Source organism: Cupressus sempervirens, chromosome 4, assembly GCF_028749045.1.
Source record: "Cupressus sempervirens isolate cs-2001-9-10 chromosome 4, ASM2874904v1, whole genome shotgun sequence".
NCBI lineage: Eukaryota > Viridiplantae > Streptophyta > Pinopsida > Cupressales > Cupressaceae > Cupressus > Cupressus sempervirens.
Genome location: NC_143121.1, coordinates 260,278,040 through 260,350,128, shown reverse-complemented (window position 1 = coordinate 260,350,128; position 72,089 = coordinate 260,278,040). Strand labels below are relative to the sequence as shown.

The 72,089-nt window shown below is 34.6% G+C and overlaps 1 protein-coding gene across 3 annotated transcripts; it reads left to right on the top strand.

Moving 5' to 3' along the window:
* Positions 1-30,105: 30,105 nt before the first annotated feature.
* LOC149560979 (uncharacterized) lies at positions 30,106-38,185 on the top strand. Of its 3 annotated transcripts, XM_089823708.1 has the most exons (5): positions 30,106-30,282; positions 31,420-32,137; positions 37,011-37,100; positions 37,712-37,779; positions 37,923-38,185. In XM_089823708.1, exons 2-5 carry the CDS (start codon positions 31,520-31,522, stop codon positions 38,050-38,052), a joined length of 906 nt encoding a protein of 301 aa, XP_089679834.1. In that variant the 5' UTR covers positions 30,106-30,282; positions 31,420-31,519; the 3' UTR covers positions 38,053-38,185. The 3 variants fall into 3 exon arrangements, with proteins under 3 accessions (XP_089679834.1, XP_089679836.1, XP_089679835.1); XM_089823710.1 differs by lacking the exon at positions 37,712-37,779 and having other exon boundaries at positions 30,145-30,282; positions 37,923-38,069; XM_089823709.1 differs by lacking the exon at positions 37,923-38,185 and having other exon boundaries at positions 30,145-30,282; positions 37,712-37,783.
* The last annotated feature ends 33,904 nt before the right edge of the window (positions 38,186-72,089 follow it).

Below are 72,089 nucleotides of genomic sequence, written 5' to 3'. Positions count from 1 at the left end.
CAGACTTGGACTAAAAATATGACTATCGATCTCTAAATAGAATGAAAATCCTCAAAGATATTTTTTGGTTGAGGCTCAGAGAATAGGTTGACTTGGTTGAAATCCTTTTGGAAAGTTTTGCATGGAGTCACCCTCTTCTTGGGGTACTACAACAAGGTCCACCCAAATTCTTTAGAAATTTTTGAAGGAGTTATTTCAAGATTTGCATCCATAATTTTCTATCCTAATCCTACACAAAAAAAAAAAAAATTAGGGTTTTTGTTTTTGGGTGGATGAGGGTTTACCTTGGTCAAGCCCTACATTGAGGAATCGACCTTGAATTAAAATGTAAACTTATGTAAATGAAACAAGATAAATGTAAGTATTTACCTTTCTTGAAAAAACCCTTTTCAATAAGGAGTATACATTCTTATATGGTGTAGATGTCGAATTCAGTATGTAAAATGTAGGATATCTCCGCAAGTTGTAATGGATCTACCATAACCACATCATGGAACCATGGATGTAGATGTGCTTCAATAGAGAAGATGGTGCATGCCTCAATGTAAAACCCCTCCCATGATGGCCAACAATATTTTAGATCTTGAAGAGCAAATTATCACAATGAATCCTTCAATGCTTGATGAAAACTCCTTTTCTTGAATTCCTTAAAATCTTGAATTTCTTGAGTGCTAGTGATTTGGTGGATTTCTTGTGTGTGTATTGGATTCTTCTAATTTCAAAATGATGCCTCCAAGTCTTCTTATATAATAGTTTGAGGTAGAAAAAGAATACAATCTTATTAGAGAGAAAGAAATTAATATTTGAAACCTTGAGACATTTTGGGCCCCATGCCTCACAATCACCAAGGAAGAGGTGGACCTAGTCAAACTCTTTTGGAATAGGTTGACCTCTTCTAGAAAAGGTCAACCTAGGTCAACCTATTCCCATTGAAGGGAATAGGAAGGGCCTATAGAAGACTAAAAGGGAGTGTAAATAGATTTGAGAAAGGTGGAAGAAAATAGGAGAAAGAGCACATTGAGCACAAATCCATCCATAGTCTAGGAAGTCGCTATGAGATAGGTGCTAAAAGGTACTAAAATATAGTTGCTTCCATTTTAATATGGTAATTCAGTCATGAAGGAGGAATTGGAATAGATTAGAAAGAACAAACCCATATAAGTTCCCAGACTAGTGGATAAGAATATAATTAGAACTAAATGGGTTTTTAGAAACAAGATAGATGAAACAAATGATGTAGTAAGGAACAAGGAAAGACTAGTTTACAAAGGTTATGCAAAAGAAGAACAAATAGACTATGGAGAAACTTTTTCACATGTGGGTATACTTTAAGGGGTAATGATACTTCTTGCATTTACTTCTTACAAAGGTTTTAAAGTTTATCAGATGGATGTTAAGTTGATATTTCTAAATGGTATCTTAGAAGAAGAGATTTACATAGAAAATGTTGACGGGTTTGTCAATTTAGTTGGCAAGAACATGTTGTGCAAATTATAGAAGGCTCTATATGGATTGAAATAGGCACCTAAAGCATGGTATGAAAGGTTGCATTAATAATTAATCAAGATTGGGTTCACTAGAGTAGGTGACAACAATGATGTGTACTTGAAGGAAGAAAATGATAAGTTGTTGATTACATCTAGATATTTTTTGAAGACATAATCTTTGGAGGAAATTATGTGATGAGTATTTCATTCTCAAAAGAAATGAAGGAAGAATTTTAAATGACTATGATCAGAGAGATCAAATTCTCCATAGGTTTACAAATATATCAACTTAAGGATGAAATATACATAACTCAAACCAAGTATGTGAAGGATATATTGAAGACATTTGGACTAAAAGACTCAAAATCAATTGGTATTCCAATGATAATAGGTTTTAAGCTATCCAAAGAAGATGATTCTAAGGTACTAGATGAGATATTGTAAGTTATAGTATATGGTGCATAGGAAACGAGATATAACATAGGAAATTGGATTAATACCAAGGTTGTCCTCCAATCCATAGGATCCCACTTGATTACAGTTAAGAGAATCTTCAAATATCTCAAGAAAAATGAAGAATATGGATTATGGTATAGACACAAAATATATTTCACATTAAATGCACATACTGATATTGATTGGGTAGGTAATGTGTGTGATAGGAAGAGCACAAGTCGTGGTGCATTCTTTCTAGGTGAAAGACTTATTTCATGGACAATTAAAAAGAAAATTGTATATTTTAGTCAACAACTAAAGCAAAGTATGTGGAAACTGTAATTAATTGCACCCAAGTGATATGGATTGAGAAATTTTTTGAAGGAAGATAGGAGAAGATAGATGAACTAGTGGTTATCTATTGTAATTACACAAGTGTCATAAACATCCCAAAGAATATAGTAATGCACTCTAAGAATAAGTACATAGCCATTAAGTATCATTATCTTAGAGAATAGGTTTAGTCAAAGGAAGTAAAGATGGTGTATGTGTTGACTAAGGAATAGGTAGAGGACATATTCAAAAAAACACAAGGGGAAGGTTAGGGGTGATTTCCTCACCTAATGTGAATTAGAAGAAGACGTGACATATATCCTCCAATAGACCAACTCATATTAAATTTAATTATGTCCAAAAAGTTATCATGTTATTAGAATCTAATAAAAAAATCATTCCAAATCTCAAGCTCGTGGTTGAGAATGTTTCCATTAAATGCCCTAACATTAAAAGTCATTTTCTACCCATGGAAAGTGCTCTATATAACCAAACTTGGCTAGAAGTTTGAGTCATTATAAGTAATGTGTTCTTTTTTTATATAGGAGTCTAAATTGTGTGAGATGAAAGAATGTTCAACTATGGCAATGATTATTTTCATTTGGACATAAGATAGATTTTAAATGATGGTCATTACATGTTGAGAGATCCATGACAATAGTTGTAGGTGAAAATGTTCTTATTCCAAGAGTCCCTTATGTTGACTCTTTTTCTAGCTTGGAATGTTGAGTTTCTTTAAAGAAACTCAAGTTGGATGTTTATAAACAATGCTATTTTTTATTCTTTAATAGAATAATTCTAAGTTTGTGAAGTTGCATAAATCAAGAGTTATTTTATATGATTTAAAGTCAAAGAGAGCAATGAAAGCTTTTTTTTTTGCAAGCTAAGTAAATAAGGTGGGCTCTATAAATGTAAAATTGTTGTAGAAAAATCTAAGTTTATTGTTAGGCTAAATAGAAAATCCAACATTTGCAGGCTTTTCCCCAAATTGGGATTCTTGGGTATATCTGTGTTATTTTCTATGTGTGTTTGAATTAAATTATTTTTCTTCTACTATTAGTTTTAGTTAATTAATTTAGAGTATTAATTGATATAAATCAGATAGAGCTTCTTTCTATGAACTTATTGTGCAATTAATTTTGTAGTTGGGTTATGAGAATTTAACAATGGATTAGAACTCTAAACTTTGAATACAAACCCAAGATTTGTGACACAAATTCAAGAAGAATAAAAAGTTCATATTTTTGTCTTCAATTTCTTTTGTTGTTATGGAAACTAGTGTTTGATATGAGAGAAGGCTTGTGGGTCTATCTAACTTCTTATACTAGAAGGATTGAATTATATCTAATCTAAAGGAGAATAGTTTGTGGATCTATGCTAATATAGTAGTTATACCAACTACGAATGATCCTATTACTTTGGATTTCCATGATTTCATGCACCAAATTTCAAAGAATCATTCTTGATGGAGTAATAGATCATTTTATTTCCCATCAATTAAGAAAATACATTGCAAGGATATGTGGGATACACTCGCAAGAATTTATCATAGTGACTACCAAAGTCATAAGATAATGCTCAAGGACAAATTTGTATAATATTGAGATGTCCAAATGAGAGAGTATGACCTCTTATTTTTCCAAGCTAACACAAGTAAGAGATGAGTTGGTTTCTATTGGAGAGATTAGTCTTGAAGATGGGTTGTAGCCTTCAATGTTTTTTAAAGGCACTAGAAGTTTGTCAAGTGTGTGATCAGAAAAGATCTTCTACCTAATTGGGCAAGACTTTGGGATGATTTTGTTCAAGAGGAAATCTATGAAGGTACTCATCGAGGAGACTAGAAAAAAAGGGTAAAGATGAAGAAAGTATTGCTCTTGCAAGAAAGGGTAAGAAGAAGTCTAAAATATGGAAAATAAAGGGTTCTTCTTCTAAGAGTGGGTAGAAGAATGATTTGAGCAAGATTTTAAAAAAAATTGTTGTCATAAAATGGATCACTATGTCAGTCAATGTGTTAGATTGTGGTGACTGATCAGGGAAGTATTGTACATACTTCATAATTCCTCGACAAAATACTTGTATAAAATGGCTTAGGGTTAGGGATTGTTTCATAAGGTGTGATGTGAAAATTGCTTCTTATGATGGTATTGAGCCGCAAGGTATTACAGATTTTAATCAAGTTGCAATCATTGGATCATAATAATATTGGACTCGTTGTTTGGTGAATGTAGCCCAAGGATTGGGTGAACCACATTAAATCTTGGTGTCTTGTGTTCTCTTATGTTTGATTTATTATTTTCTAATATTGTTTATATTTACATGTAATTTTTATTTCTATCTGTGGTTTAAACCTAACAAAATGTCCAAATAAGAATAATAAAATTAAGTTCAATCAAAAGAAGCAAGTTGTTGCTACAGCCAAGGTGGACAAGTTTGCATCACAATTTGAGAATGAGTTTTCACTCATCTCCTATCTCCCAAGCTCGATCGTCAATAGGGTTTGGTATTTTGATAGTTAGGCTTCTTACCACATGACAGGAGTTAGAGATTGTTTCACCAAATTCGAGGAGAAGAAGCAAGATTTCTATATTGAGCTTAGTGACAATTCCAAGTACCATGCAATTGGTGTTGACAATGTCAATTTTCATAGGGAGATTGGAAAATCCTTATTGGTAGAGGATGTGTTATATGTCCCTGGCATGAGAAATAATTTGATTTTGGTTTCAACTTTGGAAGACAAGGGTTTCATTGTAACATTTGAAAGGGAAAAGTTTATATTCCTCCTAAGGATTCCAAAGTTGCAAAAGTGATTGGATTTAGGCATGGCAACTTGTTACAATTACAGTTTGAGCTTGGACATACATTAACAAGTAGTTGTAGAGGTCAATAAGAATTGTGACATAGGAAGATGTTTCATCTTCACCATGGAGCACTTAATGAGCTCAAGGAAATAGTAATAAAGTTTTCTAATATGAAGAGAAAAAAGTAGAAGGTCTGCAAAGGTTGTGTTCTTGGGAAATATTCCAAGACCAATTTTCCAAGTAGTTGTAGATATAAAGGGATTTTGGATCTTGTACACTGAGATGTGTGTGGACCTATGTCAACCATATCCTTAAATGGGTATGAGTATTATGTTACTTATATTGATGATATATCTAGGAAGACATGGACATATTTTATGAAAAACAAAGATGAAGTCTTTAGTAGGTCCAAAGAGATCAAGGCTCTTGTGGAGAACTAGATAAGAAAAAAGATAAAAATATTGAGGTATAATAATGGAGGTGGGTATACCTTAAATTCCTTAAAACATTTTTTTTCTTGGGAAGGTATCAAAAAAGAGTTGATAGTTTTGTATAACCCTCAACAAAATAGGATTGTTAAGAAGAAGAATAGGGCTATAGTTGGAGTAGCCAAGGCCATGCTTCTTGATCATGACTTTCCTTGATTCCTTCAGGTAGAAGCTTGTAATACAACTATGTATTTGTAGAATAGGAGCCCTCACAAAGTGTTGGAAAAATTAAATCCAAAAGAGACATTCAATGGTAAGAACCTAGATTGGGTCATATTCACATTTTTGGATGCTTTGTTTATTGTCACATTCTTGTGGAGAAAAGAAAAAAGTTAGAACTAACTATAGAGAATGTTATCATTGTTGAGTATAGTGGAACTTCTAAGGCTTATCGGGTTTACACTCCTTCCCGCCAAAAAATAGTTGTTCACATAGATGTAAAGTTTGAGAAGCAGAGGACTCTTCAAAATTCTACCAGTTCAATGAATGAGGAGGATCAATCATCCACAATTGACATAGCACAAATTCCTCAAACTTTAGTCACACAAGCTAGAGAGCAAGGCAAGAAAACCAAACAAGATGATCTAGAGAAACAAAGAAATCCTCAACCTCATATCCCTACTAAAAAGAAGAGGAAAAAAAGGGGAGCTGAGAAAAATTTGAGAGAGGCCCAGGAATATGTTGGTGATCTATAAGATGTAGTCAAATAGAGAAAGGCTCCCAAATGTTACTCTAATTATGTGGCACTTATGACTAAATTAATTGAATTAGAGCCTTTCATCTTTCAAGATGCATCCATGCACCAAGTATGGAAGGATGCCACAGTGGAAGAGTATTCTTCAATCATGAAGAATAGCATGTGGAAGGTAGTACCATGACCAAAAGATAAGTCTATGGTGGGCTTGCAATGGCTATACAAGATTAAGCATGTTACACATGGTAGTGTGGAAAAGTTCAAATTTCATTTTGTGGCTAAGGGATTTTCTCAAAAGGAAGGAAATGACTCTGACAAAACATTTTCTCCAATAGCTAGGTCCTCTTCCATAAGAGCTATATTTTTTATGGCTAGACAAATGGGTTGGAAAATTCACCAAATGGATGTAAAAACAACATTTCTCAATGGAGTAATGGAGGAAGAAATTTACATTGAGAAGTTTGAAGGATTTGAAGCACATGGGAAGGATTCTCATGTTTTTGGGTTAAAAAGAGCACTATATGGACTCAAAAAGGCTCATAGGGTGTGTTATTCACCAATTGATAATAGCTTGTAGAGTGTGTCCTTCATCAAAAGTGAGGCAGATTCAAACTAGTATTATGTTTAGGTGAAGGATGAACTTTTCATTTTATTATTTTATGATGATGACTTATTTCTCATAGGAGCAGAGAAATTCATAACACACTATAAGTGGGATCTTGCGAAAGACTTTGAGGTGAAGGATTTTTTGTTGATGCACTACTTTTTGGGATTTTAGTTGTGGTAAAATTGTAAGCCCATTTCCCAATTGATCATGAGTGGTGATTTGAGAGAAGCCTAGGAGTTATACATGGGAAATAATTAATTAATATCATGAAGCAATTTAGGATGGAAAACTATAATCCCATGTCAATACCACTCATGACCAATTGGAAGAAGATTGATGCTTCCAAATCAAAGGAAGTGGACCCTACTTTATACAAACAATTGATAGGCTCTCTTATGTATCAATTCAACACTAGGCCAGACATTCATTTTGCAATGAGCTCTCTCAATCAGTTTATGGTGGTACCTAAGTGTGTATTGGATAGCTACAAAGAATGTTTTGAGATATCTTTGAGACACAGATGATTATGGGCTGAAATATGTTGAACAAGATGGAGTGAAGCTTGAAGGGTTTTCTTATGCAAATTGGGTAGGCAATATAGTTGATAGGAAGAGCACTTTAAGGTGCAATTTTAGTTTGGGATCAAGAGTTATCTCTAGGTACATCAAGAAATAGAAGTTAGTTGTACAAAGTTCTATAGAGGTTGAGTATATGGTAGCCAACATGGCTACATGTGATGTTATCTAGCTTCATAAAATTCTAGCTAGGCTCTTTAATAAGAAGCTAGATCCTATGGTCATCTACTGTGATAATCAGAGTTGCACCAAACAATCTGAAAATCCAGCATTTCATGACAAGTCCAAGCACATTGAGATCAAGTACCACTTCATCAAATATTGTCTAGAAAAGGGGATAGTTAAACTCCAATAAATTCCTACAAATAAATAGATAGCAAACATGCTGGCAAGGGCTTTGGTGAAGAATAAGTTTGTATTCTTCAAATATAAGTTGGGTGTTTTTCAAAACACATTCATCACTAAGATGAAGTGTTGATTTTTTTTTTCTAGCTTGGAAGGTGGGGTTGCTTTAAATCAACTTGAGTTGGATGTTTAGCAAAAAATTTAGTTTCTACTCTTTAATAGAATAATTTTGAGTTTGTGAGGTTGCATAAATCAAGAGTAATTTTATATGATTTGAAATGAAAGAAAGAAAGGAATGTTTCTTTGTTGGATTTATTATGATAGGCTAAGTTACTAAGAGGGGAGGGGTGAATCAGTAACCAATAAAAATTAATCCTTCATGTGTTATTAATTGCATGCATGAGAAACTGAAAACATTAAAGCATACATAACACTTTGACACACTATTTGATGACCTAGAAACCTTTTGATAGAAAGTAAATTGGGGTAGGGATGATACCCACAAGCTTTAGTACTATAGTATAAAGTTGGCATGTTACTTTTGATGATCTTCCATGTTAGGAGCAATAAGGATTGCTAGGTCCACCTTGCAAAAGGATTTATAAACATACAATGAAGTATGCACTCAGTAAAGAGATTTACATAAGACTATTAAGTCTACCTTGTGAAAGGATTTGATTGATCCACCTATTAGGATGAAATAGTAGCTAATATCTAATCTAAAACTTGGTTTGTTGAATGAGATTCCTTTGAGTATAGTAATCACCTTGTTGTGATAGATAATTCTTTGCTACTCCTTATACTACTATAGCCTTCGTAATTTGCTCTTCTACTCTCTTCTTCTTATTATATTACTTCAATACCATTACATTAGATGTGATACAATATGTTACATATATACCAATCCAATTTAAAATTACAAAGTCAACCAAAATATATGTTTACACAAAAACTACAAAATTTTCCTAACTTCAGGAACTTGGGTTTTGAGGATTGGCTCGACGAGGTTCTAATACTTGACATCCATTATCAATGCTCGGCATCATTGTGCACTTAGTAGACATAGAAGCTTTTTCCATACTGATCACTTCCAAGTAATCTTGAACTTGGTCTGCACTGGTGACTCAAAAAATACTGTGAAACTTGGTATATAAATTGAATCACTCAATTCACACTACATAGCTCGGTCAGTGCTATCACTACAAGCTCAGTATAAACTGAGTCACTTGGTTGTCACATTACATCAACTACAAACTTGATAAGCACTACACAACTTGGTTTGTACTAATAAACTCGGCATACACTGAGATGCTTGGTTTATACTACTGAGAATCACCTTGGTAGTAACTTCTTGGTGCAAACTGAATATTGTCCCTTGGACTCGGTAGCAACTATAGAACTTAGTAGATATTGAAATGCTTGGTTAACATTGTTAACTATACAATGTGCTCAATAGATACTTAAAATCTGAATAAGTGTATGTCACTAATAGAAAACATGACTGTAATGTCAACAATCTCCCCCTTAGGCATTAGTGAAAAAAACACTTATCAGTCAAAACTAAATTCAAAATGTTCAAGAACATCTTTTGTCCATCACCTTATTTATCTGACTCAGTAGAGTATACTATTTTTTATATTTTTCAAAATTGGTTTTGTAAGAGATGTACCTCTATACATGAATAATATTATAATGCTCCCCATATAGTATACTATACATTTTTTCACATCTGGTATATACATTTTCTCCTCTTTTCTATACATCTTCTCCCCTTTATACATTATACATTTTCTCTAATATACATCTTCTCCCCCTTTTTGACATTAATGCCAAAGATGTATGCTATATATATTATATAGTAATGTCAAAATGTGATAAGAAATCTAAATGTACCTTCAAAATTATTGCCAATGTCTTGTCCCAATTCTCTTGCAACACCTTGCATGTGTGCAATGCAATTTTCACTTCTTCTGATAGTTCTATCATGTGGTCTGCAATGGAGAAGTTTTCATGGATGAGAATTTTAGCATGTGCAATGTGTTTTTGCAATGCATCCATGTTTGGGAGAATCATGCCCTATATATCTATCAATGTAGCTCTTATTCTTGCCTCTTCTCTCAACAATTCTGCCTGCATATCAGTTAGGAATCTGATCTTATTATAATGGGTAGAGCTATAACTCGGGTCAAGTTACAATTGTTGTGCACTTGCCTTTAGATCTTCATCAATCTTTGACAGTTTATCTTTTAATTCCTTAGTGAAATTTGAAATATCACAAAGTTTTCCAAATAGAGAAGACATATTGTTGCAAGAGTTCTCCAGTGAGCCTAGAATAGTAGATAATTCTACTTGATGGATAGCAATTTGTTGAGCAATAAGTTCCAAAACTTTATTCTCAAACTTCTTCTTAGCTCTCTGTAACAACTTCTCATGTCCACTCAAATCATTATTGAATTTTTGGACTACCTTTGCTAACTAGTCCAAAATTGGTTCAGAAGTATCAACATCTATATTTAATGCCTCTACAAGGATATTCTTTGCATCTTTTATTATTTGGAAATCCTTGTTCCTTTCTTCTCTAAGCCTCTACTTCTTGGATTTCTTATGAAGAATTTCTCCAAAAATGTGCACCTGATTAGGATTGAGATTTGAGATTTCCCAATTTGGAATTACAATCTCCTCATCAAGATCTCTATCTTCTTCCTTCTCTTTTCCTTTACTCAAAAATCTTGTACTCAGTTGAGACTTGGTCTCAACTATCTTTGCACTTATTAATTGCATGCCAGGAATAGAAACAATTGTAGAAATAGTAGGGCTAGTTGTAGATACTACACTTATTGCCAAAATACCTCTGGTAGAAATACCTAGATTTACCAAAACTAATGTAGAGGGAAGTGCCAGTTGCTCGATAGATGAAGTGCTTGTCACTTTAGTCAATGAAGTACTGAGCTAGATGGGTGCAGAAATTGATTGAGTGCTTGTGCTAACTATGTTTGTCACAATCAATCCTACTGAAGCTTTATTTAGGCTTGATGTTTTCAGTGCTTTTCTTGGAGAATGAGGAAGTGAGGCTATGACTGCTGCAACAATTTTCACTGGGTTAGTCTCCTCAGTATCTTGTACATTTGGTAAATCTTCCTCAGTAGCTTTTTGCCTCTGATCCTCTTCATCATCATCTATATTGTCATAATGAGTAATTTCTTCATTATCAATTTCCTCATCTTTTTCTTGTTCATAATCACCTTCATCTTTTTCACTATCATTGACAAAAAAATCACTCAGCTTGTGAAGAAGATAAATATTCTTCAATGTGTTTGTAGCATTCCTTACCACATGTTCAATGTCATTCAACAATATAAGACAAGTGTTGAATCTCAAAGTAAGCTTTTCTTCATTTTTCTTCAGAGATTCCTTTACCTCCTTGTCATCCAAGCTCAGCATGAATTACCTCAGGGTCTACTCACATATGTCTAATGTAGTTTTCATGGCATTCTCCCATCTTGCCTTGATCTTCTCCATTAGATCACTCAGAAGCTGCTAAGCAAGCTGATCTAGGGAATACTTCCATTTTCCCATTTTATACATTAGCACATCTTCTATTTGCATTTTCTCTTTTACAATTCTAGTCGCATACTTTAGTGCTTTAAAATTTGGAATGCCTAATATTGATTCAATATCTTTCAACCTTTCCTCAAAAGTAGGTGGAGGCCTCTTGAAGATTACATCTCTTCCTTCTTTATCTAATTTCTTCCTAGATGATCTTCTTGTAAACACAATAGTAGATGTCTTGGCAGGCTTGGTAATAATTACCTTACCTTTCTTCTTTAGTGGCTCTTCATCCTCTAATTTCTCTTCATCTTTTTCTTCTTCATCCTCAATATCATCTCCTTTGCCTTCAATCAACAGAAGAGTGGAAATGGTTTTTAGTTTGGCAATTATCTTCTTTCCTTTGTTGACTGCCTGAGGGAGTTTGATTTCAAGTTCAATTCTATCCTTTGCTTCATCATAAGTGCCAAAGTATGCAGCTTTAGGGTCAATATGCTCATTAATAAATGCCTCAATAATGTCCTTGGTTTCATCTATGTTTACCTCATAACCAAGAGGTTTTACCCATACTATCCTTGGTCTAACTACCTAAATGTATGCTTTGTCGCTATCAACCATGAAACAAACATCATCTATTTAATTATCAACTAGTTTCTTAGGAATCTTGAATCTATTATTCATCTTCTCTTTGAATGCATCAAAGTAGTTGTCCATAATACTTGTAAGAATTTTCTTTAGGGAAAAATAACACCAAGATCAAGAATCTCAAGCAGTAGAACAATATGGACCAATAATGGATGATTAGAATAACAATAATGAGAATATCATATGTGTACATACACACTAGAAGTTCTTGTATATAAAGGCCTCTAGAATGACTAGGAGTTAGCAAAGTGATAAGCCTCACAACTAAGCTCATGTCCACCAAGAGTGGATTATCCTCCATTGAGCATAAAAGTTAGTGTAATGATGAGAGGATAAGCTTACATAGGTGTATCTCATAAAGAGATGTTGTAGACACCATGTGCTTAATTAGAGTGTGAACAACTATGTTTTCTACATGACAACTCAGATGATTATGCAAACTCTTGTGTTTTCAACAAGACAACTCATCTAACTATGCATACTCTTAAGTGTCTAAATGATAAATAATAAAATAATGCATTTAACCTAAGTAAACTTAAGTAAAGTGTAATAATAATTAAATATTTACACTAACACCCCCCCTTAAGTGTAACTTAGGGGAATGCAATTAAGCTCATAGAAGCTAGGATAAAAATGCATGATGGGTCCTAGCTACTAGGCCATGTTAGGTACCCATGTAAAAATGCAATGCTCTATAATGTGATGCAATACAATGCAATCTCTCTAAAAATGGAGAAAGAGGGAAAACCTTAGGGGAAAAACCCTCCCCCAAAAAGAGAGATAAGTAAAATAAAGAAGATGAGAGAGAAAAAGACCTTATGAAGGAAAAAATCCCTCCCAAAAGAAAGAAGAGAGAAGTCAAGGGACTCCCCTTTCTGAAATATCTTGCACCCACAAGAGATCTCGCAAATGAATATACTTGACCTCAATGAAGGGTTTGATGAAGATATCTGCAACTTGATCTACTATAGGACAATACCACAATGCAATGGCTTGCTCATGTATCAGTTCTCTGATGTAGTACATATGGACCTCAATATGTTTGGTCTGTTGATGCTAAACTAGATGTTTTGAGATCTTAATAGCACTCTGATTATCATAATAGAGAGAAGAGAGAAGTCAAGGGACTCCCCTTTCTGAAATATCCCACACCCCCAAGACATCTCGCAAATTAATATACTTGACCTCAATGAAGGGTTTGGTGAAGATATCTGCAACTTGCTCTACTATAGGACAATACCACAATGCAATGGCCTGCTCATGTATCAGCTCTCTAATGTAGTACATATGAACCTAAATATGTTTGGTTTGCTGATGCTAAACTAGATGTTTTGAGATCTCAATAGCACTCTGATTATCATAATAGATGAATGTGGATTTAGGTATGTCAAATCCAAACTCCTTCAGAATATGTTGTAACCAAATAGCCTCTATAGCCGCAATGACAACTCCTCTATACTCAACCTCAGTTGAAGAAAGAGCAATATTATTTTGCTTCTTACTCTTCTAACAAATGGGCCAAAACCAAGGTGAAACATGTAACCTGAAGTAGACTTGCGAGAATCAAGATCCCCTGCATAGTCTGAGTCTTTATAACCAACCAATTGAAGTTTAGTACCTTTTTCATAGTGTATCCCTTATGTATGTGTACCCTGTATGTAGTGCAAGATGCATTTGGAAACCTTCCAATGAAGCTCATGTGGTTCTTGCATGAACTAAGAAACCATGCCAACTGTAAAGGCTATGTTAGGGAATGTATGTGTCAAGTAGATGAGACTCCCAACCATCTATATGATGTAGCATCAACAAGTGGAGTGGAACACTTTGCCTCTAACTTAACACCTGACAGAAAGGGAGTAGGTGTAGGCTTGCAGTCACTCATGCAAAATTGAGCAGGTAAATCAAGAGCATAGTTGAGAAAGTGTGATCCCAGCTGAAGACTGTGTGATCTCAATACCAAGGAAATAATGAAGCAAACCCAAGTCTATCATAGAAAATATGTCTTGCAAAGAAGTCTTGACACTAATAATGATGGATAAAGAACTTCCTGTAATGATCAAGTCATTGACATAAAGCATGAGTATCAAGTGTGAGTCATCCCTTTGAAGAATGTAGACATTCAAATCTAAATGACACTTGGAGAATCCTACTGAGAGTAGGAAGGAATCCATCTTTGCATACCAAACCCAAGAAGCCTACTTAAGACCATAGATACACTTCTTCAATCTGCAAACCAAAGTAGAATCCTGTGTGAACCCCTATGGCTACTCCATATAAATATCCTCAAGAAGATCATCATTCAAGAATGCACTCTTCACATCCATCTAATGAACAACCCAACCATGAGCTACAGCAATAGCTAGTGTCAAATGAATGGAGTTCATCTTAGCTACTAGTGCAAAGGTCTTAGTATAGTCAATACCAAGTGTAGACACCTAAATTTGATTACATTATTTTAGTAATCCTATTTAGTTATCTAAAAAGGCATTATTAATTAAATTTCTATTTAATTAATCCTTTGTCATCCCCTAGTTGATTAATTTAATTAATCATCTATAGTCCTAATTGATAAATCAAATAATCTATTATTTATCAATTAAATCCTTTTCTCCTATCTAATTCCAAAAATCCCCATTTATTAAATAAATCTATTTGATAAATGAAATCCTCAAATTCAAAAACCCCTAACCTATCTCTAATCCTCCATTTAGCCTAATCCACCCCATCCACCCATACTAACCAAGCTTAGCCACTAACTCACCCACCCTCATTAATGCCATCCACTTGCACATCTCTAACATCCCTAATCTAATCCTAAACCCAAGCCTAATCCACCCCCTAATGTTGTCACATTCCTTAAACAAGTTTAAGACTTTCCTAATCCAAACCAAAGTCTCCCCTCAAAAAAACCCAACCACTAAGTCATGAGTGCTCTTACAAAACATAAAGACTCTTACAAGCCCACTCATGACTCTTACACCCATCTTCCACACTCTTCCCTCTTCCACACTCATTCCTCTTACATCCCTCTTACATACTCAACCCCACTCATCATGACTTTAACCAACCCTTTACCCTACCCTCTCACACTCATCCTCCTTGTGACAAGTGTCACCTTCCCATTGGTGCTAAACAAGCACAATCCATGTGCTCCCCTTTGAGTGCATCTTAGCCCTCCTTAAGCCTTCATCTATCCTTGCATCTAAGCCCTCCATCCCTCTACCCCTTAGCCTATAAATTGAATCCCATCCCAAGCCATTTCATCAACAATCTTTGAGCTAAAGTTACCATGCTATTTTGAGAACCAAAGCCATCAATATTACCCTTATAATGCCAAATTGAGAGCTCACAAAGCTACCAATTTTCCATTACCCATCTCCATTGAAGCAACTTTTGAGCATCTTGAGCATACATCCACAGCAAAAGGACACATCTACAGAATCAAGAAAGCATGGATTGTTTTCTCTTGTGAGGTTTGCACTTCTTGTTTGCTTTCTTTGTCTAAGCATATATGTAAATTTAGTTTTTGGTTTGTGAATGTTTACTTTATTTTTTAATGTTCTTTGCACACTGATTCTAGTTCTACACCAAGAACCTCTGAGAAACCTTTGGCAACAAGTCTATCTATATGCTTATCCACACTTCCATCTGCTACAAACTTGGTCTGATGGATCCACTTATACCAAACTAACTTTCTTCCCTTAGGAAGAGGAACTAAGTCCCAAGTGTTATTTTTCATTAAAGAGTTGTATTCTTCCTCCATGGCCTTGTCCCATTTAGGAACACCTAATGCTTCCTTAAATGACCATGGATCAAAAGTAATGGCAATATAAGCATGTGAAAATGATTTGTGTTGTGACCTTGTCCTCCTAGTATATGAAGGATTTCCCACCAATGGACCTGTTGAATCAAGTTTTTTTTGTGCCCAATGAGGTCTAGTAGAAGAAGAAGAAGGAATATCCTCAACTATTTGTAGACCCTACGAAGGTGGTGTCCTGGGAGTTAAATTTGAAGGAATATCATCTTCCAAGTCACTATCATCACTATCATCACTTTCCATGAAGGAGGAAGGAGGAGTTGAAGAAGTCAAACTTGGACAAGTTTCTTCAAAGTGAACACTCCCCTCAAAGAAGATTTCATGTGTCTCTAGATCCATGAGCTTGTATGCCTTAATGTGGTCAGGATATTCAAAAAACATACAAGGTTTTCTTTGAAGTTCCAATGCCTTCTATATTTGTGGAGGTATCCTTGCCCTTGTTGGACAACCAAAAACTTTAAAGTGTTTTGCACTTGTTTTTCTACCACACCAAGCCTCAAAAGGTGTAATTCCATCTAAGGCCTTATGGGGACTTCTATTTTGGATGTAATTGGCACAATTCATGGCTTCTATCCAAAAAACTTGATCTAGAGACTTATGTTGTAGCATGCAAGTGGTCATCTCCTTAAGGGTTCTATTCTTCCATTCAGCAACACCATTTTTTTGTGGAGTGTATTCAAGTGAATGTTGAAGATCAACACCCTCATGAGTACAAAAGTCTATAAGCCTTGAGTTCACGTATTCCCTTCTATTATATGTTCAAAGAATCTTGACGGCTTTCCCTGATTGCTTCTCAACTTGAGCTTTGAAGGTGATAAACTTATCAAATACTTCACTCTTACGAGTAAGAAAGAAGACCCAAGTGTAGCATGAAAAGTTACCAATGAAGGTGAGAACATAGCAAGCCTTTCCAAAAGATGGTACTAGAAATGGGCTAGCTACATAACTATGAACCAATTCAAGAACAATAGTAGCTCTCCAAGACTTCCCCTTGTCAAACTTCTCTTCAGGATGCTTGCCTACTTCACAACTTGAATATACACCCACTGAATACTTTACTTGAGGTAGACCTATGACCATATCCTTGTTGCTAAGTTGTTGAAGGTAGCAGTAATTAAGATGTCCAAATCTCTCATGCCATAGTTTATTTTGTGAATTTGAGTGGGTCAACAAGGCAAGGGAAGTATGGACTTAAGCACAAAATGAGAAAAAGAATAAAGTTTTGCTCATGATTAGCCTTTCCAATTGTCACCATAGAATCATCCTTTAGATTTTTCACCACAATTAAATCAGGAAGGAACTCCACTTTGTTGCCACATCCATAGTGAGTCATTTGGTAGATTGAAAGAAGATTGGTGCTAAGGTTGGGAACATGAAGAACATCCTTGAAGACACCATTCTCCAACTCAACATTCCCTTTTCCTTCAACTTCCACTTGTGTGTCATTTCCCACATAGATGTAAGATACATTTGATGGTTTCAAAGACAAAATATGCTCCCTTAAAGCACCCATATGATGTTTAGCTCCTGAATCAAGAACCCATTCCTCAGAATTGTTTGTACTTTCTATCAAAACTTGTCCCTTACCTTTTGAAGTGGTTGAAGATCCCTTATCCTTATAGGCATTTGGTACATCAATTTTATATTTTCTAATTAAGTTTAGTAACTCATCAATCTACTTATCCTTACATTCATGTTCATCATGACCATTCTTCTTACAATAGGCACAAGTTTTCTTCTCCCTTTTGTTGAAGTTGTTGCCCTTCTTATTGTTTTTGGAAAAAGACTTGCCTTATTATGAAGAAGATTATTGTGTGGAGGAAGATTGATGCAAGGAGGTAGAAGAAGATTGTTCTTGTTGGGATTTTTACCACTTAGATTCCCTTGATTAGCTACCAAGGCTTTGGTATTGGAAGACTGGAGAATTCCCATACTCACTAACTTTTCATGTTCTAAGACTAGCATTCCTAAAAATGACTTGAATGAAGGCTTAGTGAAGGCACTACCCATTATTAACTTGTGATTATTGTAACTAGAAATAAAAGCGGCATATTTAGGAGGAAGATGAGTCATCACATGTTTGATCAAATTTCCATCCTTGATGGGTTCAACACAATCCTTAGGTTATTCCCTATACATGTCTACTTGGGTAAGATAATCTTTGATGGTGTCGAAATTCCTAGGATCCAATTTGAGAAGATTTTCCTCAATGGTGTAGGCCATATCTTCATCTACTATCCTATACAATGCTTCAAGTTTATCCCAGACTTCTATTAGATTGTTAAGGTTACTGATATGATATTTAATAGGATCTGAGATATTCTTTAACAAGGTTACTAGGCCCATTTTTTGTTTTGATAAACGAAACTCATCAGCATCATCATCAGGTTTCTTTACTGCACTAGTTACATAATGCATTAAACCTTTTTCAACTAATGGTTCATTTATTTTTTCTTTCCAAGTCACATAATTGTGTGGAGTTAACTTAGAAAAAGAACCCATAATGTAAAAGAAAGAGCACAATATCAAGGAGACACAAGAACACAAGACACACCACCCCTTTTCACTCAATCAAAGAACCCCCCCAAATGAATTCTTTAGGCACTTTATATGTAGTGCATTTACAATAGGCCACTTGTCAAAATGAGCAGAAATGGATTTCTAATTTTGTTGTTTACAACCTCCTCTTGGAATTCAAATCTGGTACTTAGCAATGTAGCTCAGATATACAACAATTTTGAATTTTAATCAAAGCGATACAATGCAAAAAAGGACCTATTTCTAAAAGTGGTATTTATGTCTACACAATCCTATAATCTGACTATAGTTCTAGAAAGTAGGAAAAAAATTAAGCACTTTCAAAAAAATGGAACCTAAAAATGTGTCCAGATGAGCCCATACAAAGCATTTGAAACTGCAAAATGCACGATTAGACAGATATAGTCACCAAAAATTGATTTTTTTGAAAAATTCATACACCAAAACTAGAAAATAATAGCATCACTAAAAAATTTAGGAAATTCTAGCCTAAATCAAAAAAAATTACAGCTGATTTGGAGTCTAGATGACTGAGATATGGCCTCCTGAAGTTGGACTATCAAATCAAAATTGCATATGGTGACGAGTCCATAGAGGAAACTGGTAGGTTAAATTTGATGTCCAAATGGTTGTTACAATAGTGCAATATGGCCTTCTTGTGATAGTTAGATGATTGTCAAATTTAGGCTCATGAAATGGTGACGTCAACAAAAAAGGCCAACCCAGCCGACATGGCAGTACAGACTGATGTGTCAAATGATGTCAACAGTGTAGGGTTTTCTACATGGAAACTAACGTGGATGTTGACATAGCTTCTAGCATATCTTGTGATGTGGCAAACTACGTGGCTGCTGACATGGATCAGTGTGAGTGATGATATGGCCTTGCTTGCTTGGCTGTCGGGAAGGTCTGACATGGCACTGGAAAAGTGGTCGACTGAAAATGTTGCCAATGGGGCTCAAACATCAGATGTCGGGTGGTGATAGATGGTATAGGTTGAGCGACAGTGTTGGGCCGGTGGTGCAGTGGTGTGGGATTTTAATCCGACATTCATTGCATTGCAAGGGTTCAGGGAGTTTAAAACATTAGGAGCTACAGTGATATACTCAGTTGTGAAGCCACCACAATATTAATCACCAGTTTGGTTGTGTGGTCCACTGTGATTTGTGAAATCCATTGTTGAACTTGGAAATGCCACCAAAATTGTTGGAGTAAATGTCAGTTACTGAGGAATATGCCATGGAATACTCCACAAGCACCAAGATTTGACCACCTGGTTTGCCTACAATAAATTCTTCTCTACATGCCTGATGGCCACAAAAAATTGAAACAAAAAATGCAGATCCAAAAAAATACTTGCAGAGATGCAAATTAAAATATGCAAATCTAAAAATTAAATTCACAGATCTAAAAGATCATACCAAATTCTACAAATGAAGCCTTCAGGTTCCTGTTTGCAAAAAAAATGGCCTCAAATTTGACTATAGCCTAGGGCAAGAAAATTTATAGTCAAAATTCATCAAATTGACACTCTAAATGCAATGGTGAGGTTTGCTTTGGCTCTAGATGATCCTAGTAGTTGTAGATACTTCAAATCTAAATCATGGCCCTCTGAGAGGTGAAGGAAAAATGGTCTCCAATGGCTATGAAATGAGAAGCTCCCTCAAATATGATACCATGTAAGAATTTTCCTTTGGGAAAAATAACACCAAGATCAAGAAGCTCAAGCACTAGTACAATATGGAGCAATAATGGATGATTAGAATAAAAATATTGAGAATATCATATGTGCACATACACACTAGAAGTGTCTGTATATAAAGGCCTCTAGAATGACTAGGAGTTAGCAAAGTGATAAACCTCACAACTAAGCACATGTCCACTAAGAGTGGATTATCCTCCATTGAGCACAAAAGTTAGTGCAATGATGAGAGGATAAGCTTACATAGGTGTATCTCATAAAGAGATGTTGTAGACACCGTGTGCTTAATTAGAGTGCAAATGAATGTGTTGTCTACATGACAACCCAGATGATCATGCAAACTCCTATGTTGTCAACAAGACAACTCATCTAACTATACATACTCCTAGGTGTCTAAATGATAAATAATAATATAATAAATTTAACATAATTAAACTTAAGTAAATTTAATAATAATTAATTATTTACACTAACAATACTTACATAGTTCTCTCCCATTTCAGCTATATACTCATTAATTTGATAAAGAATAGGTACATCCTTCCTCCAAACTAATGTACCTTTAGATGGAAAAAAAATTGTACATAGAAAAATAGACAAGTAAAAAGTGAATTGAACTTACAAGGATTGTTCTTGGAAGTTCTTATACTCTCGATGTTGTTGAAGAACTAGTTCAACATCAACTCCGTAAGGTCAAGTGACAGGTTATTCCTGACCACTTTGTATGCTAAATCCACTACTTCACATGACATGTTGTTTAGTTTGCTCAAGCTATAAATCTTGTGAGTGATGACAGTATCCCAAACTTGAGTTCCATGTTAGTAACACAACTGATCTTCATTCCCCTTCCATCCCACTCGGCAAGGGTTTTCTTTTCCAGTTCAACCCAACTTAGGGTTTTGATCATTTTTGCTTTTGTCAACATGGGAAGACTAGTGATCCTGTGGATCATCTTCTTAGTTATCAAAACATGTTGTTCCAACCATAGCTGACCATTGTGCACACAATTGAGAATATATCTTATCCATTTTATTTGAAAATTCTATGGCATATGTGGAAAGTGTTAAACCTTTTGTTTCAAGATGTCAATGTTCTGGTTTGAACACACCATTAATGCATAATTCTTTCAACGAATCATCCATCTCCAATGTTCCAATATCTTGAATAGAACATTTAAAATGTGAATGGATATCATTGATTAATAGTATCTTTGGTGGAATTTGCGATTGAGCTCCGCTCGGATCTAGGGTTTCCACTCCACACCTTGAACTAACATGTCTAAACCTTTCTTTGATTTGCTATTGGTGGATGCCATCTTTGCTCAGTAGCATTTGAGAGAATAGGAAATTCTTCAATAACAATTAGCTCAAATCACTTGAATGCTCTAAAAATTACCTTGCATAGATAACTCTCAAAAATTCATAGTGAGAAATGACTTCGATTTCATCCTTTTTCATCAAATTTTCCCATAAATTCCTAGTACAATTGTTTGCTCAAACAATGAGCTCATCTACTTCACTTGCATTGATTGCTTAGCAGATTCTTCCATGACTCGGTAACCACACAACAAATATAGTAGCTCCCGACCTTGCTTGGAAAGGTCTTACAACTCGATGCCGCTCGGTAAGGTCTGCAACCTAACCATGCTTGATAAAGACTGGCATCTTTTGAATACTCAGTGATCCCTTTGCATCTTGTATGCTAATATGGATCTTTCATTTTGCTGACTGGAACTGGTGTGAGATATCTTCTTTAGAATCCTAGTTCCAATTCTCCTATGAGAGATCAAGTGGAGATGGTGGAGTCACCTGATTCTTGAGTGATTTGTTCATCATTGCTTAGTCTTGTATTCTCAGAAGATTTTGGAACCCATTGCTGTCTCATTTGCTTTCTAATGTTATCAACTTTTGTCTTCTTTTCATCTTCAATTTTTCCAGTATTCATACAGTTCTTGGCAAGATGACCAAGTTCTAAACAAATGAAACATCTTTTGGTAGTGTCTATTGTCCTCATGTGATTTATACAATTCATTCTAATGTGTACAAATTCTCCACAGTAATGGCATCTGCACCAAGTGTTATAGTCCCAACCAAATAGAGCTTTCACAATTTGTTCAGATGGGTTTAATGTCTTAGTTTTGCATTCTAAGGATCTGTACCCATGCTTCTTACATTTATGATATTTTCCTTCAAACTTAGGTTTCTCTTTGCATTCATTTACCCTATGACCATGATGACTACAATTGTAGCACTTTCCATTGAATTTACCTTTCTTGTTGCTCCAACATTTGTTTGATGTATGGCCAATCTTACCACAGTGATTGCAAGTAGGTCTTTGATTCTTTTGAGCTCCTTGCTTGGATGATTCACCTTCTTTTGTATATCCAATTTATATTTTTCCCTTTTGTTTGTAATGGCTTTGCTCATTCAATTAATTCATGTCTGCTTAAGATTTCATCATTCTCTCATTGGTTTGTCTTTCAGTGTTTAGATCATTTTGCAATCTTTCATTCTTTGATCTTAGATTCATGATGTCTTCGTTTGCATTGGTAAGCTAATCAATGAAGTCTATCTGTTGAAGGGATAGGTGCTGAATTTCATTGTTCTTTCCTTCTATCTCTTCTTTTATCTTGTTTTTCTCTTCCATGACTTCACACAATCTTACTAATTGAATTTCTTGTTCTCTTCTTAATTTTCTTACTTCTTCTTGAAGAGTATTATTCTTTTCAAATATTTCTTTGATTACTTCATCAGCTTCATCCGAATTGCTTGAATGGATGTCTTCAATTCTTTCTTCAATGTAGAGTTGGTCATTCATCTAGATTGCAAGATCTTTTCTTCTTCTTTTGGATTGAGAGAGTTTCTCTTTTGAATTCTTGAGTTGTCCAATAACCAATTCCATATCTAGTTTCTCATTATCAATAGCCTTGTCAAGTCTGAATACCTCCATAGCCTTTGATCTTTTCTCAAGTTGTTAAACTTCTTTCCTTGAGAACCACAAAGCTCTGATACCAATTGTTAGAAATATTATGATAGGCTAAGTTACTGAGAGGAGAGGGGTGAATCAGTAACCAATAAAACTTAATCTTTAATTAGCAATTAATCCTTCATGTGTATATTAATTACATGCATGAGAAAATGAAAACATTAAAGCATACATAACACTTTGACACACAATTTGATGACCTAGAACCCTTCCAAATAGAAAGTGAAACTGGGGTGGGGATGATATCCACAAGCTTTAGTACTATAGTAAAAAGTTGGCATATTAAGACTTACAATGATCACTTCTGATGATCTTCCCTGTTAGCAGCAATAAGGACTACTAGGTCTACCTTGCAAAAATATTTACAAACATACAATGAAGCATACACTCAGTAAAGAGATTTACATAAGACTATTAAGTCTACCTTGTGAAAGGATTTGACTGATCCACATGTTAGGATGAAACAATAGCTGATCTCTAATCTGCAACTTGGTTTGCTAAATGTGATTCCTTTAAGTATAGTAATCATCTTGCTATGATAGATAAATCTTTGTTTCTCCTTATACTGTTGTAGATTTTGTAATTCACTCTTCTGCTCTCTTCTTCTTATTACATTACTTCCATGCCATTACATTGAATGTGATACAATACATTACATATATACCAATCCAATTTACAAATTACAACGTTAGCCACAATACAAGTTTACACAAAAACCACAAAGTTGGCCCAACTATAGGAACTCAGGTTTTGAAGACTAGCTCGGTGAGGTTCTGATACTAGGCATCTATTGTCAATGCTTGGCATCATCATGCACTCAGTAGATGTAGAACATCAGTCCATACTGATCACTTCCAAGTAGTCTTGAACTTAGTCTTCTTGTGGTGTCCACAACACATGCCCCATTCCTTACTAGGAATGGGGACCTCCTACTTTTTTTGACTCCCGAACTCATAGTTCGAGAGCCGAGAGAAGAAAATTTGGTTAGAAGTTAGAATTTTAGAATCAAAAAACCAAAAAAAAAATTAAAAAATTTTAAAAATAAATAAATAAATAAATAATAATAATAAAATAAAATAATAATAATAATAATTTTTTTTAAAAAAATCAAATGCGCCGCCAAGGGCAGCGTGCGCACCATCGAAGGCCACACACGAGCACTCGAGCGCTTGCATGTGCCGCCAAGGGGAGCGTGCACCGCCAAGGGCAATGCTACCACAAAGGGTCTCGCACCCAAAGCACACGCGCGCCACCAAGGGTAGCGCTACACTCGGCACCACCAAGGGCTGCGCGCGCACCACCAAAGGTCATGCGCGCATGCACGCCAAAGTGCCATAACACATCGGATGCTCACCTACGCACTCTGCACGTGCGCCACGCTGCCCATTCACCTCCAATTTTGTTTAAGTAGCTAGTTTTTGGGGTTTTTTGTTCCAGCGCACTAAAATTTGTCTTAATTAAACATTTTCATCTCTATGGACTAATATTTGCTTCTTTTTGTAGGTAAAAAAGGTATCCTTAACTTGTTGGAGTCATAACTTTTGACTCGAGCTTCGAAATTCAGAATTGCTTACACCATTGGAAAGAAGAACTGAATATCTAATTCCAATCCCTAAAATAGCTAGCCTTTGGCTGCCCAATTTTAGGGACTGATGAAAGTTTCAACTTGAAATTTTGAGCAGAAGACCTCCAAAAAAGCCATTTAAAAACACCTAGAAAAATCTACAAAAAAAATATGAAAAAAGTTTCAAACATTTGATCATCTGGATCACTTGGTTTCTCGCTGGGAAGGATAGGTAGTTGTAGAGAAAACAGAGATCGAAGATACAGAGGTTGGACACATGAAGCGAAACAGGCTCCTCATCTTATGTAGCTTTTAATGACGAGATTCAATGCAAGTGCCTTAGGATTTTAGATTGAAAAAGTAGGAGTGCAATTTTATGAAAGTGATTGGCTATAAAGAGGGTATAAATCATCAAAAAAGGCCAAAGAATGTATACAAAAAATGATCTAAAACCCCATTTGAGAAAAACCCAGAAACCGTTTTCAAAATTGAGAACTTTGATTTTTTGGCGAATTGAGCTTCCAAGGTCCACAGGTCCGCAGCTCTGCAGGTACGTAGGTCTGCAACTCTGCATTTTTGAGCTCTGCAGGTACGCAACTCCACAATTCAAAGGTGCACTAATAGTTGACTGCCAGTTCCAAAAATAACACTTTCCATGCATCGGGAGCACATTCTAATGGCAAGTTAACTCTAACACATGCCTAGTGAAGGGCCAGTTTCCATTTTTGACGCCTCCATGCACTTCCACTTCGACTGATGGCCTCCTCCTACTTTATCTCTCATGTTTTCTCTATTTTTGACATGTAAAGGGCTCATGCATCCAATTAATGAATAAAATATGAATGGAGTCCCTCTAAGCACCAGTTAGATTGCCAGTTTATATATATTTAATTTGTTTTAATATTTTAAAAGCATTTTATTGCATCAAGATATCTCTCACTCTCAACACAAATTGAGGAAATGATTTCTTATAAATACCCCATTGTAAAATGTAAGAAAGGTCGCTGTTATTATGCAATAAAGTTATGCTTTTGGTGCTAGCATTCGGAGTGTAGTCATTCTTGCCTGAATGTGTCAATTTTTGTGTGGATTTTATTCATGAGATTGTGATTGAGCCAAAGGTTTATTGTATTGTTTTTGGTTGTGTGATCTTTTAGTTCCGGTGTTTGCTATAGATATATGAATTCAGTTGACGTAATGAGCTTGAGAAGAGATCACCTGATTGTGTCTACTTAGCTTTTTGTCTTGCATGAGTGTACTTTCCATGGCCTTGTGATTTGATGAAGAGTGAAATATCATTCGATTTGTTAAAAATTCTCACCGACGATTGCATCAGTGGATTCTAGGAAGCACTGGTTCTGTTTTCATTGGTTTCCTGCCAATTTCTTCGAAGGTTTAACTCGCAGCGTGTTGTGTTCTGTAGCTTATGTCCATTTAGGAATTTCAATTTCAAAGTCATTTGATTTCATGTTATTTGCTTTTAGTTTCGTTATTTTCTTTGCTAACCCCCTGTTAGAATATGACCTCATAGTAGCTGCATTGTTAGAGTTGCATTCATTGAAAAAATAGAAAATACAAAAATATTGTTCTTTTGGTGTGATATTTTGAGACAGTGAACAAATTTTACTTCGATTCCAAGATAAAAGAGTTTTTAGAACCAGCAAAGGCCTCCTCGTGAACACTCACATTTATCTTCTACTAAGCGAATTTTGGTACGTCGCAAGACAAACACTGAAACTTGGAGCAAATCCTTAAAAAGATTTGCTTTTCAAGAGAGGAATTACACTGTGGATTCCTGTCATTGACCTCATGCAAAATGAATGCCCAAAAAGTCTGCATTGGTGACTCAGTGAATACTGTGAAACTCATCATATAAATTGAATCACTTGATTCACACTGCACAGCTCGGTCAATCCTATCACTACGAGCTCAGTATAAACTGAGTCACTTGGTTAACACCAAGTAGCTTGGTTAACATTAGACTCACATCACATCAACTGTGAACTCAGTAAGCACTGCACAACTCAATTTGCACTGATAAAATTGACATACATTGAGATGCTCAGTTTATACTACTGATCAACACCTTGGTAGTAACTGCTTGGCGCAAGCTGAATACTATCCCTCAAACTTGGTAGCAATTGTAGAACTTAGTAGATATTGAAATGCTTGGTTAATATTGTTGATTGTATAATGTGCTCGGTAGATACTTACAATCTGAATAAGTATATGTCACTAATAAAAAGCATTACTGTAATGTCAATAAACATTCTGAAAATCCAGCATTTCATGACAAGTCCAAGCACATTGAGATCAAGTACCACTTCGTCAAAGATTGTATAGAGAAGGGGATAGTGAAACTCCAATACATTCCTACAAATAAATAGATAGTAGACATCCTAACAAGGGCTTTGGTGAAGAATAAGTTTTTATTCTTCAAATATAAATTGGGTGTTTTGCAAAACACATTCATTCCTAAGATGAAGTGTTGATTTTTGTTTTTCTAGCTTGGAAGGTGGGGTTTCTTTAAAGCAACTTTAGTTGGATGTTTAGAAACAACTTTAGTTTTTATTCTTTAATAGAATAATTTTGAGTTTGTGAGGTCGCATAAATCAAGAGTGATTTTATATGATTTGAAATGAAAGAAAGCAAGGAACATTTTATTTCTTGCAAGCTAAGTAAATTAATTGGGCTCTATATATGTGAGATCCTTGTAGAAAACTCTATTGCATTCTTGAAGAGAATCTTTTTGTTAGGCTAAATAGAATATCTAACATTTGCAAGTTTTTCTCAAACTGAGGTTTCTTAGGTATATCTAGGTTATTGTCTATGTGTGTTTTGCTTACATTATTTCGGTTTCACTATTAGTTTCAGTTAATTAACTCAAAGTATTGATTGTTATACATTAGATAAAGGTTCTTTCTGTGAATTTATTGTGCAATTAATTTGTAGCTAGGTTAAGAGAATTTAACACCTTGAAGCATCTACCTAACCCAGTTTGCATGTCCTTTTATCAAACTTATTTGTTGTAGTTCTTGACTATGACAAGTTGATGGATATAACTTATAGGTTTTTGACAAAGAGAATTGTATCAATTGAAGAGGTAGACTAAGATGCTCACAGGTATGCCCTACTTGAATCAAATGCTTGGGTTGTAGGTCTTTTTCACCCATCATGGATTCAAGAGAGGGCAGAAATGATTAGAGTATGTGATGTGATGAAGAAAGCTCTTGCCAAACAAGATAAGAGGTTCTATAGAAGGGGGTTGTCTAAATTATTACCTTTAGACTTAATTTCTACTACATCAGTGTTATTTGAAGCTATTTTTCTCTTGCTTGGGATAAGCTCTAGAACTACCTCCTCTCACACTAGGGTTCCCTGTCTCCACAAGATCCTCCAGCTACATAGGACATGTTGTAGATCCATTAGAAGGAGAATCTTCTTAGGCAACAAATAGTCAAGAATATTTGTATTCTCCATTGTCTCCCAATTTTGTGAAATGTTGTTAATCTGCCCATTTTCAAGACCTCGGAGGACTTACAAATACTATATTTATAAATAGTAATAGTAAATAGTTACATGATTATTTAATCTGTAATGTATACAAGTGCTCTATCTACACTTGATTTTTGTCAATTTGCAATAGCTAATGAGTCATACATATTTTGTTTAGTACTATTGAAATGTTGTAAATGTTGAAGGATATGTCAAAAGATCAATTCGCAATATGTAAGAAATGTAAAATCTCGAGGGCAAAAGTGCATTGTCATTATCTAATTTTGGCCATATGAAACATGTTATAATATAATAAATTATTGTAGACAAGAGCCCACAACACGAGGTAAATTGTGAACTTCTCATCTAATAGATCTTAGATTTAAGTGTACTATATATATATATATTGGAAGAATATAAATCTACATTAACATCAATATGTTTTCATTAAGTTTTTTTTGTTTTCTTTTTGTTTTTTTTCAAACATTGTGGAAACAAGATCTGCCAAATAAAAGTTACATAAAAATTTGGTCCAGTAATTGTTAAGCCATCAAGGCAGAATAAGGCAGGGGTCCCATGAGGGGGGCTTGGGCTATATATTTTAGGAATAGAGGTCCTATGATAAAAAAAATTGGGCGGCTAGAGGATTATTTAGAATCTTTTCCTCCAAAATAGGAGCTTCTATTTTTTAGCCATCTTAAATTAGGTGGGTGAAAAAGAGGTGGGGTTGGAAATAGCCCCACAAAAAGTTATGTCACATGGCAAGTTGTGTTCATTCATTCCCATTAATAACAAAAAAATTACTTTTTAAAATCTTCTCAACTTCCACAAATTTAGGAGCTGAAATTTTTAAGTCACAATACATGGGACCACTCACCTTTAAACATTCCTAAAAACTCTCACAACCACCCGCTCTATTTTGAAGGAAGCCCCCCTCCATGGGACCCCAGCTTAAGGCAGGGGTACATGGGAGGGGCTGCAGCTCTATTTTTTAGGCACAAGAGGTCCCATCACCCATGTGAATTTTATTTTTTTTAAGGGGTTCATGATTATTTAGAATCTTTTCCTCAAAAATAGGAGTCTCTCATTTTTAGGCCTGTAAAATTGAGCCGGTGAAAATGGCATGGGGTCGAGAAATAGTTATCACATGTCAAAAATTTGTAAAATTTATTCCCACTTAAACTAAAAATTTAGAAAGAAAACAAAGTTCTTTCATTTTTTAAATATTCCATCAATTACAGTCCTCGAATTTAGGAGGTGAAACATTTAAGAATAAATACAAAGTAAAATTCATCGGACCATTACCATTAAAATATTCCTAAAATTTGGGCCACATCTCTATTTTTATTTTTACGGTTGCCCCTCCATGGAACCCAGCGTAAAAAAGCTTTTTCACTTATTGTGGGCTCTTATGGATCTAATATATTTTCAACGAACCCAGCATAATTCAAACGACTAGATTTTACTTTTTGGTCTCTCTGCCTCCAATTTTTCAAAATATCTGAGTCCTCGTTCCATTGTTTTAGCTGTTTCACACTCAAACGACAACTGTTTTGGATTTAGCAAAACTTGTCTAAATCATATTGTTAAACTTGTCACAAATTATATCACGTCTTCTGTAGATTGAGCAAACGTAATTGGTTATCAAAGCTTGTCTAAATCACATCGTCTGTTAACTTGTTACAAATGCTATGATGTCTTCTGTTGTTTTACATGTCTCACAATCTACAAGAAGAATCCTATAAGTTTAATTTCCCTTAGACGAAAAGTTTGCATACAGTGGCCAAATTAGAATGCCTGTAGCAGTTGTATTTAACATCATAACCCCTAAAATTTCTTGCCACACCCAACATAATCATTTATATCCAGTAATATGGTCTGCCTTGCCAAACTACATAAAGACTAAATTGGGCTCCATGTTATAAACTAAATAACAAGTTATTACCATAAAATGCGTCTTGAATTTCCAATTGTGAAAAAATAAATCAATCCTTGAATGTGAAGCCTTTGCTTTTGCATTATATGTCTCTTGAAATCTTCTGGCAATTTTCATACCCCATTTAGCATTTGTAAATATTGCATTAGAATTTAGAAACGAAGAAATTGAAAAAAGGAAACCATCTTCATTGCTGTTTCCATTCTTCTCATTAGAAGGAATTTGTGCTGACAAGAACTCGTTCTTATTCATTAACTAGTGCTCCCTGCCATATGGTATAAATGCATTGAAGGTAATGAACTTTTTTACCAGTTTTTATGTGTTGCAATTTTTAAGCTTCAACACTTACAACCCACAAATCTGAGAAGAGTGCATTGATGACCCATTTGAGTTTTTTCACCAAAAAGAATTTTAAAATTCTTGTTCATCTTTATTAGTTTATTTTTAGTTTATTTGCTTCGATTCTGTATTGAGGAAGTTGAATCCTGATGTTCCAATTATATTATGATAACAGCAGCTTTTGCCATTGATGTATTAATGGAATGTACAGTTCAGTAAGGGGTTATTAACAGTTCATCTATTTGAGCATCAAAACGATTTATCTCAGAACCCATGAGAGTGTATGTACTTGTTTAGAGGATTGCTGTTTGGCTGTTCAGTTTTATTTTGAATTCTCTGGATGTTTTGTTTAATTGTATTGATCTTTCTATTAATTTGCATGTTTACTTATTTGGAGGTTTTCTGTTATTGGGTTTTAGATTAATCATGAATACTCAATGCTCGCTCTGTTTAATTGCCCTGAATCCTATCTTAAGTTGACTTCCCAATATGAATACATCTAATGATTTGTTTTCGAGTTTTAAGTTTTAACTTCTTCAAGCTTTGATTGATTATCTTGATTTGAGACTTCTACGACTCTGACAAAAAAAATGGTGTTCATATATAATTGTTCTTCTCCCAAGCTCTATGAGATTGAGATTGCATTGATTTGAGATCTTTATGACTGCAAATGTATATCAATGATTAGCCTTAGCCTTACAACATGAGTAATGACAGTTTATTTGCCTATTTGAGTAAATAGATTTCCGCAGTCCATCAAAGTTGAGAGTTTTTTAATCTTCTAGATTTGATTGTGTATACAATTTTTTGCATCAACGACTCCGTTACCTATCATCAGGATGAGAAGAGCTGTAGGAAATAGAAAATCCTACAGCTCTTCGTATCCTGATGATGATGGATCACAGAGGGTGTTTTGAAACTTTGATGTGAAAAATTATATACACAATCAAATCCAAAAGTCGAAATAACTCTGAGTTTATTTGCCTGTTTAGGTCATTTTTATTACTGGTGCTCAGCTCATTAATAATTTGCTCATTTGTTTGATGCTCTTAATACAAGGTTATGACAGCAAATGCTCTATGTATTACAGATATCTTTGAAATTTACTTGACATCCAAGGACATGAGAGTTTGGCCCAAATTTGCATAGGAAGACAGAAATCATAGCCCTTTTGTGAGTGTACATTAAAAATGACTGGATGTGGAGTAAATTTTGTGGAGCTACAGAGGCCCTTGCTGGAAATGATATTAAAAGGGGGAGGGGTAGAACCTAAACTGATAGAAATTGAACAAGGAACCACTATGAGCTGTTGGGTTCCTGTAACAACTGGCAAAAAGCCTCCATTGGTCTTGGTACATGGCTTTGCTGCAGAAGGAGTGGTACAGTGGCAATTTCAGATTGGCAAACTGAGCAAGGAGTACTCTGTTTATGTGCCTGACTTGCTCTTCTTTGGGAAGTCTACAACAGTGAGGAGGCAAAGGACAGAGACATTTCAGGCAGAGTGTTTGATGAAGCTTCTGAAGAAGTTGAATGTGGAGAAGTGTGCCATGGTGGGGTTTAGCTATGGAGGAATGGTGGCTTTCAAAATGGCAGAGATGTATCCAGAACTAGTTACATGTCTGGTAATCACTGGCTCAGTGATTGCCATGACTGATTCAATCAGCCAGACTTCTCTCAACAGACTTGGGTTTTCAAGTTCAGCTGAGCTTCTGCTACCCACCACAGTGAAAGGGCTGAAAGCATTGTTCTGGCTGGCATGTTACAAGAAACTCTGGTTCCCAGATTTCCTCTTCAGAGACTTTCTACAGGTAAGTCTCTAAAGATCAAGAATTCAAGGGTATTCTTTTCTTCTAAATCGTTTTGGGCCTCTTATCCTCATCCTTGATTTATTTCATCTTTTGGGGACTTGAACCTCTTCAAATGGTGAAATGAAAAAACATACCATCATCCTCACCAATTGCATCACAACCATTGAGTTCTTGAGAAGAATTTTTTGAAAATTCTAATCTTTGTTTTTATTCCTTGGCACCTTACATTAGGCTCATAGACTGGATCCAAATTGTAACTTTCATAAAGTACATTGAATTTACACACTCATCTTTTTCAAAAACTCTCATTTAGTCTTAGTGGCAAACCTTGTACATGTTAGCTAGTCTTTTGTAACAATTTATATAAACAAGACTATTAAGAAAACTCCAATCTTTGAGAAGATGTAGTTGAATCTTGATAAGACTATTATATCTAATGTGCCACTAAAAATATCTTCTACTTGTCAATAGATAACTTAAAGGGGCTTGATAATGAATGGTCCCGAAGACACAAAATTTACTGATTTTTTGGCAGATCGGGTAGCAAGCCAATTCAACTTGATCATGTTAGAGATCCAATAGTTGAGCATTCTTCACCTAAAGCATTACTAGGATGGGTGTCAACTTGAGAATTCTTGATGGTTTACCCCTATTAGCATCACCTAGATGTAAGTGAATGCTAAGTGGATCGTTGATTCTCATGAGGGATGAGATCACATGAACCACTACTCACGAGATATTGATCAATTTTTACCCAAAAACTACATAATTCGATCTTGATGAAAATGTCATAATCTCTAACATTTGTATAAAAATATGATATGTACTTGTAAAGGTAAAATTTATGTATCAATGCCATTTACCATTTAGTTTTGTACATATTTTGAGAGGAGGACCTTAGAGGATAACTTGATAAATTTACCCATTGGTAAATCATGAATTCTTTTACAAAGTTGGATTACTTTCTTTATGCTCTTATCTTCTTACAAGCATTCCTACACCTATTTCTCCTACTTCAATACATAGTCATTATGTTATATTATTCTAAATCATGCATTTATTATGTCTACTCTTACATCCATCTCACTACATTCATTGTCTACTTTTACTTCATCATGCACATATCGTGCATTACTTCTATAAGCATGGGATCAATCTCACGGCCATAGATTTGACCCCCAATTTTCTAATTCAAAATCAAATTCTAAGCAACTATTGCCCATTATTTTCCTTCCTAGAACCAATTGAGAATATATCTATATAATTAAATTCCACATACATACTTTTAATTCATTCATTTGTCATCACCAAATATATAAAAATATAACTGAAATCAAGAAGAGATCTAGGATTGGTTCTACTATCTTGCTTAAATGAATTTAAATCTACATCAAACTAATCTAGCACATCTACACATGTTTGGAGATTATTGTTTGTTATCAGTGGTGATGCAGTGCAAGGCAGAAGAATTCCCAAAGGAGATGTCCTAGCCCCCAGCAAATAGCCACATAGCGGAAACACAACAACAAAGCAAGATCTGATACCAAATGCAACTCTTTATTTATAAAATAATTGTTTACATGCAATATGCCTCGTTGTAAGGCCTTCCAGGTTAGGGCCAAATACAACAACAATTACAATAACAGTTCTACAAGATCCATCAAGATCCAATCCAAACCTAGCTAGTCCAAATCCACAACTGGATAAGAACACCAAGAAGAATCCACACTTGTACCCTCAGGTCCACAAAGCTATTCTCTGGTTCTCAAGCTGTAGCCCTAGCTCTGCTCACAAACTTGTAACTCTACCACAATCCTACTGTAAACTACCTCACATTCGGTGCTCTATCCACAGACTTAGGAAAAGTCGCCCTTCAACTACTCTCCAGACTCACTCCTCCAAAATGAATGAATCACTCCATGAATGAATGACTAAAAGGCTCCACAAGACCCCCTAATTATACCCAACTAAGCCACAAGTCAGCCTAGCAATTACAAATTAAATAAACCCCTTGCATTAAATGCATATTTCAGCAACAAGTTGGCCCACAACAAACATTAAATACAAAAATGTTAACCCTCGCATTAACCTGAAGTTAACACACGATAACTACATAAAAATACTTTGGACAAGCCCCAAGTTTACAATACAGATTTAAATGCACATTGAAAATATGACCAAGACCGCACATAGGTCCACACAAACTCTCAAATCGATCCACGTCATGATCACACACTACATGCATTAAATGCACCAAGAACTCCAATCGGCACCAATAGATTGCTGAGTGACAGCAAACTCCCAAGCATCGCCGAACTCCCAATACATGTCGAGCACAATAGACCATGCTGAGCTCCAAGACCATGCCAAGCTCCATAGACCATGCCAAGCTCCCAGAGCATGTCGAGCACCAGTCCTTCTTCAACTGAGTACTAGTCCAAGCACCCTCCAAAGCAACTATTGAGCCTCCTCCCATGGACTCCAAAGTAGTCACTAAGAAAACCCAAGATGCTCCTTCATTAGACTCCCTAGGTAAATGGAAAAGTGTGTCCCACACTTTGATGCCCAAACAAAGATTAACAACCATCTTCATCTTCACCAAAGGCTTCCACTCCAACAGGGACAAGAAAACCAATCTGCACATTATCCACATCTGCATCATTCTGTCAAACACCAGAATCTCAACCATCCAATCAGCATGCTCACTCTCAGGAACAAACTGAACATAATGCTTCATTAGCAAATCCTCGTCCACAATAGCAACTAGTGAATCCATACTAGTAGCAACACACTTCACATCAGTAGCAATATGTAGATCTCCATCAACACATGCCAAACTCACAACACCAACAATCTCATTGCTTACAAAAAGATGCTTGGAAACACATAGCTCACCACCAACAACAACTAGATCATCCATAACCAAGTGCTCTACAATCTCCATGTCAGACTCAACCAATTGATCATGAAAACCAATCTCCATGCCAACATCAACAAGGTTAGGAATATCCTCAACAACAACCTCAAGTTGCTCTATAGGTTCTGTATCAAACTCCACAAACTGATCAACAAAACCAACCTCTTCCACCTTGACCTTGTTATGTCATCTTCTCTCACAAACAAGTCTCTTAACCAGCCAGACAACTCTCTTCCGGATCAGTAGACTCCAACTCCACAAACATCCACAGAATGCCACACGTGAGAGATTGATAATGCACCCATAAGTTCAATTCAGAATTTTATAAAATTAATTAAAAATTAAATTATAGCTATAATCCATTATTTTCCTACTTACAACCAAGTGAATGCATGATTAAGTTCTAGAAAATTATATTTATAGGAACACAATTACACTTATTTGACATCATACAACATAAAGTAACTAGCATTTGCATTCAAGTAGGAGCATGGTTCAAAAATTAATCTATATCTAAATCACACTAATCTAGCAAAAAAATTTATATATTGTTTTTTATTTATAATTTTCATGATTATATAGCATTTTTGCATGGATACTTGTATAAATTGAACCCCTAAGACACATCTTAGAGATTGTGAAATGTGTACAGTACCAAAGACCTTGTCTAAGACATCTCCAATTGCAAGGAAATTTCACTACAATCTCCTAAGACACTCATTGTCTCTCATGTAAAAGGCACTGACTTCCACACAAATAGCACAAAAATCTTTAAAAATAAAAGGTAATTGCATTGGAAAGCTAGAAAATAAACATGCCATAGAAGAGCAAATAGGGGCTAGTGTAGGGAAAGAGTTAATGTTAGCTAACAAGCGCACAAGTATTTTTCATTTGGATATTTACAATTTGATGCAAAACCTTAAAAAGATATTCATATTTTCTATACTCTTGTTTTTATTATTTTAATTCTTATACATATACTTTGTGGTATACATAATGGGGATGAATTCTATTTGGTCCTTGAGTGTTGGAAATTTTCCAATGATACACATTTTATTTCATCATACTTGTGAGAAAGACAATATTCATGTTCTCGTATATATAATCTATATTCACATTGGATCATATATATAATCCCATAGAATAGAAAAATGATTTTTAGTGTTGAAAGATTTGACTTGTTGGTTTGGGTCATTGCGTTCAATTTCCTTATGCACTTTATCCATATTCTTATTTAATTTTACAAATATACACCTATATTCAACAAAGTGGCATTTACCATCTCCTATTTTGAAAAATAATCATACTGATATGGATATCAATCTTTGAAGTCTCCAAGTATCCCCATCTTGGTGCAACCTTGTTGTGTAGATACCTCTCAAGTATTGATCTAAGAATGTATTTTACAGCAATCTAGTTGCATGCTAAATGCATTTTTTAAATACAATGCATTTTCAAAGAGAATAGTGTGTGTTGTACCATCTTAGATCCATGTCTACAAGTGACCCAAACACATGAATTTGATCCTCCATAGAGTTGTTATACTTTAATAATCTTGATGTGAGGTACATATAGAGATCCACCATTTCTAATCCTAAGACATCTAGATTCTAGTACTATATCAAATTTATTCTCCTTCATCAAGATTAGAATTAGGCATGTACATTATATTTATTTTTATTAATTCTAATATTTAACATTTTAATTTATTAACAACTATTCCCACAAATCTATTATTTAGATTAATTTTAATGTTTAATTAATAATTTTGAACAAGTAGTCTAGATAATGCATTTAATCTAGAAAACTTTATTTTCATTTACACTGATTTTTTGCTTAAATTATTTGCTAAATTACATCATCATATTTTACTGCTCATAGTATACATGACATATGCAAGTATCTTTCTATTTATAATTTACAAAAGTAACAAATTTAATGTAAAATTGTGTGTAGGTCATGTTTAATAATAGGGAGGAGAGAGGAGAACTTCTAGTTGCTCTAATTGAAAGTAGCAAGGAGGCCCAAGTTCCATCTCTTAATCAGGTATGTATATTCACTCATTTTTCTTTTATTTCATTATGCATTATATTATTATATAGATTGGTAGTAAAATTTAAGAATATTTTAAATTTATTTTTAGCATGATTTCTTGAGAAGCACAAGTTCTATGTTATTAAATAATGTGATCACTATCAAATCTATAATAATGGTGTTATATATAAAATATTTATTTTTCAAAAACAAATTATGAATACATTAATTTTAAGAGAAAGGGAATTTGTGTAAAATTAATTTAAAATTATAAACAATAATCTTTTAGTAAAATATTAAAATAAGAACTAATAAAATCAAGAAAAAGAGTAGCGTAAAAATAACTTCAAGATAGAAGAAGAATCACCTAGTAAATATCAAACGAAGAAGAAATATTTAGAAGTTTATAAACACATAAAATATGTGATGAAATTTATTGTTATTGCAACTAATATATCATATTGAAAGATAAGAACCTCAATCAAATATTTTGATTTGAAGTATAAAAGTTTTATTGTCAATAGTCTATAACATCTAAAGTATTGAACACTCAAACAATTATGATCACTTGTTACACCAAGGTATAAAATGTTAAAAGCTTGGTTATTTTTTATCATGTGTAGAAAATTCTACTCTTGTGGGGCAATAATGATGAGATCTTCAATCTTGAAGTTGCCAATCAAATGAGAGAGTAAACTTTTCATACCATATGATTATTTATTTTTCCAATTTTATTTCATAAATTAGTTTGATTATTTTCACTTTTATTTTGTACTTGTTCTTTAATATTTAGGTGTTTTGAATAGGTTAATATTAATTTGTTTGTATGTACAGGAAATTGGGTGAGAACGCAAAGTTTGTTGGAATTGAAAAAGCAGGACATTTAGTTCATATGGAAAGGCCTTGTATATATACAAGACATGTCTTGGAATTTCTAAGAAAAAATTATTCGAATGAAATTTGAACAATTTAGTAGAATAATTAGTTTTTTATTAGTAGTACAATGTATTAGATAGATTCTATAAATGGTTGCTAAACTTTGCCAATAACTTGTTCAATATTATTTTAATTAATTAATTATTCAATTTATGTTCTAATTAGAATGATCCATCAAGTATATCTCTACTTTGTAATCATATATAGTTTGAGTAAAAAGGAATATTAGTTTACTTCACTCTTCTCTTCCATCTATATTGCTTACCACTAATTTTCAAGATAAAATTTTGAAAATGGTAATGTTTAGGGGGAAAGGGAGACTCTTTAATAGGATTGTAGATCTTAGATAGGACCCAAAGGAGAAAGGGAACTGATTCTAAATTTGAATTATAAAGGAGAATGCAATACAAGAAAATACACTCTTTGGCCCTTATAGGATAATGTGTATGCAAAGTTGAACCAATTGCTTAAATAATGTAGATCTAGAAGTGAAGTGTATACAGTTAGCCCAATTAGGATATAAATATAGGGTACTAGAAAGATATGAAAGTAAATAAAATATAAAAGACTCACCTTGAAATACATAGTAGAATATGTATTTAAGCTCCAAAAGTCACGGATACAAGCCTATTTCTAAATATCTGATTGTGAATTCCCAAATGAAATGAAAAAGGGAAGAAAACCTAGAAATTGTTCATCCACAAAAGCAGCAAGGTCAAGGTCAACTTGGAGGGTCAGATTCATGTGAGGTTGACATGGTCTAGGGGCACTGTAGAAAATTAAAACCAAATTCTTCAATAAGGTCTCAAAGAGTTATTTCCATATCCACATGCGAGATTTTGCTATCCTTCTCCTACACAAAAAACTTGAAGGGCTTTTGTTGTTCATTGGGTGAGGGCTTGCCTTGGTCAATCCCTTGATTAAGGAATCAACCTTGTAAATGATAAATGTAGATGTAAATAGTTTAAAACAAGACAAATGTTAGGATTCACCTTGCTTAAAACCCTTGTCAATAAGGATTTTTTTTTGTAGTTTATTGTAGATCTTGAATTAGGTAAAGGAATGTAGGGTATCTCCACAATTTGCAACAAATCTACCATAATCCCATCATGGTGTCATGGATATAAGTGTGCCTCAATGTATAAGATAGTGAATAATGCAATGTATATCTCCTCCATTCATGGCCAACAATAAGCTCGATCTTGAAGAGAAAATGCCTACAAAGGACCCTTCAATGCTTGATAAAAATTTCCCTTGCTTGAATGCTTGAACTCCTTATTTATAGCTTGTTTGTCTTCAAAAGGATATGAATGCTTGATCTTGAGAGATTAAATTGGATTTTAGGTTGTGTTATGAAAATGAAGCCTCCAATCCTCCTTATATATGAGTTTTAGGGCAAGAAAAATATACAAACTGACTAGAGAGTGGGATTAAAATAATTAAACCCTCGAGGCTTTTTGGGCCCTCAACCCCACAATCTTTGGGGACAAGGTCAACTTGGTCTAGTCCTAAAGAAGAGATGGGTTCCTGACCAGAAGCTCGGGCAGTTGCCAAAAGGAATAGAGAAGAAAGTGGAAGGAAACAAGGAAAAGAGAGCACCACGCACAAGTTCATCCATATTCCAAGAAAAAAATAATGGAAAGGGTGCTAAAAGGTCTTAAAAGTAAAGTGCATCCATTTTAAGATGATACATTTAGCCACCACTATAGTAGGAGTAGGAGTTTCCTCAAACTCATGATAAAGTAGATCAAGAGTAAAGAGCCAATCTTGTCATGATCTAGGAGACAAAGAAATTGCCAAGCCCCCAAGAGACTTGAATATTTGTTACACCCAAAATCAAAATAAGAGAGATAAGCACTACAAAGGGGTGTAGTTACTCTCCCAATAATATTTGTGTGCCTTATTGTGAACTACACAAGAAAGGGGAAAGAAAAGAAGGGGATAAGTCTCTGCAAATGGGGATGGCATTGAACAGTCTAGCAAGTGTGTGTGGCATGTTAGTCAACCCATCAAAGATGAACCAAATGATCTAGCAAGTGTGTGTGGAATTTTAGCTAGTCCATCAAAGGATCCAACTTCAAGGGAACTTCATGTCCCAAAAAGAAGAATTAAAAAAATTACCCAGACATAAGGATGTGTGTGTCCTTAAGGGATCAAAACATAATCAGGCTTTCCAAACTATCAATAGTCAAAAGAAAGGTCAAAAAACAAGGATCGGGTCTCCTAAACTATCAATATTTTAGAGAGAGATCTATTTGGGAATAACTTAGAAATCATACTAAGTGCTTAAGAATAAAGTACTCCAAGCTATACACAAATTTTGTATTTGAAACTTCATGATCAAAGGATGAACATAGTGTATGCCCCCATGTTAAAGCTATTGCAAACTTGTTAACGAGAGAAATTGCCTTAACAAAAGCCTACATGCATCCACTAAAGAACATTTCTACTATGAGATTCCCCCAAGAAGGGAAACATATCAAGGGAAATGAGCACATTAAAAAAAAACTAACATTTAAGGGATCTACTAACTTTAGGGTTAGTATGATCATATAATAATATGTAATATTATATCAAGTATGAAATATCATCATTCCTCGAAGGAAGTAGAACTACAACACAATTGAGGAAAAGACATGTAAGAGTTACAAAGAAGAGTCTTTTTGGGCCAATAACATGGAGACCAAAACGAATCGGTGCTACCATATTGTAAGCAATGAAGAAGACTATACAAGGTCACTATTAAGAACAATAGTACAAGTACAACATGCAAAAGAAAAGAGATACAAATAGAAGAAAGTATACACTAGGATGATCACTTCATCCTCATGTGCTCAACAAAGCAACAAGGATTGTCTAAAGAAATCAAATATGAATATTTAACAAAAGCACAATAGCAGAGAAAATACAACACAAGAACACAAAGACTACCATGGTAAATGAAGTCCACATCAATCATTTTGCATGCTCCCCCCATCTCAATTAGAAATGCTAGGGGAAGGATAGTGACTCATGAGAGGAATGACATCGAACACAGTAGAGATCATAGATAGTTCAAAGCAAGGACTTTGAGAGTCACTATGCTCATTACTAGAAGGGATTACAAGTTGCATAGAAATAATGTTAGGAAAATCATTATCCATGTCAATTAATTCTTAATCACTACTAACATTCTCATCATCTAAATTATCTTCCATATCATGACTAATAGAATCTAAAACATGAACAAAATCATCAAATGTATGCATATGCATTGTGTTAGCTTATTTAGATTCTTTTAAAGACTCACACATGATTTTATCAAAGGAAGGTAAAGGTTGAGATGAAGATGGTTGAGAAGAAAGAGAATGAGCTTTATCTTCATAGTTCCTACAACGCTAACAGGCATGTTGGTTGTGAATAGTTTTATGAAATAAGCTAGAAGGGATAAGATAAACAACCATAGGTTCCAAATAAGGAACAAAAATAGGTTCAAGTATGGTAGCTAAAGGAATAGATGTTAAAGGTAAAACATATTTAGAAGTAGAAGGGACAAATGGAGTAGGAAAGATAGTCGTAGGAGAAAAACCCTTAGGAAGACTAAGCTCTACGATATTTAGTACCTTCTATTGTTGATAGTTGCTATAAATATGATCAAACAAGTAGGTGGTTTTTTAATATGAGATGGCCAATAGGAATCAATATCAATACAATCTCTAGGATGTGATGACTTATAAAGGGAATGGTTAATGGTGACAATTTCTCCATTACATGGAAATTTAATGCACTTATGAATAGGAAAAGCTACAACTTAAATGGAAGAAAACCATGTAATACCAAGCTTAACTTGAAATTGATCAGAAGTAGGAATAACAAAAAAGTTAGTATAAACAACCTTCCCTAAAAGAGTAACATGTAAAGTAATAGAACCTTGAGGATGATAAAGAAAACCATTACAAGTTTGGATCCATACATGAGTTGTATCATAGGTATCTCTAAGTATCCCTTTATTAAAAAGGTGTTCTTGAATGATAACATTCATGGAAAAAGAAGGATCAACCAAAGTACCATGGCAGGAATATGAGTAACTCTAGCACTGATGTAAAGAGCACCATTAGGTGCCTTAAACATATCAGATTGACTAAAGCTAATAGGAGGTGTCTATTTAGGTTCAAGTAGAGAAGAAATTGAAAGTTGGAGTTCAAACTCAACATAATTAACTACATAATTTTATTCTTCTATATTATCATCAAATTACTATGTTATTCAAAAGAAGAAGGTTGATTAAGAGTATTCATTGAATGTAAAAGTAAAGGATTAGTGTGAATTTGTAAATTCTAATTTGGCAGTGCAAAAGATTTATTTGCATTATTAACTTGAGCATCAATAGATATAGCATTAAAGTCAATAAGGTCTTGAATAAAATTCTTCAAAGCATAACACCTTTGAGTATCATGACCAGATTGACAATGGTATTGATGGAGAGCATTTGAATCGAAACACTTAGACATCAATTTACTAATATCAATAGGATGAAGTTTAAGAATTCCAACATGAATCAATATAGTTATCACCTTAGAAAAAGTTTTAGATAATTGAGTGTATTGACGATTAGGTGATATATAGATGAAAAAGTAGTTGTACCTTTAGATATAGTAGCCACTTGATCAGAAACTTTATTTGTTGACTTGGTTTTGATGAAATTGTTAGGTTTAGAGAACTTGTTTAAATTTCTGGCGATGTCACTCTTATCACTAGAAATAGGATCCATTAGAGTAGAGCTCTCAAGTGGACTCACTTGTAATTGGTAATGGTGAAGCATTGCACAAAGATGTGAAAATAAGGTATACTCAGTAAGGATAATCTTATCTCTAATGTCTTCCTATAAATTATAAATAAAGATACATTGAATATCATGATCACATACATGATAAGAAATATGAGCATACAAATGTTTAAATCTACCAATTGTTAATCTCATTATGGTTTTGACAAAGTAGTGACAAAACACTTAATCATTATCTAGCAAAGAATAGTGCAAATCGAGTTCATAGTGTATGCCAAGCGTAAGCTTCCAGACAATATATGTTGAGTAATACGATAGTGCTGAGCACTAGTACGTGTCAAGTAGTTAGTGTGTGTTGAGTCACTCAAGTTTCAAGAAAATAGAAGGAACTAATAAAATAGTGTGTGTTGAGTGATTCAGGTGTCGAGTAAGAGTAAGTGTTGAGCCATTCAGAAGTCAAGTATCAGTATAAAGAGCATAGTGAAGGATGAGCATCGAGATCTATTGATGTTGAGTTACCAATCTTTGACATAGATGTTTGTTATGGCACAAACTTCTATGTAAGCCATTTTTGGCTGACATGAACATGAATTTTCAATATTAAGAAATAAGGATCCAATCATATTACAAATCCCTATGCCAATGCATGCAACCAATCAGATAAAAGGAAGAATTAGATGATAATAAGGATCAACAACAGTTGTTGATTGTAACCTAGACCATCTCCATAATGCCTACTTAAAGAGGTAAAACCTAAGAGGAAATAATCATGATGTGAAGAGAAGTATTACATGCGCAAGGAGAGGAATGCTAGGAGCATAAAGAGCATTTCTTGGTGGAAATGATGGCTATGTTATGGAACTACAATACAAAATTAGTTTGAAGAATAGAGATAAGTAGTGAAAGGATAGAGAAGATATATCTAATTAAGAGGATCAAGAGATAACTAGTAAAGAGGAGATCTAACATCAAGTAGCAAGGTTCTAACCAATGGATTAGGTGTTGAATCATTTTGACATATGATACAAAGTAAATCTCTTAACAAAGTAGTCCTAATAGACTTTTGTAAATATCCTAACAAAAAGCTTACTTAGTTGTGAGTTTAAATCATTTAGTCAAGGTGAGACCTAATATTATTGTAAGCCTTTAACAGGGTAGACCTTTCATAGGGTAGATCATAGATTATGATCAAAACTTTGTAGCCATAATTGGCCACACTTTACAACTATAGTAGTGAAGATTTGTGGGTGTCATCCCCACCCCAATTTTACCTTCTCATTGGAGGGTTTCCAAGTAACCAAACTCGTATGTGTTATGTGTTGATTTACTTTATGCTTTGGATGGGATGCATGGTTACTTATTTCAGTTTACATGTTAAGTTATGAGATGAATGAATGGTGAATTATTTTTATGATAAAAGTTTTAAGTGTTGATTCACCTCCCCTCTCAAAACTTACCTTCCCATTATTATTTCCAACATTTGGTATTAGAGCTTTGTTCTCTAGAACGGAAAGTTTGACAGCTTTGGAGGTAAGATCTTAAAGATGGAAGTCTACAAATTGGGAAAGACTATTGAGAACAAGAAGATTGAAATACAAATTTCCCTACATCAATTTAAGGAAGCAAGAGATGAACTATAGTAGTTATTGAAAAAAAGAAAGAAATTGGCCATTCAATAAAATAACATTCAATATCAAGAAGAAGACACTACTAGATTGTTTGAGGAAAAGAACTCCAAAGAATTTGATGCAGCAATTGTAGGTCTGGTGGAAAAGAACAGTGCCCTAAATGAAGAAGTTGGGAATCTAAAAAGGGAACAAGAAACTCAGTTAGTATTGTTATGTGAGACAACTAAACTAAAAAAGAAAGCTGAAGAAGATAGAGTCATGATTGAAGAAGACAAAAGACTACTAGCTAATAGACTTGAGGAGAAGTCATCAGATGTGCAAAAGTTATCAAGATCAGGAATGAATAGGAAATTCATTGAGATTAAAACTTTGGAACAAACAAAATGCTCTATTGCAAAATGAATTGAAGATAGAAAAGGAAAATATTAACAAGCCTAGTGAAGCCATAAAGTACTTTGAAAAACTAATGGAACCACCAATTTCAAATAATGACATTGTTGGATTGGGATATCCTATCATTGAGAAAGGACAATCATCTAGAAGTGGTGAACAAAGGAACAATAAGGGAAAGAACAACAAGCCCACTTATCATCACTATGGAAAATTGGGTCACACAGCAAATGTCTATAGGAGCAACACTAGAAATCAAAACCCTAAGCAGAAATTCAAGGGACATTTCCATAACTGCAAGAAACAAGGACATCAGGCAAATGAATGTAAGACAAAGACCACCAAAACTTATATATTTGAAGGATAATGTTACAACTATCAAAAGTATGGACACAAGGCATATGAATGCAGATCCAAACCCAAGTGGGCATCAAACAAGCAAACCAAGGTACATCATCATGGGAATTCTTATGATTGGGATTACAATACAAGGTATAGTTTCCATTATTGTGGTGAGTATGGTCATGTTGTTGTAAATTTTATTTAGACACATTTCAAAGTTAATTACAACATATGGTTGAATGAGATTGTATGCTTTAGTTATCTTAAGACCAATCATGTAATCAGAAACTATCCAACTTGATCACCTACACTGAGCAATGAATTCAACAAAGGTAAAGGAAAGGTAGAAGCTAAGAAGGTAAGGATGTAGATGAATAAAAAATGAAAAGTGGAAGAAGATTGTAGCACATCAAGTCCAAATGAGGTCATTTTATCCAATGGATCAGGTGATCAAATCACCCCCAACTAGGAAATCAAAGGTATGTGTGGAACTGACATTTGAAATGATATATTTTGCATTAGTTCCAAGCATTCAAGTAATAAAAAGGATCTATTAGCATATATTAAGATATAATGAAGTGATTAGAAGAAAAAGACAATCTATTGTTATGTTAATTTTTTTGTTGTTGTCGAGTATTGTAGTATTGCAATAAGTGTCAAGTAATGAGGTATTGTAGTGATTGTCAAGCTAGCTATGATAGTTAAGAAAATGGAAAACCCTATAGTGATTGAGCTTATAGTTGTATATGCACTAAACATTAATTGCAAGGTTTTGAAGGCTATATACTCCATTTTTTGAGTCATTTACATTTACCAAGAGATCAAAGAGCATGAAGGTGATTTGAGAAAGGGATTCTAGTGACTGCATACTAGACTCAACTACTACACAGTATTTTACATCAATTTGAAAGGTATTTCACTTGTGTCAAGTTATACTATTTTGCATTTTACAAACCCTATAAAATCAAAAATGGCAGCAAGTTCATTGGTAGAAGTAAGAAAAGAAGGTAAAGAGGTTACCAATGTACAATTTATCAATAATTATGTTCGTTAACCACCATTTTGTGCTATTCTTGAGATTGCATACAAAGGATATCCATCTAGTGTGTTATCAACTATTCTACCCAAGGTTTTGAGAATTCAGGATGTTAGATGTTGTTATACATGCAAGGTTGGGGAGATTGGAGACTTAGAGATCAGAGAGACCTATCAAAAGTTGTGTGAGAGTGGTGTTTTGAAAGAACAAAACAAAATCATAGAGTGAAAAGGGTTAACGCATGCCCTAGATTTTCCCCAAGTTTTCAAAATAGAATGGATAAAGATTGTATTAAGCCAAATATATGACAATCAACTATGGTTAAAGAATGGACCCATCAGAATATCAAAGAGGATCATTCAAAGAGTAACAGGGTATCCTACCCTAGATAGGTTGAATACATTCAAGAGCGATGAAAAAGAAGTAATTGTGAATAATACTAGAGTCATATGGAACAAGAGGGGAATGTCAATTGATACAATTGAAGACTTATTATTGTATTCATATTGGGAGTGATAGCACACAAAGTCTACCTATCAAGATGACTCAATAGTGTGCCATGTATTGGCATTGACCTATGTTACAAGATCATAAAGAAATAGCATTCCTATGACCTAGATGAGCTATAGCTTCAACAACTATCAAAAAACCTAAAATTTAATAGAAAGGCAAAGAGTTCTTCATGTAATTTTGGTTCACTCGTTATCTGTATATTCTTTTATGTGTAAAACACATTTCCTATATTTGGCAAGGTAGTATGGAAGTCTAGTCAGTTTGTTACCCAACAGATAGGTGAATTCATTGAATAGTTACGAGTAAATTTTGATTCAATAATTACTAGTTATTTTGAAGATTTCAATAAATCAATGAAGTAGAGATCTAGAATTCATGTATCTATAGTGGAGAAACATTATAATGATTTTTGTTTCCTAGTAGATACTGACTATACCTATGTTCAAGCAGCTATTCCAAGGGTTAGATGGTTGAGACCATTACCATATGAGATAATTGTTAATGAGGCTTCAGCAGCCATCATTGCATTATTGGTAGAAGAGATTGACAAGGATGTTACATCCTTTGGGAATTATGATGAAGCCAAATCAAGGATAGCTATAAACTTTCAAATTGCCTCCATCATTAGAAAGAAGAACAAAATGGTGAAGAAATTGAAAGAAAAGCTTGGTGAAGGAAAAGAAGAAAAACAAGAAGAGGAGGAGGAGGAGGAGGAAGGTTAAGGACCTTTATAGTTTACACAAGGACAAGGAGAAGACCAAGCTTCAGAGGATGAAGAGGAAGTCGAGCAAGAACCAAAGAAAATTGAGAAGAAGAGGAAGACACAACAAAAGAAAGTAGAGAAGCCAAAGAAAGTGGAAAAGAAGGAACAATAGAAGCCTGTTGCACCTTTGACAAGGTCAAGCACAAGGATTGCCACTATACAATCCAAGGAAGCACAATCTGCAAAAGGGAAAAAGAAGGATGATACAGCCGAGCCAAGCATGCCTACTAAGAAAATACAAAGGAAGTATAAGCCATAGGAGGAATCAAATGATGAAAGGATAGAATTAGATGAAATTAGTGAATTCAAAGTGGTAAGACACAATTCTTCATCTAATATTGAAAACCTATGTGACAATATAAAGAATAATATAGATTTGTTAGGTTTTTAGCATGTTAGTTTGATAAGTTAGATAATGGAGATAAGCATAATGTTAATGAAGCTGTTTATGATATGGTGGCTACTTTTAAGACAACTTCTTTAGAGATTGCTAATTCATTACCTAAAATTCTATATGAAAGAGTTGAGTAGAAATGGAAGTTTAGTATGGAGACTAAAAAACAAATCAAGGAGGCTACTTTAGCTCAAGTCATGCCTGAATTTCATAAGAAAAAGATCACAAAGGCTATAGAGAAACACAAAAGGAGATTTTCTCTTAAATACAAAGCCTTTCATATTTTGAGAAGTAGAGTTGAAGAGGTGGTAACCCAAAGAAAATCACTTTGGAAAAAAATATATGGGTTGACCATATAAATAGTGGAAATAGTGGAAGAAAAGAAAGGAACAATGGAAGAGAAGAATGAAACAAAAAAAGATGAGATAGCTTGAGATGACATACAAGAAACCATAGATGTTAATGAATTGAGCACCAATTCTACACAAGGAGAGAAAGAGAGTCAACAGAACTCAGTGACTATTGAGGACATACCTAATAACTCTACACAAAATGTAAATCCATTGAGTGAGGAAGATTTAAGAAATTGTTAAGAAACTGCAATAGGAATCCACCAATACTATTATTCCATGCACAAATCCTATATTGTAAGGATTGATGAATCTCAAAAAGTTGAAATTGCATCCACTGAGACACAATAGCAAGACACATCTATTGTGCCCCCATGTGTTGCAGAAGTTAAGGAGAAGGAATCACATGAACAAATAACAGATCAAAGTGTAACCCTAGAGCAGAAAGGTGAACTTAACCAAGCACCATATTCAATGCCTACTATTTTCATTGAGATGAAGGAGGAGGAAAATACCCCAGCTACATTATTGTTGAGTCTACAAAGCTCAAGGTTTCCAAAACTTTTCATAATTTTAAAAGAGGGTAATGAAGAGAAAGAGGATAAGGAAGAGAATCCTTCACTCACCTCACTAAAACCCATTAAAGATCAAAAGGGGGTTGAACAAAAGAAAGAGGATAAGATTACTATCAAGAAAGAGGAACAAGTAGCCATACAAACACTAGTCACTTCACCAATCACTACACCTCCTCCTAGCAGTCAAAGTCTTCAAAGGTTGAGTACTCAAGCTAAACCATTGTAGATACCAAGGCCAAGTACAAGTACACTTAAGAGTGATGAGACTACATTATTTGAGGATGTGAGTTTATATGAAGTGATTGTTATACCCCAAGTTGATCCAACAATAATCACACTTGAAGAAATGGTTGTTCTTTAAGAGGCTTTACAGAGGAAATCAAGGCAAGAAATCTTGAGAAGGGAGCATAAGAAAAAACAAGTTCTACATGATATTAGAGATATTCTTGTAGATGCTTTTGATATTTTAGATTCACTTTCCAATAATTCAATCTTAGAGAAACTTTTACATATAGTTGATAAGATAAAAGATGAAGATATAGAGACAAATGTAAAATTATTGGAATGGTCTAAAAGGAAATTTCACCCTAAGGTTATGGACAAGATATCTAGTATCATTGCAATTAGACAAGTTGATTTATCAACTAAGATGGAGAGTGTGAAGAAAATTTTGGAGAAAACTTTCTCTTTGTATAGAAAATTATGTGATGTTGATATCTTTACTAAAGAAACTCAACAGTCAATTGACTAGCTACAAGGAGATTTACAATTAACAGTTACTACATTGAGGCAATCTCATGCCACTAGTCAAGTTCATTTTTAGAGATTATTGCTGCCATGGAGTAGGCTTATCAAGTTACAAGAAAAGGATGCAAATATAAGATCAACTTTGATTATTATTCAATCCATGTTGACCCCACACATGGAAGTTACGCAAAAGGAACTAGCCTTTGCAAAAACATTAATGAAGAAAGATATTAATCTTTCTACACAAGAATATCTAGTAGATATGGTAGAAAATCTAGAAATATAGATTCAATCACTTGATGCAACTAGAGATAATTGGGATTCCACTTTGGGAATCATAATGGAACTACATAAGTCATTTTTTGACAAATACACTATAAGTGTCAAAAAAGGGGGATTTTGAAGATTTTGAAGATTTTGTAAATTTTGGAGAATTTTTTCAAGGCAAATATCTACTCAGAAGGAGTTACTAAAATGAAATGAAGTATTTACTCAGGGGGAGTGATAAGGTATGGGAGACAACATTTTTTTGCAAATTTTGAGATTTTGAAATTTCGTATAGAAGCTGAATAGAGATCATATATTGTCTGACTTATGCATTAAATAAGATTGTATATGCCATAAAAAATGTGTTTTTTCACTAATGTCAAAGGGGGAGATTGTTAATCTCATTATGGTTTTGATAAAGTAGTGACAAAACTCTTAGTCATTATCTAGAAAAGAACAGTGCAAGCTGAGTACATAGTGTATGCTAATCATAATCCTCCAAATAATAAATGTTAAGTAATATGATAGTTAGTGTTGAGCAGTCAGTGTGTGCCGAGTCACTCAAGTGTCGAGCAAACAGAAGGAACTAAGAAAAAATTGTGTACTGAGTGATTTAAGTAATGAGCAAGAATAAGTGCCAAACCTTTCAGAAGCTGAGTGTCAATATAAAGAGTATAGTGAAGGCTGAGCATCAGAGTCTATTGATTTCAAGTTACTAGTCTTTGACATAGACGTTTGTTATGGCACAAACTTCTATGTAAACTATTTTTGGCTAACATGAACATGAATTTTTTATATTAAGAAATAAGGATCCAATCATATTATGAATCCCTATGTCAATACATGCAACCAATCAAATAAAGGAAAGAATTAGGCAGCAATAAAGATCAACCATAACCATTGATTATGACCTAGACCATCTCCATAATGTCTACTTTAAGAGGTAAAACCTAACAGGAAATAATCATGATGTGAAGAGAAGTATTACATGCACAAGGAGAGGAATGCTAAGAGCATAAGAGAAATTCATGGTGGAAATGATGGCTAACTTATGGAACTACAATACAGAAATAGTTTGAAAAATAGAGATAAGTAGTGAAAGGATAGAGAAGATAGATTTGATCATAAGGATCAAGAGATAACTAGTAAATAGGAGATCTAAAATCAAGCAGCAAGGTACTAACTGAAGGATCAGGTGTTGAATCATTTTGACAGGTGATACAAAGTAAATCTCTTAACAGAGTAGTGCTAACAAACTTTTGTAAATCTCCTAACAGAGTGCTTACTTAATTGTAAGTGTAAATCCTTTAGTCAAGGTGAGACCTAACAGTCTTGTAAGCCTTTAATGGGGTAGACCTTTCATAGGGTGGATCATAGATTATGATCAAAAAAATTTAGACATAATTGGCCACACTTTACAACTGTGGTAGTGAAGATTTGTGGGTGTCATCCCCACCCCAGTTTTACCTTCTCATTAGAGGGTTTTTGGGTAACCAAAATCTTATGTTGTGTTTGTTGATTTACTTTATGCTTTGGATGTGATGTATGGTTACTTATTTCAGTTTACATATTAAATTATGAGATGGACGAATGATGAATTGTTTTTATGGTAAAAATTTTAAGTGTTGATTCACCCCCCTTCTCAAAACTTGATTTCTCATTGTTATTTCCAACACCAATAAAATTAGTAACTTTATCTTTAACATTTTTCTTATAATGCACTAAATAATTTAAAGAAATATGAGGACCAGTATTATTTTGAAATTGTTGAATGAAAGAATGAGCAAGACTTTGAAAGGAATCAATAAAATAAGGAGGTAGAGAGAAATATAATTACAAGGCTCTGTCCCTAAAAGTACGTGGAAACAACTTAACCATGAGCCTATAGTCATGAGAAAAATAAATACATATAGCTTGGGAAGTATTAACATGAATTGTGGGATCTCCCTTACCATTATAAGTCTCAAGACGAGGTACCAAAACATGTTGTGTTATAACATCATGAAGGATATCTAAGGAAAGGGGATCAACAATGTCACATGTAGGAATATTGTACTTATATTGAGTAAATTAAGCTACTTGTTGTAATGTAGTGAAAATTTGTACCAAGATAGTAACAATAGGATTATAATATGTGATACTAGGCATAGGTATACTAGATTTATTAGGAAATTTAAAAGAAGCAGAAGGAAGATGTAAGGATGTCAGTGAAGGATTAGAAGGAATGGGTAAAGGGATCAAATAAGTAAAATGAACCACATTATATGAAGGTAATGAAGAAGGGATGGAAGTAGGAGGAACACTTATAGGAAGTGAAAGGATGGGAAAAAAAAGGAGTGGATACTTGTGTAGAAGTAGTCATAAGAGGTGGATAATATGTAGGTATGCTAGAAAGTGTGGTGGAAATCAGATTATAAGGTTCAATGGTTGTGGAAGGAGAAGGATATCCTAACGCTTGTGAACATTTTGTCAAAGACTTAGCATGAGTATTAATAAGGTGAGATATACTATGTAAGATAGAAATTTTATTATCATTATTAGCAAGTTTGTTAAGAGCCTCAATAGCAGCAACATTATGGGGATTCTAATGTTCTTGCACAAACCAAGTTTCCGATTTATCAAATTCATAAGAAATCTTATCAACTTGTGAAAAAGGAACTCTTAAAGCTTCATCTTCATCATGGGATGAGTGACAAGAGTTATGATCCATTATAGGATTAAGATCATAAGAGAGAGGTTAGTGTCATCATGAGTCCTAGGAAGAAAAGAGGAATCATGATCAAAGAATCCCATGAGTCTATGACTTCGCCTAGTAGGAATGGTATAGGTTGGCCTTAGTTTAATTAATATCTTCAAATGGGAGACTGCAAAAGGAAAATATAATGAGATCTAACCATTCAAATGCAATAAAGAACATAAAGGAGAGATCTAACCACACACAAGATAGTTGAATCTAACTCTATAAAGGAAGAGAAAGGGTTTTCCAAAGAAGAGAAAATCTAATTGCAAAAAGAAAAAGGGCACAAGTTGGGTTCACCAAAATATTTAGGGGAAAAATAAAGATAGTTTAATAGAATTGTAGATCTTCACTTTTTTGGTCTACTAAGCCATAAACATATGTATGTGAGGGAAAGAGGGAAATCTCCAAATATGATTCCTCTTTATAATCAAAATTAGATTAGCTAGGACCCAAAGGAGAAAGGGTGCCAATTATAAATTTGAATTACAAAGGAGAATGCAATACAAAGAAATATACTCTTTCACCCTTATAGGATAATGTGTATACAAAATTGAACTAATTATTTAAATAATGTAGATCTAGATGATAAGTGTATACAATTAGCCCAATTAAGATATAAATCTAGGGTAAATATATGAAAGGGAAAAAAAAAGATTGACCTTGAAATATGTAGCATAAGATGTATTTAAGTTCTGGAAGTTGTGGATCCAAGCCTATTTTTGAATATCCAACTATAGATTTATGAATGAAACAATGAAAGCAAAAAAACTTAGCAATCATTCATCTAGAAAAGCAATAGGGTCTAGATTGACCTAGAGGGTTAGATTCTCATGAGGTTGACGTGGTCTAGGAGCACTGTAGAAAACTTGAACCAACTGCTCCAAGGTGGTCTCAAAGTTTTATTTCTAGGTCTACGTGTGAGATTCTACTATCATGCTCCTATACACAGAAAATGAAGGATTTTTGTTGTTTGTTGGGTGAGGGCTTGCCTTAGTCAAGCCATAGATTAAGGAGTCAACCTTGTAAATGGTAAATGTAAATGTAAATGATTGAAAACAAGATAAATGTTAGGATTCACCTTGCTAAAACCTGTTTCAATAAGGATTTTATTTTGTAGTGTATTGTAGATCTTGAATTAAGGCATCTCCACAATTTGCAATGGATCTACCATAATCCCATCATATTGGCATGGATGTAAGTGTGCCTCAATGTAGAAGATAATGACTATTTCAATGTATATATCCTACCTTAATGGCCAATAATAAGCTAGATCTTGAAGAGGAAATGCCCACAAAGGATCCATCAATGCTTGATAGAAATATCCCTTTCTTGAATGCTTAAACTCGTTACATAGCTTTCTTGTCTTCAAAAAGATATGAATGTTTGAGCTTGAGAGATGAAATTTTATTGCATGTTGTGTTATGAAAATGAATCCTCCAAGCTTCCTTGTATATGAGTTTTTAGGTGGGAAGATAATACAAGCCGACTGGAGAGCAGAATTAAATTATTTAAACCCCTGAGGCTTTTTGGGCTTTGAGCTCCACAATCCCTAGGGCCAAGGTCAAATTTTTTGACCTTGAAATAAAAAAGGTTGACTTGGGTTGACTTTTTCTAGTTTAGGTTGTCATGGGTTGACTTGGTCCAATCTAGGTTGACTTGGGTTGACCTAGTCCTAGAGAAGGGACATGATCCTAATAGAAAGATCAGGCAATTGCTAGAAGGAATAGAGAGGAAAGTGGAAGGAATCAAGGAAAAGAGAGCATCAAACATAGGTTCATCCATGGTCCAGGAAAGACATTACAAAAAGGGTGCTAAAAGGTCTTAAAATGCAAGTGTGTTCATTTTAAGATGGTATAGGTAATAGGGATAATTTTATATTTATGACATTATGAGGGTCAAGCTAGAGATTGCAAACATATACAACTCTACTAGATGCTTACTTAAGTGGTAATATTTAGAACTTTTTATACAAATAGCTAAATAGTAAACATATCAAGATGGTTTATAAGTTTGATCAAGACAATTTCCACCTTTCAAAGGTGAATATGAATATAAAATTCTTAAAAGTAGATATGTGAATCAACATTAATGGGTGTGAACTAAAAGACATTAGTGGAGATGACGAAACTAAGTGGGAGTAGATAGATGACAATAATTAGCTAGTATCTTGCTCAAATTGGATGCTAACATAGATATCATGTGTAAGAAACATGAAAAACATGCTAAACATTCAAGATTAAGGATATGAAAGAAGACAATACCTATGGATAAATGATGCAGGCTATGTAGGAGAATCCCCAATGGAGATGTCCCAAACTGAGTTATAACAAGAGTAGAAACATGGAAATATAACCCAACAAAGTGAAAAATAGAATAATTCAATTGATATGAAGTAGATTCAATGGAAGTTGAATATAATATGGCAGGCATAAGGTCTACCTAGTTGCATCCTTCTAATTACAAGAGAAATCCAATATGTGAGCTAAATTACTCAAGATATTAACCTCTATATCTTGTCTTCTAAGATTACTTTCTCTAAATATCACTACATTACATAATATAGCCACCATATCACATGGTTCGGTTGAGAGATTACAATTTCTAATATAAAGAAACATATTACAATAGATAGGTCCTATATGCTAAGGGAAATTAGCGACCACACAAACATGCATAAGGAGACATGTGAGCATAGAGAAATTTCTACATGAGATCCAAGAATCCACATGTAAAGCCACAAAAGATTGCATGCGTGCAATACATTTTCATAATAGAATTCCCACATGCTACACAAGGTGCCAACATAGAACACGTCATGATAAAGAATGAATGAGATCATGCCAGTGATGAAACAATAAGATTTGCAATCAAAGGCATAAGATCCACGATAGGCCATCCTTATGAAACTATGCTCATAGATGAAACAAAGCATAAATAGCAAGACTAATTACTCGATATGCTAACTGGAAACAAAAAATAAAGAAACTATTTTTTTTGATGCAAGATTTCTAATAAACTCAAGATTCTTCTAGATCAAACATCTAGGGTAAATAGAAAAACTAATGTCCACATCAAGAAAATTGTACACTTTGAGAAAAATGGTAATGATCCATCTTAGATTGGGAAATCCATGTACTATCTTCAACTAGTTTATTCTACCACTAAAATAAATACTCCATGTAATCCTTCCATTTGGTGCTTTTATTAAATTTATTATCTAAGACCCTCTCAATACCATCTATTTTATTTTTAGGATAATCAGGTTTATCAATTCATTCATCTTCAAACTTATAATACTCAAAAAATTTAGAAATATTGAGTATAGATGAAATATACATGTCATTAGGAAAATAAACCTCAAAAGCATGACCACTATCAAACTTCTCCTATATCTTACAAGGTCCAAATTCTCTCATTCTTAGCTTTCTATAGGTTCCAACAAGAAATCTATATTTCTTCAAATTCATAGGGAAACTCTAAGTTGTTAAAACGACTTGGAGTATTTTGGTTAACTTCTTGATGTTGGACTATTTACAATCCTTCTATGACACAAACCTTTCCAAAATGAATGTAGTGAAATCAATAAAGATTCCTCATTTTAGAGCTCCCAATCAATTCAAAAGAATGTTCACCCTTGCTTGCAAATTCATCCATACAAACTTACCATTCAACTCTAATGTCTCCAAGAATATCTTGCATGAGTGTAAAAACTTCAATTTCCTCCTAGAAACCTTGGGAGAAACCCACAAATTCTTGGTCTTTTAGACTTTTCCTTACCGGTCCTTTATTTACCCTATTTAGGCCTACTAGCCTTTTAGGACTCCAATTAGCCCTTTCTTTTAGGTTTTAGAGATCTAGTTCAAAAACAATCCAAAATACAACATAAAACAACTACCATTATGAGTACCCTTTTGGAGGACCTAAAATATTTTTGAGGTCTTGGGTCTCCAACCCTCCATACAACACTAAACCCTAATGTGAGCCTTTACTAGCTTAATTATTCTTAAACTCAAATAGTTGGTTTAAAGACCCCTCAAATGGATTAAACTAGCTTAATTTTTCTTCCAAGTATTCCTTAACTCCATTATTCACCACAATATCAATAGATTGTCATTTTCAGTCCACTCCTACAAGGAATTTCAAAATGTTACTCTATCACCTAGTTGGGCTATCATAGAGCTCACCTAGGGCGTGAGCTTAAAAATTATAGACTATTTTTTATGGATTTCAACCAATGCAAAAATATTGTACATAGCCTCTACTAAAGTACATCCAATGACCGTGAATATCCCACAGTGGAGTTTTAAGATAGAGGAATTATTTGGGCCAAAATCCTGACTTTGCCAGTGAACAACAAAATTAGGTTTTGATTTTATTTAACTAAACCAAAATGTAGAAAATTTAACACCAAAACTCATAGAGGAAAATAAAAGGCTAATTTAACTATATACATCAAAAATAAGACACATTCAATCTATTGTGAATGAGTTTCTCAAGTTGCAAGATGATTGTGCAGAGATTTCCAGAAAATTTTTATTCAAATTGAATTGTTCAACAGTCAAAATGTCTCTCAACCTTACTACAATAGTTTGAAAGGTCTTAAATATGTATAAAAAACTGATCCAATCACCCATTTGTGCCCATAAAATTTTCATGAAAATGCACAACCTTGTAAAATATTGTCAATGCAACATTGCAATGTTGTAAAAGTTATCATAACAACTTTTGCAATTTTTTGCATCTTTGACTTCCTTGTTACATACCTTCAATCTAATTGTGCATAATTGTGTCCTTATATTACCTAGAAATATTTAACACCAAATCATGACTTTATGTTCCATAACACATTATTTTACATATCATGTCCAAATTTGGCTTATGTGACAACTTTTTGCCCAAATGAGCAACTTTTTGGCAATATGAAGAAGACTACCTCAAAATACCTCCACCTCATTTCAACCCACCTAATGGAATCCAAAAAATCTCTTATTCTTGTCATGAACTCTCTAAGGTCCTATAATCCAAAATTTAAGGTTTTATAACTTAAACCCTTAAGTGCTCCTACACCATTCTCCGTGAGTGCGAAAGAGATCAAATTACATCAAGTGACAAGAGTGCAAGATCAATACCTATATTCTTAAAGTTTGTTTCAGGTTCCCATGTGGCCTCTACATTATATGAACCTTTCCATTAGATCAAATTTTCCATGTCAATAATGTGTTAGGTCTTCTTGTTAACTCAGGATCCTAATACCTTTTCTTCCTGAGGTTTAGGATGAATAGGTAGTTGTCGTAATTTAAAAACCACATTTACAATAGTAGTATCACCCTTAACCACCTCTTAACAAGGAATCTTGTATGACAGAAAACCTTGTACATTAATGATATGTTATAATGTTATACCCTCTTGTAAGTCAATCTTGCAGGCATTTGTTGTCATACTTTGCCAATATTTTACATGGGTCTATCCTCCCTATTTGCAGCTTGCTAGGATTTCCTTTAGGTAACCTAGACTTGTTTAAATAAACCGTGACCATGTCACACTCTTGAAATTGAGCATCCTTACTCTTTACATGCACTCTATCCTTTATCCTTTGAGTATTTTCAATAAAAAAATTCTTAACTTGTTCATGAACCTCCCTCATTGATTGGGAAAAATCCTTTGCATATCCACTTAATTTATGCAATCCTCCAAGATTTGTGAGCTCTAACACACCTCTAAAATTTAGACCATAAAAAAATTTAAAAGGACTTTTATTTTTTGTCCTATTGATAGTATCATTACATGCAAACTCATCTTGGTGGATGATTGGTCCCATGACTATCCATACTCATTGGCTAAACACCTTAAAAGGTTCCCTAGGCTCCTATTGACAACTTCTATATGCTCATCTACTTGGGGATGTTATAAAGGCCTAAATGAAAGGTTGGTACCTAACCTCTCCCATAATTTCTTCTAAAAATGGTTTATGAATTTTGAATCTTTATTAGACACTATATTGATTGTCAAACCATGAATCCTTATTACTTCTTTGAAACAAAAATAGTTATTTGACATACATCATGGGTTACCTTATAAGGTATGAAATGGGTCATCTTAATGATGTTGATCTCTCTAGTTTTGTTGTCTATTAGTTTCAAACACTTAGTCATATATAAGGCATAGTTAGTTGGTCATCACTATGATCGAGTAACTCTATATAGGCCAAGTCATGTATTTGTAAAGACTTGTATATGTCAAGCTCTATAGGAGCTGAGCAAGTCTTTGGTCGCCGAGTATTCTATCTAAGCCAAATTCAATGAATGTCAAGTAAACAGAGCATATGGATATTGAGTCATATAGAAAGAGTTGATCTAGTTAAGACTACATATCAGCAGGAAGAACAATTTCAACTGAGCATCAGAGATAGTATGTGTCGAGTAACATAGTGTGAACAAGAATGTCTAAAATGACACAAACTTTGAGGTCAACCATTTTGAGCTGACATGTAAATAAAATTTAATAATCATAGAGTTTATTACCAAGAATGTTACATGTTTTAACGTGGCTCATCGATCCCTATGAAGGTGGGACAACCAATCAGATGAAGAGGCTAAAAAGAGAAGCATTTAGATCATTGATCTTATTCTAGAAGACTCTACATATGTCTTTATAAGGGCAGATCCAAACCCTATTTTATATAGTTTATGTGCATGTGAAGGGTAAGGAAGTTAATTATTGTGGATACTTATGCAAAGGAGTTAGGTTTTGGAGACTGCAAGCAAAATCTGAGATTATTTTAGTGGCAAATCTTTGCCATTTGGCAATCCTGTCTCATTGGTTGATCATCATTTGGTGAATAGAGCATGTGACTTTGGTCAACAACATTTCCAGATATTTATAAGATTTGGGTCCAATGCCCATGCTAGTCATCCATTAGTTTTTACATGATTGTTCAAAAAGCTTGGTCCAATCGCCACTGTAATATATGTTTTGGATACAATTATTTTAAAATTTTCATCATCCTTTGCATGTTGTTTTCTTATTGGACTAAATTCTTTTGTCATTAGTATAACCAATTAATTTTCCCTTGGGTTGGCCATTGCCTACTATTTTCCTAACTTGTGTCAACCACCAACCCCATTTAGCCAACTATTTTCTATTTTGGGCTTACATAGGAAAGTATGTTTCGCCTACATTTGACATTCTCGCTTGTTAATCCAGCATAATTTGCCAACCTAGTTTGGTAGTATATATACACTCATGAGATACTATTATTCTACATAGTTCTCTCTTTTCTAGTCTGGAGACTAGTATTTCTTATTGCTATCAAATTTTCAAAGTGTTGAGTGCATTACCCATTGACTCGTGGGCCATGGTTTTTGTAAAAGGTAAGTGATTTTAATTGTTTTTATGTAGTACTAGTTATTTTTTACTATCCACTGGACATTTCACATGCTCAAATAGGTTTGTGTATTTTATTGGATAGTATAATAGACTGTAGTACCGCAGTACCTTTTTTATGTGAATGAATGATATTATTGTTATTATATGTAGTATAAGTAGTCTACTATCATAGTCTTTGGATCATCACTCTTTAAGTCATTTGTTCAACAAGTCTTTTTTTTTTGCACCCTTTATCGATTCAAAATGTCAAACAAGAGGGGTTCTAGTAGGATCCCTAAAAGCCAAGAGAGGCCACCAAAATGAAAAACCTTATCCACATATTTTTGCGGTGGAAATGTTGGCAACCTATACTGTAATACCCCAAAATTGGCTCATTGCCATGATTACCAATTCTGGTCTATTATGATCAATTCTAAACTCCTATGTCACTAGGCAATTCTTATTCTAATTTTCACTACTTGACTTATTTGTCAAATGTAGAAAACCCTAAATCTGCATTAATCAGGATATCTATTTAATTCCTAAGTATTGACTTGAATTAGTCACATTAAACCTATTAATTAAGATTTAATTTAATTTAAAGTGTTTATACTTTAATTAAATTAAATCATATCCTAAGGCTAATGTACTAAGGGATTAAAAATATTTAATTTAATAATTATGCTTACTTTAATTAATTTAATGAGATTATTCAATTAAATGAAAAAGGCATTTATGAGGTCATATCTTACTTTATTAAATTAAATAATATCTTCAAAATCTTCTCTTCAACTCCAAAATGGAAACTCTAAGTGAACTATCTCTCAAATTGGAATCAATTTAGTTAACTTGTTCTCACGCTCATAAAAAGCTCAGCTAACTACTCATCACACTCAGATTTAAAACAATCTTCACTTGCACAAGGAAGTTTCCATTTTAACTGAATCTTCTCTCTAATCTTAACCATTCATCCAAATTGATCTTAACCGTTGGTCAATTTCTAGATTCTATTTAAGGGACTCTCAATCCCTCATTACAAAGGTTGGAATTTGAATTGCATTGAATTGTTGTCAAACTGAATACTCATTTTATAGCTCTCATATGTGCTTTTGCTTAGTATTTTGATGTCAACTAGCTAAATAATGTATACATCTACCATAGTTTCTTTTATTGTTTAATAGAATAAATTGCACATCATATAGATTACTTGCATAATCATACTTTTCATAAATCCTTCATTCTAGAAAGGTTTGGTTTCCTACTTCTTGATCTAAGAGCACATAAGCAAAATCCTTCTAGTTAGAAGGCAACATGTCGCATTGCCGGGTCTTCTTAGGTGAACTATCCCATGTTCATTCCAGAATGAATCCACATACAATGACCATGTTGAAGTGTAGGTGAAAGATCCGAGGTCACATTTTCATATATACATTTTTGGCGCCCACTGTGGGGCAAAGAAAAATTATTTTTTTGGCCTCATCTATCTTTTTTTTTTGTCATTTTCATTACCCTGTCGTACTTGTTCATACAATCTTCCAAATTTTCATAGAAAAAAAATTCATTTTCGCGCAAAGATTTAAGGGTTTCGCATGTCTCTATACGCTTTCTCACATGAAAAAGTGCCTTATTGCATAGGTTCTCGAGTGGCACATCATTTTCTCATGCGAGATGGTGAAAGACTTTGTCGAGCTAGCGCAAAAACAACACAATTAAAATGCAATCCTTCAATATGTTGTTTATCATTTTTTATTGACGTGTTCTCTCTGCAAGCATCATTATTTCAATTTTTCTATTTTTCTGTAGCCTAACAGTTGTCTACATGACGTTTGACAAAGACTTCTTTCTACAAACTTTCCCAAACATGAACTGAATGTGTGCTTGTAGGACACTGTCAAAGATACGATTTTTGAAGACCAAATCTTAAAACCCACTAAAATAATGTGTCTTTTTCTTGCTTTCTAAACATAGTCTAATTAGGGCTTGTGAACTTCATAAGGTGCAAGACAAAAGAATAGGGGACTATGCTCTTCACCACTTGGAGGTCATAACCAAGAGTGAATCACAAACCTAGATGCTTTTCAAAGATGGCATCTGAGGGAGGCAAGAAACTTAGTGTTTCTCTAGTGCTAATCATCTTCTATGATAAGATGATGGTTTCCTTTTAGGGGATCAAAATCTTTAGAAAGGATGAGTTTAGATATATTAAGCTAAGTCGGTGATTAATGTGTTCTACATGTTTGGGTGAGAAACTAAGGTAGAGGAGTATGTTCTTTCCCCTTGAGAGAACTTAGAAACTTTGACTCTTATGTTTAAACCATCAGTCTGTGTTAGTCCTTTAGAGGGCCTATTGAAGTGACCCAACCTCCTGGAGCAACCCAAGAGAGCACACTCCTTTTTCCAAAGATTCCAACTCACTATAATAAAGAAGCTTTGTCAAGCAAAAGACTCCAAAGTCATATTAATTTCTTCCTCTTGATTCTTGATATCATATATCAAGAGGAGGCTCTATATATTGCATTGGTCGGTGCTGGCCCCAATCTTGCTAAGCAAGTGTGTGCACTTTCAGATGTTGGTGTGGGCTGATGGTCTCAACTCCACTTGCGAAGCCACCGGGGATTAATACAAATGGAAGCCAAGTAAAAGCCTTTAGTTAGAGGTTACTTAGTTCACCTACGAAAGGAGGCATAATCTTTGTGCAAGGAGGGGGAAGAATCTCTCCTATAGAACTCACCATAGGCATGCTACTAGGAATTGGAAGGTGGTGTACACACTTGACCCCTACTATAAGGGTGTTCATTTAGTGCATATGTTATTGAGCCCTTTGAATACACCAACAACATGGGCACCCTTTAAGGGATGACACAGTTGTGTGAGGTGCACACATGCGCATAAGTTGTGGGACAAAGGTTTTGCCTTCTCTACCATTTTTTATTTTTAGAGATAAAGTGTGTTTATTATTGAGTCTTAAACATGTCCAAACCTATATAAAAAAACTAAAGGTCAAGACTCCCCACTCCCTCTGAGTTGCTTTGTCCTCAATGGGATTGTATTTGACTACTACTTGCTTCCCATGCTTTGTTGAAAACACTTTTCTTTATTTGAAACCCAAAATTATTTCACAAACTTGAAAATCAACCTTGCAATCTATCTGATACCTATCAAACAAACCAACAACCTATCTGGAACAATCTAAAATTGTCAAAACCTTTTCAAAATCCAACTTTGTTATCTGTCTGGTTTCAAATTTTGCGCAAAGTTTTGCAAGATTTTGTGCGAGCCCCATTCGTCCTATCACTTATTCATGCAATTCTATTTAGATCTTCATGTAAGAAATTACATATCTCCACATGAGATCTTGTTGACAATCTTTTGTTTGTCTACCAAAAACCTATCACTTCTTTGCATGGCTTGGAGCATATCCTTGTGCAAGTTTTAATTGTTGATCTAAGTCTTCGTGCTCGCCTATGTACTTTCTCACACACCTCCCAGAGGATATTCACACAAAACCTTGAGTCAAAATTATCAAATCAACTTGTTTGAGCAATCTACACTTTGCATCTAGTTTATTTCCTACATCGAGTTACCTCTTCTCTATCTATAAACAGTCCCAACCAGTGACATTTCGCTTAGCTAATGACTTGAGATCTATACTTTAACTAGTCTCATCTCTTAGTGTCTTGTTCTTATCCTTTAGTGTTTTTTATACTTCATATCATGATAGTCATAATCCTTAGTTGTTCTAGCCTTCACTCAGACTACTTGTACCTTAGTATACAACACTCTTCCTTTTTCTTTTTTGAGACTACATTTTAGTGCGATCCTAGTCTTGGTCTTTGGTTCTTGTCCTTGTCTATGACTATCACAAAAAGAAGTGGGAACATGTTTTATCCCCTTAGAATTAGGTGAGGTTGAGCTAAGAATCATAATCATGGTAGAGGTTTTCTTCCTTTTTTTACACGATCTATATCCAGTTCATCTGGTGAGGCATCTTCACGATCTCCCTCACCCATCAGATCACCTCAAGTCCAACAAACATTCTCCATAAACTTACAACAAACCAAGAACCTCTTGTATCAAGAGGATCCTGAGACTAGAAAAGGTCTCACATCTCTGAACAAAATGTCTGAATTCTTTTTTAAAGGGCCTTTCCAATCACAACATACTAAAACTAAACACATTCCTACAATGGCTAATTACAAACCTGAACATGGTAATCATAGTAGAAACCAAGATCAACCTAGGAACGATAAAGAGAAAGACCATGACACCAATGAGGAATAGGAAGAGATGGAAATACTTCTTGAACACATAGCAAAGTGTCATAAAGACAAAAACTTTCAGAAGGTCATGGAAATCCTACTCAACGAAGAGAAAGAAAAGTACTTTCTCAAACTTGCCCAAGAGGGAGCTAAGCTACCTCATCACTTCAATGTGGAAACCATCATCACACTTGAAAAGGAAACTAAGACCTCCAAACACCAAAAAAAACTAAAAATAATGCAAGACCAACTAGTTCAGATGATGCGTGAGAAAGAAAAACCCATAAAAGCATTCACCTTAGACACTCTTTGTCCATTTCCATTTGACAAGAGCATAGACATGCCTCCCTTTCCAAGAGAAGTAGAGCTACCTAAGTATGATAAATACTTTGAAACCACTGATCCCCAAGATCACTTGTAGGAATTTGGTGCCTTGTCTATGGAATTTATGCATAACCAAACATATCTCATGCATTTATTCCTAAGAAGTCTAGGTGGTCAAGCTATGGAGTGGTTTTCACACTTGCATCCTCATATCAAGACATTTGATGAAATTACCAACTTGTTCGTCCAGCAATATTCTCATAACATTCAACACCCTATCAATATTCAAGATTTATGTAACCTTAAGCAAAAGGATAGGAAACTATTCCTCACATTCCTTCATAGGTGGAGACAACTTTACTCTAAGTATTCATGCAAGATTCCTGAAGCAAAAAAGCTTGACATCTTCACTGATAATCTCCTACCCAATTTTGGGAATAAAGTCCAACTTCAAGGTCCATGCACCTTCGAAGACATGGTCACATAGGCTATCTGCATAGAGGAATTCATGGTCAGGAAGGGTGAACTTACCCTTTAGAAGGACACAAAACAAGGATCCACCTCTAACAAGGACAAACACAAGCATGTCAAAAAGAACCGAGAAATTGTGCATGATGGGGTTGTTGACAATATCACTCCTAAACCTGCTAAGGCAGCCTTTAATCTCATAAATGATCTTAATGTATCCAAGAATGTTGAGAAACCTCCTCCTAACATTAAGGCATCTGAGAATAGACCAAGAAACTCGTGGGCTACACGCCTAAAATGAGAGTATACACCTCTGGGTGAACCTTTGGATGTGGTTTACAAAACCTTGTTACAAAACAAACTCATTTCACAATTGGACAACTCTCACCCCTATGATCCATAACCATGCCCACCATGGTGGAACGAAACCACATTCTATGAGTACCACCAAAATAAGGGGCACAAAAATAGCAACTATATAAACCTATGTCACAAAGTCCAGGACATGATTGATGATGGTGACATTGTGGTCGACAGACATAACAAGAACTCGGATCATAAGGCTTTCAAGGAGCACTTCCCAATTTATGAAAAAGGAGAAAGCTCAAAACCAAAGCCTAACAACAAGGTCAACTACACATATTCTACCAATGATGATGAGATAGTCCATATGGTTGAACTTGTGGATTTTGAGTATTGTGATGTTATAACCATCAAGGGAAAGAAAGATACAATAAACCTAAGACACCATTTGTCTTGAGGGGCCCTACTTCCCATATAATGAACAACACATCATCACAACACTATGCCAATGTTGTTACACGCTCTCATGCCAAGTTGGTGCTCAAAGGCCCTGCACCTTCTACTCCTGATCTTGAACAACATAAAGATAAAACCCTTGCTGGTCCATTTAGAAAAGGTGCAAAACTCATGAAAAAATCAGCAGCAACTAGCTGTAGTGTTCTCGATCAATTAAAATGAACTAATGCTAAAATTTTCATCTTTGAGCTACTTAAAATCTTGCCTGCTCATAGGAAGATTCTAGACAAAGCCCTCACCGAGGTAAATGTTCCTCAAGATCTTGATCTTGAGTGATTTCAATCTATGGTAGGTCACCTGACCTCACCCTACTTTATGTCATTCTCCAAGGAGGATGATAACTTACTGAGTCACCCACACAATCAACCTCTACACATTGAGGTTATGATAGATCAGACACATGTTCATCAGGTACTCATCGATAATGGCATTGGCTTGAACATTATCTCTACTAATCTACTTAGAAAATTAAATTACTTTGAGGACTCTATTGATCCTTACTACAAGATCACTATCAAAGCTTATGACGAAGTTGAATGAAATTCTCTAGGTCTTGTGGTCTTTCCCCTTCACATCGGTCCTATAGAAAGGGATGTCACTTGTCAGGTCCTTGACATTCCCTTGGTGTATAACATTCTGTTAGGATGGCCATGAATACATGAGATACACGTTGTGCCACCCACATACCATCAATGTGCCAAATTCTCGTTTCATGGCTCTGAAGTCACTATTCCTGCCACTACTAGCTACACTTGCAATATGCTCAAAGCTACTAAGAATTTTGTCCCTACTAATAGGGAATCTATTGATTATCATGACAACAAGCTACAACAAATTGAGTAGTCATTCAAGCTCAAAGAAACTAGCATGGGTGAGTACGATATCAAACCAGTGTTGTCATTAATATCTCTCCCTAAGTCTCCTTGTCATTATGGGAGACCATCTAAAGCAAAGACGCCATTTGTGTTGACACCTCAAACCAAGTATAATGGCACTTTTATCAAGGCTACAGTCCCCTTAGAGGATGAAAGAAAAAATAGGGCCATTGTTGCATGGCTTTACAAAGAAGAGACTCGAGTAGACTTAATAGAACAAGCTCGTGAGATCACTCCTAAGAAGTATGGTCCTAGTCTTAGACTCATGAAGCACTTTGGCAATAACAACGGTCTAGTTGATCCTATCAAAGCAATAGCTCAAAGAAACAAAGATACATCTAGTTTAGGCTTTAAGAAGGTTCCCTTTCATTTAGGGGCTAATAAATTCATACCAGAGTCTAAGGGTTCATCCAAAAATGAGTCACAAGTTGAGTCAGATACTCAAGAAGATAATTAGGATGATGAGGATCCTTATCCTTATCCTATTCCTCATGACCTTGCTAAATTATTTGTTGAGCCAGATGACTTGGTGCCATGTGTCCACACTATGGATAGTACTAGTGATTTTTCTAAGGACAACATTGATCCACACTATGCTCATTCAAAAAAGGGGAATCTAGTTAGGCATTGTATGTTGAGTACTTGTGCAAAAATCTAGATGATGAAGGCAAGTATGTCCCTATCACTGTTGGGGAATTCTATAGTCTCTCATCATGCAGCATTGATTCTAAGGAATATGAGTTTGACTCCCTTTCAAAAGCAACAATAGATAAAGACATTGACCAAGTTCATGTCTATGAAAACCAACTCAAAGTGGGTGAAACATCTAGGGTTAGGTCAGATGGGTTTGATCTAACTAGTATCCTCAAGTTGTCAGTTGTTGACTCAAAGGCATTCTAACACACTTGTGGATGAAGCTGCTATAGGTCTCCAATTGTTGGTCCAAGCATTTAATGACTATACCGTGAACACAATCGAACCCACCACTACTCTCTCACTCACATATCTCGAGCATATAGACTAGAATCCTAATGCATTTGGTGAAGTCCCCACATTCCAGAATGATTATGCTCTTGCTTCTACCTTAACGATGTCGAACCTATAACATCTTCCACCAATGAACAGAGTGTCAACATAACTGAAGCTGACATCAAATATCTCAGTCATATAATTAAAAGGAAAAAAATATAAGGTCTAAATGCAAAAACCACATTGTGGCAGTGTCAAAACCCAAAAAAGTAAAAACAAAAGATGTATCCAAGGGTGAAAACCTTTCTGAGGCACCTGTGGATGAGATATTTGATACACTTCCAAGTCACTTTCAAAAGAGATCATCAGTGTTGATAGAGCTAACACAGCAAATCAACCTGGTCACAAAAGAACATCCTCATATGATACATCTAGCACAGTCACTGTCTCTAGAAGAAAGGGAGGAATTTATTGCCTTCTTCCAAGAAAAGAAGATCAGTTTTGCTTGGACATATTCTAACATGCCAGAACTAGATCCTGATCTCATTATGCATCATTTTTCCATCACACCAGGCATTAAACTAGTTAAATAGAAACTTCAAAAAATGCATCCTCATGTTGCATTGCTCATCAAAGCTGAATTAGAGAAGCTTCTGAAAGCTAGATTCATCTGTGCAATTGATTATGTTGAATGGATATCCAACATTGTTCTAGTCTCCAAGCATGATAAATCTATAAGAGTTTGTACTAACTTCCACAATCTCAACTTAGCATGTCCTAAGGATGGTTTTCCACTTCCCAGCATTGATATGATAGTGGATATGATAGTAGGATATGAGATGTACTCACTCATGAATGGGTTTTCTGGTTATAATCAGATCAAAATTGCACTAGAAGATCAGGAAAAGACTACTTTTACATGTGCATGGGGAACCTTCTGTTGGAACGTAATGCCATTTGGCTTGAAAAATGTTGGTGTGACCTATTAGAGGATAGTGACTACACTTTTCCATGATATGATGCATAAAACCATGGAGGACTATGTGGATGATACCTTGGTCAAAAGTGCAAAATGTAATACTCATCTACAAGATTTGGGACCCATCCTAGATTGCATGGAAAAGTTCAGTCTCAAGCTCAATCCTAAGAAATGTGCATTTGGCATCACATCAGGGAAACTACTAGGATACATTGTGTCTAGGAAAGGAATCGAGGTGGATCTGAAGAAAGTTCAAGCAATTATGGATATGCCTCCACCCCCTAACATCAACTAGATGAGAGGTCAAAAAGGAAGACTCCAGTCTATTTGCAGGTTCATCTCATAGTGAGTAGATAGATCACAACCTTTTACAAAGACTTTACATTAAGGGTGTGAAATTCAACTAAAGTTAGGATTGCGAGCAAAGCTTGACACAAATAAAACAATATCTTGCTAATTTTCCAATCTTGATGCCTCCTATCTATGGGAAGCCTTTGATTTTGTACATCTTAGCAACTAAAACATCTCTAGGAATCTTATTATCTCAGGAGGACAATGATAACAAGGAGAGAGCTATTTATTATTTGAGTCGCACGTTGATCTCTTATGAGATGAATTACAACATCATTGAGAAAGCTTGCTTGGCAGTTTTCTTTGCTTCCCAAAAGTTGAGACACTACATGCTTGCCCATACTATGTGGATGGTGGCTAAAATAGATCCATTGAAGTACTTGCTCAATAAGGCAGCTCTCACAAGAAGATTGGCTAAATGGGTCATGATACTCAATGAGTTTGACATTCAGTATGTCGAATGAAAAGCTATCAAGGGACAAGCAATTATGAATCAGCTAGTAGATACACCTATGTAGAGTCTTCTCCTGATAAAAATTGATTTCCCTAATGAGCCAATTCTGACACTCACAAGCCAAACATGGGTGATGTTCTTCGATGGGTCCTTCATAATGCCATAGAGATATTCACTACCCAAAGCATACAAGATTTTGTTTCCTTGTATAAATAACATTATTCAATACAAGGCTTTGTTTAATGGCATGAAGATTGTTGTTGAATGGAGAGTTGATTAGTTAGATATCTTTGGAGACCCTCAGCTCATAATCAACTAGGTCAATGATGTGTATCAAACAAAGGATGAGAAATTGATCCCTTACAAATGCATGGTTGATGACCTAAAGAAGTATTTTGTGCACATCACCTTCTAGAAAATTCCTCGAGCAAATAACAAAGTGGTTGATGCTATGGCTACTTTGGCCTCCTTGCTACAGATGCCCAAAAATGATCTTCGGCATGAGTTCTTGGTGGAAGCGTTACACTACTTGGCCTACAATACCTCTAATTCTAGGATGATCTATTCTATCATAGGACAAGACTCATCTCACTACCGTCACATCTACTCCTATCTCTGTAACCAAACCATTCCAGATGGTCTAACCTAGAATGAGAAATGTTACCTTATCCATAATCCTTTATGGTATGTCATTATTGTTGACGACTTATTTAGGAGAGGTCTCGATGGAACACTCCTTAGGTGTCTAGAACCCAAAGAGTCCAAATGCACATTAAGTGATGTTCACAAGGGCATTTGTAGATCCCACTCAAATGGCTTGACACTAGCTTGCAAACTCATTAGAGTTGGTTACTATTGACCTAAGATGGAGCAAGAGGAAATCAAGTCCACCAAGTCCTACAAGCAGTGTCAACGCCATAGGGATCTAATTCATGCTCCAGCTAGGAAGCTGATTTCATCTATCACAATGTGGCCATTTCAACAATGAGCATTCGACTTGGTGGGTCATATTCACCCATCTTCTTCTAATGGACATAAGTTCATTATTATAGCTACAGATTACTTTACAAAGTGGGTAGAGACAGTACCTCTCACAATAGCAAATGGAAAAAATGTAGCTCTTTTTATCATAAACAACATCATATGCAGGTATGGTGTACCATCCTCCATCATTACTGACAATGGAGGACAATTCAAAAATAAAGACCTCACGGAACTATGCAAAAGATTAAAAATCACGCAACATTGGTCTTATATTTAATGGCCAGGCAGAGGCATCTAACAAGGTGATCCTCAAGATCCTTCATCGCACAGTCAATAAATCTAGAAGGCACTAGTACCTCCAGATTAATATAGCTTTATGGGCATACATGAAAAGCATCAAGACTCCAATGGGTACAATGCCCTTTGCTTTGGTTTATGGAGTGGATGTTGTGCTTCCAATAGAGGTTGAGATTCCTACCTTGAGAATCTCTATGAAAGGCCTCATTACTAATGAAGATTATAGAATAGCTCAGCTTCAAGACCTAGTACTGTAGACACCTAAAAATCCTTTAGAAAATAAAGTATTTTTATTTTCTGAAAAAAATCCCTGATGACATCATCATTTATTAATTAATTATTTATTTAATTAATTAATTAATTTTTATGCCATTAAATCTCTTTATCTTAATTAAAAATATTTAATTAAAGAATCCCTCCCAAAAAATTTTAAATCTTATTTAAATGTTATTTCCTTATTTATTAATTATTTAATTTATAAATTGACAAAAAATCCCAAAATAAATTATTTATTTATTTTTTGCCCAAAACTTAGCCAATTTCCTTAAGACCACTAACCTCTTCCAGAATCTTCTAATCCTTCTTTAATTTTGATTAAAGGCTAATCCCATAATTTTCTAACCCTAATCCCAACTCAAAATATTTAATTAAGATTAACTATTAGTCCTCACGTTTATTAAAAATATTTTAATAAATATCTTCTCAACCCAAACCCTTGTAATAAATAAAACTTTATTTATTTCGTAAAAACCTTATTTATGCTCATCCTAGAAGCCTAGACTCTTCTAGAAGATGTCAATCCTTATCCTAATTCCCCCTCTAACCTTTTCACATTCCCTAAACAAGGTTAGCCAACTCCTAAGGTAATCCTAATCCCTCTTATAATCATGTGCACAACTTAAGAAAGGGTTACAAATTTCTAACCCAAGCCAGAGTCAACAATCTCATCCTCCTCCCAACCATCTCTATTTATAACCCAAGCCAAAGTCAACAATCTCATCCTCCTCCCAACCATCTCTATTTATGACCCAACCATCTCTATTTGACCCAACCATCCCCATTTATGGCTCAACCTCCCTCATTACTCCTTTCACCAACCCATATCCTACCTTCTCAAATCCAATCACCCTCTGACATGTGTCGCCTCCTAATTGGCTTTAAACAAGCACAATCCATGTGCTCCCCTTTGAGTGCATCCTAGCCGTCCCTCACCATCTTGCCATCCTTGCATCTTGACCATCCATCCTTCCACCCCTTGGCCTATAAATAGAAGCCTCTCCCTTCACTAAAATCATCCACTTTTGAAGCAAACTTATAATGCTATTTTGAGAGCCTAAAAACTACCAAAATACTATTATAATGTTGAAACCCCTCCATACCTTCATTGTTGAATCATTCATCCACGCTCATA

Coding starts and splice junctions, on each gene's coding strand:
- LOC149560979 (XM_089823708.1), top strand. CDS start 31,520: ATGACTGGATGTGGAGTAAATTTTGTGGAGCTACAGAGGCCCTTGCTG. Junction 37,101..37,711: donor AAGTTCCATCTCTTAATCAG/GTATGTATATTC, acceptor TATCATGTGTAG/AAAATTCTACTCTTGTGGGG. Junction 37,780..37,922: donor GTTGCCAATCAAATGAGAGA/GTAAACTTTTCA, acceptor TTGTATGTACAG/GAAATTGGGTGAGAACGCAA.